This window comes from Nansenia antarctica (assembly GCF_963989245.1).
Source record: "Nansenia antarctica genome assembly, chromosome: 1".
NCBI classification, from domain to species: domain Eukaryota; kingdom Metazoa; phylum Chordata; class Actinopteri; order Argentiniformes; family Microstomatidae; genus Nansenia; species Nansenia antarctica.
The window spans coordinates 95527124-95599212 of record NC_137674.1 but is presented as its reverse complement, the minus strand read 5'-3'; the positions used below and the strand labels follow the sequence as shown (position 1 = coordinate 95599212).

Sequence of the window (72089 nt, the reverse complement as noted above, 5' to 3'; positions counted from 1 at the left end):
GAACGTGGTGAAATTGTCTATAAATGGGGTTTTCGTACGACAGCAGTATCCCTGTAGCCAAAGGTGAAGACTTCGAATTCTACTGTATTTGGTGTCGCCATACCTGGGACTCGGGAAGGTCCCGAGATGATGCAGGTCTTACCTGTGCCCTTGACGGTGGCGATGAGGGCTCGGAAGTCGACCTTCAGCTCCTCCGACCTCTCCCGTCCGATGTCGTTGGCACCCACGTGGACGATGACGGAGGTGACCTGGGGGGGGGCATCCTTCACCAGCATCGGGACTACCGCGGCGACGTCCCTCACCTTGGCACCTGGGATGCAGTGGGTTATGGCCTTCGGGACTACAACATGGCGGACCATGGACGAGCCTATTACAAGCACAGAGGGGGGGGGGGGGGGGGAGAAGAGCGGGTGCGGGGGGGGGGAGGAGACGCGAACTGTAGTCTCCTCTGCTGGTGGCGTGATGGACCTGTAGGGGGCCCAGGGTGGGAGAGGGGGAGAGAGAGAGGGGGGGCGTGTGGTCTCTGGGTTGTTTGAGTGAAGTTTTATGAAGCAGTGTTCACTATGTGGCCACGTTGCTGATAGACCCATCCATAGACCCATCCATAGACCCATTCAGATTCTTCTCAGCCAAGTGACATTTAACATGTTATAATCAAGATTCAAGTCAAAAGTATTTCAATCAGGAGAGACTTAATGAATTTGTAAAAAGGTTTATTGAGATAGGCCTCAATCTGGGATGACAGTTGTTCCCAATAGATAGATAGTTATAAAACGGATGGGTGAAATCAAGCACCCATCCGTCCCTCCGCTTCGCGTCGGGCCGAACAACGCCCCTTAGCTGTGATATAATAAGCATATACCACGGCCTGTCGTGAGCTATTGCTTAAATAGACTTTATTTGTCATTGCTACAGTACAGGTACCAAACAACGAAATTTAGGAGGGGTGGCTCCCCTGGTGTTTAGGAAAGGAAAAAGAAACACATTTTTAGAAAAAGCATAGATGCATAAAATCACAAGAAGGTAAGGAGCTGGTTTACATCAATAGGGGCTATGTACACAATCCACTGTACTATACTGCACGGATAGTCAACTAGGGTTGTCATATTTCACAACAAAGTATTTTTTCACATTATTTTAAAGTGTCACAGTTTGCAGGCTTGAAAATGTACATGTTTGTGCCTCAGCACTAGCTGCCATACAATCCGTCCGGACTGTCCTGGGCCCAGAACTTAGGCCTTTTCTGTGTTCAGGGCCTTGACGGCCCTGTGGTAGAAGCTGTCCTTCAGTCTGTTTGTCTTAGCGGCCGGGGTCCTGTACCTCCTGTTCGAGGGCAGCTTGACAAAGTGTTCGTGCCCAGGGTGGGTCGGGTCCTTGGAGATCTTGGAGGCCCTCCTGAGACAGCGTGTTTTGTACAGCTCCTCCAGAGAGGGGAGGGGGGCGCCGGTGATCCTCTGTGCTGTTCTCACGACTCTCTGTAGGTCGCTTCTCTCCGCTGCCGTGCAGCTGTGGTACCAGTTGGAGATGCCGAAGGTGAGGATGCTCTCCACTGCGCCGTGGTAGAAGGCCACCAGCATCTCCTTCTTGCTGTGTTGTTTCTTGAGGCATCTCAGGGTGTATAGCCGCTGTTGTGCCCTCTTGATGGTGCCTTTAGTGTTGTCCTTCCAGGCCAGGTCATCCCGCATGTTGTGTCCCAGGAATCGGAGGTTTGAGACTATCTCCACGCTCTCTCCGTCGATGAGCAGGGGCAGGATGGGTCAGATGAGATCAGTTTGTCCCAATATGGGTCAGATGAGACCTGGCCCCCTGGCAGAGGCTGGAAAGGGTCTTCAGGTGGTGGCAGGTGGTCTGGTCGGTGGTCTGGTCGCCTCCTGTCTATATTATTCGCCTCTTGCAGTTCATGTCTTGGCTGGTGCTTCCGCAAGTCCTTTTGACGCTCTGCCGAGGTCCTGCAGTCCAGTCCATGAACGAGTCATTATCATGCCCATGGTGGGCAGGTTTGACACTCTGCTGGCTGCTGTGGCCCAGCTGAGGTCCTGCAGTCCAGTCCATGACGGAGTCAGGATCGTGTCCATGGCTGGAGGCAGGCAGGAAGGCTGGAGGGTGAAATACAAATACAATGTATTTAAATAAACTCTATTAATCAGTCAATGTTGATGATCTTCATGTGGCAAGTTATACAGTAGAGTAAAACAATGTGGCAGACACACTGGACTTAATGTGGAAGTGCTTACATCCAGTGTACAGTGCAGAGTCACTAGACACAACATATCATATGCATTCATGAGTCTAAATAATACAAATTCCATTATATTTATATAGTTTTAGCACCTTAAGACATGTACTCACCAGCAGCAGAGACTGTGGGGACAGCTGGCTGGAACTGGAAGACTAGAAAGTGAAATACAAATAAAATGAATTTATATAAACTGAATCAATCAGTAAATGCTGATGAGCTTTATGTGGCAAGGCTACAGTATATATATATATATATATATATATATATATATATATATATATATATATATATATATATATATATATATATAGTGGACCTTTAAGAAACTCACCAGCAGCACGGAGTATAGGTCTGTTCAGATGGCCATGGGCCTGGTTCTGTTGGAGGTGGAGATTCTGTCCCTGGGTCTGGGTCTGGGTCTGGGTCTGGTTCTGAGCTCCTATGAAATGATGAGTTAAGAAGCAGCGGAGGTCTTCCTTGGAGAAAGATCTCGCCAGAACGTTGTATATGTTTGGATCCAGAGGAAAAGGAGCACAAGGTTTGAAATGGCTCAGGTACTGTAGAATGTCCATCTCACTGGATTTCGTTGTCTGGTACTTGTAAATGGTAAATGGTAAATGCAACGTTGTCTTGTCTTGTTGACATCAAGTTCTGTCATCGTCCTGGGTAACCAGAACCAGAGCAGTGGGTCAGAGATCTGGTCAGATTGCTATTGTGACATCAGCAGCAGCATGTCTCTGTAGGCTATGGAATCTGTAGCAGTCCTGTACTACATTACCCTACATGCTTTGCAATATCATATCTGGGTTGTTTGAGTGAAGTTTTATGAAGCAGTGTTCACTATGTGGCCACATTGCTGATAGACCCATCCATAGACCCATCCATAGACCCATTCAGATTCTTCTCAGCCAAGTGACATTTAACATGTTATAATCAAGATTCAAGTCAAAAGTATTTCAATCAGGAGAGACTTAATGAATTTGTAAAAAGGTTCATTGAGATAGGCCTCAATCTGGGATGACAGTTGTTCCCAATATGGGTCAGATGAGATCAGTTTGTCCCAATATGGGTCAGATGAGATCAGTTTGTCCCAATATGGGTCAGATGAGATCAGTTTGTCCCAATATGGGTCAGAGGAGACCTGGCCCCCTGGCAGAGGCTGGAAAGGGTCTTCAGGTGGTGGCAGGTGGTCTGGTCGGTGCTCTGGTCACCTCCTGTCTATATTATTCGCCTCTTGCAGTTCATGTCTTGGCTGGTGCTTCCGCAAGTCCTTTTGACGCTCTGCCGAGGTCCTGCAGTCCAGTCCATGAACGAGTCATTATCATGCCCATGGTGGGCAGGTTTGACACTCTGCTGGCTGCTGTGGCCCAGCTGAGGTCCTGCAGTCCAGTCCATGACGGAGTCAGGATCGTGTCCATGGCTGGAGGCAGGCAGGAAGGCTGGAGGGTGAAACACAAATACAATGTATTTAAATAAACTCTATTAATCAGTCAATGTTGATGATCTTCATGTGGCAAGTTATACCGTAGAGTAAAACAATGTGGCAGACACACTGGACTTAATGTGGAAGTGCTTACATCCAGTGTACAGTGCAGAGTCACTAGACACAACATATCATATGCATTCATGAGTCTAAATAATATAAATTCCATTATATTTATATAGTTTTAGCACCTTAAGACATGTACTCACCAGCAGCAGAGACTGTGGGGACAGCTGGCTGAAACTGGAAGACTAGAAAGTGAAATACAAATAAAATGAATTTATATAAACTGAATCAATCAGTAAATGCTGATGAGCTTTATGTGGCAAGGCTACAGTATATATATATATATATATATATAACTGCAAGAGGCGAATAATATAGACAGGAGGTGACCAGAGCACCGACCAGACCATATATATATATATATATATATATATATATATATATATATATATATATATATATATATATAGTGGACCTTTAAGAAACTCACCAGCAGCACGGAGTATAGGTCTGTTCAGATGGCCATGGGCCTGGTTCTGTTGGAGGTGGAGATTCTGTCCCTGGGTCTGGGTCTGGGTCTGGGTCTGGGTCTGGTTCTGAGCTCCTATGAAATGATGAGTTAAGAAGCAGCGGAGGTCTTCCTTGGAGAAAGATCTCGCCAGAACGTTGTATATGTTTGGATCCAGAGGAAAAGGAGCACAAGGTTTGAAATGGCTCAGGTACTGTAGAATGTCCATCTCACTGGATTTCGTTGTCTGGTACTTGTAAATGGTAAATGGTAAATGCAACGTTGTCTTGTCTTGTTGACATCAAGTTCTGTCATCGTCCTGGGTAACCAGAACCAGAGCAGTGGGTCAGAGATCTGGTCAGATTGCTATTGTGACATCATCAGCAGCATGTCTCTGTAGGCTATGGAATCTGTAGCAGTCCTGTACTACATTACCCTACATGCTTTGCAATATCATATCTGGGTTGTTTGAGTGAAGTTTTATGAAGCAGTGTTCACTATGTGGCCACGTTGCTGATAGACCCATCCATAGACCCACCCATAGACCCATTCAGATTCTTCTCAGCCAAGTGACATTTAACATGTTATAATCAAGATTCAAGTCAAAAGTATTTCAATCAGGAGAGACTTAATGAATTTGTAAAAAGGTTTATTGAGATAGGCCTCAATCTGGGATGACAGTTGTTCCCAATAGATAGATAGATAGATAGACTTTATTTGTCATTGCTACAGTACAGGTACCAAACAACGAAATTTAGGAGGGGTGGCTCCCCTGGTGTTTAGGAAAGGAAAAAGAAACACATTTTTAGAAAAAGCATAGATGCATAAAATCACAAGAAGGTAAGGAGCTGGTTTACATCAATAGGGGCTATGTACACAATCCACTGTACTATACTGCACGGATAGTCAACTAGGGTTGTCATATTTCACAACAAAGTATTTTTTCACATTATTTTAAAGTGTCACAGTTTGCAGGCTTGAAAATGTACATGTTTGTGCCTCAGCACTAGCTGCCATACAATCCGTCCGGACTGTCCTGGGCCCAGAACTTAGGCCTTTTCTGTGTTCAGGGCCTTGACGGCCCTGTGGTAGAAGCTGTCCTTCAGTCTGTTTGTCTTAGCGGCCGGGGTCCTGTACCTCCTGTTCGAGGGCAGCTTGACAAAGTGTTCGTGCCCAGGGTGGGTCGGGTCCTTGGAGATCTTGGAGGCCCTCCTGAGACAGCGTGTTTTGTACAGCTCCTCCAGAGAGGGGAGGGGGGCGCCGGTGATCCTCTGTGCTGTTCTCACGACTCTCTGTAGGTCGCTTCTCTCCGCTGCCGTGCAGCTGTGGTACCAGTTGGAGATGCCGAAGGTGAGGATGCTCTCCACTGCGCCGTGGTAGAAGGCCACCAACATCTCCTTCTTGCTGTGTTGTTTCTTGAGGCATCTCAGGGTGTATAGCCGCTGTTGTGCCCTCTTGATGGTGCCTTTAGTGTTGTCCTTCCAGGCCAGGTCATCCCGCATGTTGTGTCCCAGGAATCGGAGGTTTGAGACTATCTCCACGCTCTCTCCGTCGATGAGCAGGGGCAGGATGGGTCAGATGAGATCAGTTTGTCCCAATATGGGTCAGATGAGACCTGGCCCCCTGGCAGAGGCTGGAAAGGGTCTTCAGGTGGTGGCAGGTGGTCTGGTCGGTGGTCTGGTCGCCTCCTGTCTATATTATTCGCCTCTTGCAGTTCATGTCTTGGCTGGTGCTTCCGCAAGTCCTTTTGACGCTCTGCCGAGGTCCTGCAGTCCAGTCCATGAACGAGTCATTATCATGCCCATGGTGGGCAGGTTTGACACTCTGCTGGCTGCTGTGGCCCAGCTGAGGTCCTGCAGTCCAGTCCATGACGGAGTCAGGATCGTGTCCATGGCTGGAGGCAGGCAGGAAGGCTGGAGGGTGAAATACAAATACAATGTATTTAAATAAACTCTATTAATCAGTCAATGTTGATGATCTTCATGTGGCAAGTTATACAGTAGAGTAAAACAATGTGGCAGACACACTTGACTTAATGTGGAAGTGCTTACATCCAGTGTACAGTGCAGAGTCACTAGACACAACATATCATATGCATTCATGAGTCTAAATAATACAAATTCCATTATATTTATATAGTTTTAGCACCTTAAGACATGTACTCACCAGCAGCAGAGACTGTGGGGACAGCTGGCTGGAACTGGAAGACTAGAAAGTGAAATACAAATAAAATGAATTTATATAAACTGAATCAATCAGTAAATGCTGATGAGCTTTATGTGGCAAGGCTACAGTATATATATATATATATATATATATATATATATATATATATATATATATATATATATATATATATATATATATATAGTGGACCTTTAAGAAACTCACCAGCAGCACGGAGTATAGGTCTGTTCAGATGGCCATGGGCCTGGTTCTGTTGGAGGTGGAGATTCTGTCCCTGGGTCTGGGTCTGGGTCTGGGTCTGGTTCTGAGCTCCTATGAAATGATGAGTTAAGAAGTAGCGGAGGTCTTCCTTGGAGAAAGATCTCGCCAGAACGTTGTATATGTTTGGATCCAGAGGAAAAGGAGCACAAGGTTTGAAATGGCTCAGGTACTGTAGAATGTCCATCTCACTGGATTTCGTTGTCTGGTACTTGTAAATGGTAAATGGTAAATGCAACGTTGTCTTGTCTTGTTGACATCAAGTTCTGTCATCGTCCTGGGTAACCAGAACCAGAGCAGTGGGTCAGAGATCTGGTCAGATTGCTATTGTGACATCATCAGCAGCATGTCTCTGTAGGCTATGGAATCTGTAGCAGTCCTGTACTACATTACCCTACATGCTTTGCAATATCATATCTGGGTTGTTTGAGTGAAGTTTTATGAAGCAGTGTTCACTATGTGGCCACGTTGCTGATAGACCCATCCATAGACCCATCCATAGACCCATTCAGATTCTTCTCAGCCAAGTGACATTTAACATGTTATAATCAAGATTCAAGTCAAAAGTATTTCAATCAGGAGAGACTTAATGAATTTGTAAAAAGGTTTATTGAGATAGGCCTCAATCTGGGATGACAGTTGTTCCCAATATGGGTCAGATGAGATCAGTTTGTCCCAATATGGGTCAGATGAGATCAGTTTGTCCCAATATGGGTCAGATGAGATCAGTTTGTCCCAATATGGGTCAGATGAGATCAGTTTGTCCCAATATGGGTCAGAGGAGACCTGGCCCCCTGGCAGAGGCTGGAAAGGGTCTTCAGGTGGTGGCAGGTGGTCTGGTCGGTGGTCTGGTCGCCTCCTGTCTATATTATTCGCCTCTTGCAGTTCATGTCTTGGCTGGTGCTTCCGCAAGTCCTTTTGACGCTCTGCCGAGGTCCTGCAGTCCAGTCCATGAACGAGTCATTATCATGCCCATGGTGGGCAGGTTTGACACTCTGCTGGCTGCTGTGGCCCAGCTGAGGTCCTGCAGTCCAGTCCATGACGGAGTCAGGATCGTGTCCATGGCTGGAGGCAGGCAGGAAGGCTGGAGGGTGAAATACAAATACAATGTATTTAAATAAACTCTATTAATCAGTCAATGTTGATGATCTTCATGTGGCAAGTTATACAGTAGAGTAAAACAATGTGGCAGACACACTGGACTTAATGTGGAAGTGCTTACATCCAGTGTACAGTGCAGAGTCACTAGACACAACATATCATATGCATTCATGAGTCTAAATAATACAAATTCCATTATATTTATATAGTTTTAGCACCTTAAGACATGTACTCACCAGCAGCAGAGACTGTGGGGACAGCTGGCTGGAACTGGAAGACTAGAAAGTGAAATACAAATAAAATGAATTTATATAAACTGAATCAATCAGTAAATGCTGATGAGCTTTATGTGGCAAGGCTACAGTATATATATATATATATATATATATATATATATATATATATATATATATAGTGGACCTTTAAGAAACTCACCAGCAGCACGGAGTATAGGTCTGTTCAGATGGCCATGGGCCTGGTTCTGTTGGAGGTGGAGATTCTGTCCCTGGGTCTGGGTCTGGGTCTGGGTCTGGGTCTGGTTCTGAGCTCCTATGAAATGATGAGTTAAGAAGCAGCGGAGGTCTTCCTTGGAGAAAGATCTCGCCAGAACGTCGTATATGTTTGGATCCAGAGGAAAAGGAGCACAAGGTTTGAAATGGCTCAGGTACTGTAGAATGTCCATCTCACTGGATTTCGTTGTCTGGTACTTGTAAATGGTAAATGGTAAATGCAACGTTGTTTTGTCTTGTTGACATCAAGTTCTGTCATCGTCCTGGGTAACCAGAACCAGAGCAGTGGGTCAGAGATCTGGTCAGATTGCTATTGTGACATCATCAGCAGCATGTCTCTGTAGGCTATGGAATCTGTAGCAGTCCTGTACTACATTACCCTACATGCTTTGCAATATCATATCTGGGTTGTTTGAGTGAAGTTTTATGAAGCAGTGTTCACTATGTGGCCACGTTGCAAATAATTAGTTTTCTGTTGCATTTCCTGTGTTCATGTGAAACCACAGGCTCAGTAACACAGACTTCCTGCAGGACTCTCCCCACCTTGCTATCTGCCACCTCCTGCAAACCCAGGAGTTGGAATGTGACTTTTTATATCCTTTCTAAGTCTGTGCTTACACACACATCCACACACACACACACACACACACACACACACACACATTTTTTGTTTTGTTTTTGTTTTTTGGTGGGGCATTTGGCACCCCCCGGGCAGATTTTGAAGTCGCCAAGGTGGCAACACTGGCGGTAACAAGTGCAACGACTTTAACAAGTGCAACGACTTGAGCTAAATTCCGGGTGTCATATGCCATCAAAGGGGGGGAAATGCGACATGGAAATATGTCAAAATGTGGGACTGTCATGCACAAGTCAGCCTCGAAATGATGTTGTAACGTTAGCTAGCTTGGTAGCATACTAGCGATTTTTTTGTTATGCTTGTGTGACGGCCTTCTGGCCTTGTCTGGCCTGTTAGGATATATATTTTTCAAAGGTTTTATTGTTCATTTCTCCTAGTACCAGTTAGTTAGATATCTTACCAGTTTTCCTGTTTTAATAGGCACGTTATCAGTATGGTACCCTACACAAGACCAATTAGAAGGCATTAGGGAGTTACTTTCTGTCTGGGACTGTTCTGTTTGGCCTTCAAACCAGTTGCAGCAGAATACTCCTTTCTTAGCTCTCACGTCAAACACAAGACAACATTCAATTCATAGTTATAGCTCATTATAATCAAGGCCATTAGGTATTACATCATAGTGGCCAAAAGGGGGAAGGACTCTGTGCTTCCTAAACGTATATAATATCATGTAAAATCTGAAGTGAACAACCTTGCTTCCTGAGACCGCCTCAGGAGTTAGGTCCAGCTGATCTCTGTACTCGATGTGTAATTTTCAATAAATATACCAAGTGTGCATTAGAGAACTTCTCTCCTCTTTCTTGGTGCAGTCGACAAAAGAACAGGATCTGTTTAATTCTAACAGGCCTACTAAGGCCCTGTCCACACCTATACGTTTTTTTGATAAACGTGGATTTTTATATTCGTTTTGGGGGGGTTCGTCCAGATGCAAACGAGTTTTTGCCCCCTGAAAACGAAGATGTTTAAAAACGCCTGCCAGGGTGAAGATTTTTTAAATTCACCGTATATTTTTGACGTGTGGACGAGATAGACGGCGCTTTTTGTATTCGTCACGTCATCATGCGCGTAGATTTCTATGATCATGCGCACTGCAGCTGTTTGCTGTTCCCTCCAACGTCATATCCTGGCACCAGTAACTACTTTGTTTACAACAGGCAACGGTGGTCAAGCGAGGAAAATGGATGTGAACAAAGTGCTTCTAGTTCTTTCACTGTTAACTTGACTTTTAACCTGTTTACAGATAAATGCACAGTTAATGATCGAGAACATTGAGAGACAGAGGCGTCTGATTGGCCAGCGGGGCTATGGGGATAAAATTATATCGCCGACTACTGGTGTGGAATGCTCAATGACAGCGTTTATATTGCGTTTAAACATGCTGGTGTGGACGGTCATATTTTTATATAGGAAAAACATTTATCAAAAAAACGTATTGGTGTGGACGTAGCCTAACATTTGTTTCCACCAGGTAGGCTACCTGGTGGGCGGAGCTGGAGCCCAATCAGGCAGATTAGGGGCAGCTGGCGCTGCCTCCTGGTGATTGCTTAAAAGAGGCTCCAGTCTCCAGGTCAGAGTTGCCAACTCCTCTGTGAGGGAAGTAGCTGTTGGCTCTCCCAAAAGTAGCTAGAAGATGTATTCATCAAGTTGGCAACACTGCTCCAGCGCACTCTCCACCAGCACCCTTTCATTAGTGTGCTTGCACACTGATGTAGGCTACTGTACTTGATCAACTGTAAATCAATGTGTGCGGGGTGTCCTCTGATATACATCGCATTGGAAACGTGTTTGATGGATGCAAACAAGAGTAGGACCATGAAGATGAACTGAAACATAAAAATAAAAAAAGCTGGCCCACCCTAAAGTAAATTTCTGCCTACGCTACTGCTCCATGTCAGACTGCTACCAACTCTTTTTCCCTCATGAGCTTGTGGGTTTCTATCCTAATTAGAATATATCCCTTACCCCTTCCTCAATTTGTCTTGTGATCAGCGTTGCCAACTCCTCTGTAATGGAAGTAGCTGTTGGCTCTCCCAAAAGTAGCTAGATGATGTAATCAACTAATTTGCACAATATGCAATTCTGAAAGGCTAGATTAATTAAAAATAGGCTGACCAGGTTTACAAACGAACTATTTACGTATTCACAAGCCATTATGGTTAATGAGCTGAGCTATGATAGCTAGCTAAGCTGACTGAGAGGGTGCGAGAGACTGACTGAGACAGTGAACCATTTGAGGGATTTTAGAGTGTGAAACTAAAAGACTGAGTGAATATTATTTAAACAAAAACATATCTACAAATATTATACTGAACTGTACAAAAATCATTGTGATGGGATATGTTAGATACTTCATACTACAGTAATTCTCCAAATGACTAGAAAAAGTAGCTAGATTTGTCGCTGGTCGCTTTTGACTAGTTAAGGGTGTATGGAAAGTCGCCAGATCTAGCGACAAAGTCGACAAGTTGGCAACACTGCTTGTGATTGGAAGTATTATGTGTTATTTCCTTGGTTTCTTTCAGGCATGATAATCGCTCACTTTTGAATCCAAAATAGGTGACCTACATTCATACTTTTTTTTTTTTTTGCAATCTTGTAATTCTGCATGTGACCACTACTAGAGTAAATCTAAAAGAAATCAGATATGAGCACATGGAAGCTAATTTTTCCACAAAAAAAACTTTCCGCCGGGACCGCCTAGCAGGTTCCGGGTTTCGTATCCTTCTCACCTTTTTCACCCCGACCCGTTTTCATATAGCCCGCTTAATATATTGTACTACTTCAATTCTTTCATCTATGTATTAATGCACCAATGAGTACTTCTGTCTCAGAGACTTGAAGGCAGGATCTGATTCTCAGGCTTTTGTCACTTTCAGATATTTCCTCAATCTGGGATGACAGTTGTTCCCAATATGGGTCAGATGAGATCAGTTTGTCCCAATATGGGTCAGATGAGACCTGGCCCCCTGGCAGAGGCTGGAAAGGGTCTTCAGGTGGTGGCAGGTGGTCTGGTCGGTGGTCTGGTCGCCTCCTGTCTATATTATTCGCCTCTTGCAGTTCATGTCTTGGCTGGTGCTTCCGCAAGTCCTTTTGACGCTCTGCCGAGGTCCTGCAGTCCAGTCCATGAACGAGTCATTATCATGCCCATGGTGGGCAGGTTTGACACTCTGCTGGCTGCTGTGGCCCAGCTGAGGTCCTGCAGTCCAGTCCATGACGGAGTCAGGATCGTGTCCATGGCTGGAGGCAGGCAGGAAGGCTGGAGGGTGAAATACAAATACAATGTATTTAAATAAACTCTATTAATCAGTCAATGTTGATGATCTTCATGTGGCAAGTTATACAGTAGAGTAAAACAATGTGGCAGACACACTGGACTTAATGTGGAAGTGCTTACATCCAGTGTACAGTGCAGAGTCACTAGACACAACATATCATATGCATTCATGAGTCTAAATAATACAAATTCCATTATATTTATATAGTTTTAGCACCTTAAGACATGTACTCACCAGCAGCAGAGACTGTGGGGACAGCTGGCTGGAACTGGAAGACTAGAAAGTGAAATACAAATAAAATGAATTTATATAAACTGAATCAATCAGTAAATGCTGATGAGCTTTATGTGGCAAGGCTACAGTATATATATATATATATATATATATATATATATATATATATATATATATATATATATATATATATATATATATATATATAGTGGACCTTTAAGAAACTCACCAGCAGCACGGAGTATAGGTCTGTTCAGATGGCCATGGGCCTGGTTCTGTTGGAGGTGGAGATTCTGTCCCTGGGTCTGGGTCTGGGTCTGGTTCTGAGCTCCTATGAAATGATGAGTTAAGAAGCAGCGGAGGTCTTCCTTGGAGAAAGATCTCGCCAGAACGTCGTATATGTTTGGATCCAGAGGAAAAGGAGCACAAGGTTTGAAATGGCTCAGGTACTGTAGAATGTCCATCTCACTGGATTTCGTTGTCTGGTACTTGTAAATGGTAAATGGTAAATGCAACGTTGTCTTGTCTTGTTGACATCAAGTTCTGTCATCGTCCTGGGTAACCAGAACCAGAGCAGTGGGTCAGAGATCTGGTCAGATTGCTATTGTGACATCATCAGCAGCATGTCTCTGTAGGCTATGGAATCTGTAGCAGTCCTGTACTACATTACCCTACATGCTTTGCAATATATCTGGGTTGTTTGAGTGAAGTTTTATGAAGCAGTGTTCACTATGTGGCCACGTTGCAAATAATTAGTTTTCTGTTGCATTTCCTGTGTTCATGTGAAACCACAGGCTCAGTAACACAGACTTCCTGCAGGACTCTCCCCACCTTGCTATCTGCCACCTCCTGCAAACCCAGGAGTTGGAATGTGACTTTTTATATCCTTTCTAAGTCTGTGCTTACACACACATCCACACACACACACACACACACACACACACACACACACACATTTAAAAAAATTAAAAAATAATTGGTGGGGCATTTGGCGCCCCCCGGGCAGATTTTGAAGTCGCCAAGGTGGCAACACTGGCGGTAACAAGTGCAACGACTTTAACAAGTGCAACGACTTGAGCTAAATTCCGGGTGTCATATGCCATCAAAGGGGGGGAAATGCGACATGGAAATATGTCAAAATGTGGGACTGTCATGCACAAGTCAGCCTCAAAATGATGTTGTAACGTTAGCTAGCTTGGTAGCATACTAGCGATTTTTTTGTTATGCTTGTGTGACGGCCTTCTGGCCTTGTCTGGCCTGTTAGGATATATATTTTTCAAAGGTTTTATTGTTCATTTCTCCTAGTACCAGTTAGTTAGATATCTTACCAGTTTTCCTGTTTTAATAGGCACGTTATCAGTATGGTACCCTACACAAGACCAATTAGAAGGCATTAGGGAGTTACTTTCTGTCTGGGACTGTTCTGTTTGGCCTTCAAACCAGTTGCAGCAGAATACTCCTTTCTTAGCTCTCACGTCAAACACAAGACAACATTCAATTCATAGTTATAGCTCATTATAATCAAGGCCATTAGGTATTACATCATAGTGGCCAAAAGGGGGAAGGACTCTGTGCTTCCTAAACGTATATAATATCATGTAAAATCTGAAGTGAACAACCTTGCTTCCTGAGACCGCCTCAGGAGTTAGGTCCAGCTGATCTCTGTACTCGATGTGTAATTTTCAATAAATATACCAAGTGTGCATTAGAGAACTTCTCTCCTCTTTCTTGGTGCAGTCGACAAAAGAACAGGATCTGTTTAATTCTAACAGGCCTACTAAGGCCCTGTCCACACCTATACGTTTTTTTGATAAACGTGGATTTTTATATTCGTTTTGGGGGGGTTCGTCCAGATGCAAACGAGTTTTTGCCCCCTGAAAACGAAGATGTTTAAAAAGGCCTGCCAGGGTGAAGATTTTTTAAATTCACCGTATATTTTTGACGTGTGGACGAGATAGACGGCGCTTTTTGTATTCGTCACGTCATCATGCGCGTAGATTTCTATGATCATGCGCACTGCAGCTGTTTGCTGTTCCCTCCAACGTCATATCCTGGCACCAGTAACTACTTTGGCAGGCAAAGGTGGTCAAGCGAGGAAAATGGATGTGAACAAAGTGCTTCTAGTTCTTTCACTGTTAACTTGACTTTTAACCTGTTTACAGATAAATGCACAGTTAATGGTCGAGAACATTGAGAGACAGAGGCGTCTGATTGGCCAGCGGGGCTATGGGGATAATATTATATCGCCGACTACTGGTGTGGAATGCTCAATGACAGCGTTTATATTGCGTTCATGCGTATGCATGTGGACACAGACATTGTTTATAAACATGCTGGTGTGGACAGTAATATTTTTATATACGAAAAACGTTTATCAAAAAAACGTATAGGTGTGGACAGGGCCTTATTTCAATCGCCGATATACTAATCCACTTTAGTGCAATGGCCCCCTGGTGTGGACGGTCATATTTTTATATACGAAAAACGTATTGGTGTGGATGTAGCCTAACATGGCTACCTGGTGGGCGGAGCTGGAGCCCAATCAGGCAGATTAGGGGCAGCTGGCGCTGCCTCCTGGTGATTGCTTAAAAGAGGCTCCAGTCTCCAGGTCAGAGTTGCCAACTCCTCTGTGATGGAAGTAGCTGTTGGCTCTCCCAAAAGTAGCTAGAAGATGTATTCATCAAGTTGGCAACACTGCTCCAGCGCTCTCTCCACCAGCACCCTTTCATTAGTGTGCTTGCACACTGATGTAGGCTACTGTACTTGATCAACTGTAAATCAATGTGTGCGGGGTGGCTAGGGTTGCCACCTTTCAGTCAGAGAAATAAGGGACACCCCTCGCAGTAGGGGCCCCGCTCCTCGGGACCACGACCACCACGGGCCCAAGGGCGGGGTGGGGGCCCCAGTGCTAGTAAATCATAAGTTAAACATTGTTTCAATAAAGCATTTAGATTCATACTTAAAGTTTCAAGTGCTTTATTAACACTGACTGAACGTATCTTAATACAAAATGTATTAAACAAAAAGCATTAGCATACAGTATATGCACCATAACTTAACTCAATAACTTACAATTAAACAAAGCTTTGCCACTTTCAAATATAGTGCAACAATGGTTGTGCAAATAATAATTTATGAAACTATAAACTACAAAACATTCAACAGTCATTATTCAATCATGTGCAGCAGTAGACAGGGTTTAGCAGTTGAGCTCTCTCTCTTCTCCTCATTGTGTTACTTATTTGTCCTGTGAAAACAGTTAACACCTCTCTCTCTCTTCCTCACTGTGTGTATTTCTTTTTCCAAGTGTACTTCTGATCACTCCTTGCAGCACTGAGCAGCTGTTTGTCTTTCAAAACAATGGAGTAAAACTCTGAACAGGACAGCTCAAAGTTGAGAGTGATCAGCAGCTCACTCCTCATGAGCTCCACAGAGCACCTGTTCCTGCAGTCACTCCATTTGCTGGTCATTCTGGAAAAGATCCTTTCCACATATGCAGTGGATGCTGGGACGCTCAGGATGTGGCTGATGACGGACAGCATGTTAGGCAGGTCAGCTGCTTGAAAGATAGCCACCCACCTGGCAGCCACAGCTTTGGACTTCCACTCATCTTCTGCACCCTCCCTGATCCCCTTCAAAGTGGCATTTGCTGTGGTGCATTCATCATATAGTTCATCCATATTGACTTTATGGATGAGGTTGATTTTAACAGAGATCCACCAGTGGCCACGCCATTTTACCAGAGATCCACCAGTGGCCACGCCACGCCACTCTCTTGGTATAGTGGTTAGCGCGGCCGTCGGTTATGTGGGAGGTCGGGGTTCGACTCCCGCATGGGGCGAGTTGCACTACCAGTCTCCGTTCGCTACACTGGTGTCAGAAAGTTGGGATGGAAGGAAGGCCTTTGGAGAGGCGTGTCCACGTGAGGGACTTGACATAGTGAAGCGTGAGGGCACGCTCTCCCGATCCTGTATGAGGCCCGTTAACAGCTCCACCAAGGGAGTTAACTCTCTTGGTCTTATGGTTAGCGCGGCCGTCGGTTATGTGGGAGGTCGGGGTTCGACTCCCGCATGGGGCGAGTTACACTAGAAGATTCCCGTTCGCTACACTGGTGTCAGAAAGTTGGGATGGAAGGAAGGCCATCGGAGAGGCGTGTCCACGTGAGGGACTTGACATAGCGAAGCGTGAGGGCATGCTCTCCCGAACGGTGAGGATAGTGTAACGAGAGTTAACTCTCTTGGTCTAATGCAGTGGTTCCCAAACTTTTTCAATCAGGCCCCCCTTGGGTAATTGGAAATATTTTCGAGCCCCCCCTAACCCGGTTCCCACCTAGATTGATATAATTAATTGTATAAAGTTGTAAAAACATTACATTTTCTCTTCTAATAATAACAAGACACATACAGTATATCCAACTATAGTTTTATATTTTATTATGGTTTGAAAAGGAACATAAGTGCTTGGCAAATGATCCTGTGCCACTGAAATATTCAACATATCAACATTAACTAATTTCTACTGCATCACTATTCTTACTCCTCACATTTCTATCACAATTACGATCAATGACTTGTGTGTGCTTGCTTTGCCTTGCAAATCTTCTCAAAGCGGGGTTGTTGTTTTGAGAATGCCACTCTCAGTTCATTCTCAATGTTCAACTTCGACCTGTATTTGCTTTTGATAGCAGCAACAGCAGAAAAGCCTATCTCACACAGGTACGATGTTGCAAAAGGCAGCAGTATTCCCACAGCTTTCTGTCCAATGAGAGGGTAGTCCTTCTCCACTCCAATCCAAAACCCAGCCAAAGTCGTGGATGTGAACTGCAGCCTCATGGTTGACTCTGAAGTCATGTCGATGTACTGTTCCTCTTCCGCAGTGCTGAACATGGCAGGTGGTGGTGCAACAAATGGATCTCTAATCCAGTCGTATTTGGCACTGTCATCCACAGAGAAGTATTTCTGGAAGCTTTGTTTCAGGGCTGAGATGTGCTCTCTCATACATGGAACCACTGTGCTCTGCAGCTCATTGGTCTCGATGAATGCCTTCAGATTCCCAAATGAGTCGATGTCCCCCTGTTCAAGTCTCCTGCCCCACATGTCCAGTTTCCGTGTGAAAGATTGTATCCTGTCTGCCAGATGTGGAAGGTGTGTGTTGTTGCCCTGCAACTGTAGATTCAATTCATTGAGCTTCTCAAACATGTCGCTTAGGTAGGCCAATTTCATGAGGAAGTCTTCATCATTAAACTTGCTGGCAAGTTCGTTCCCTTCCTCCTCCAAGTAGATTCGGATCTCATCTTTCAGCGATAGCACCCTGGACAGCACCTTTCCGCGAGAGAGCCAACGCGACTCGCTGTGAAATAGCACAGCTGTGTGCTCGGAGCCCATCTCCTCGCACAAAGCGGAAAAAATGCGAGCTTTCAGTGGTCTTGTTTTTATGTAATTGACGGTGGTGATAACATGAGACAAAACGTCATTCAACTCTGGACTCAGCTGCTTTGACGCGAGTGCCTCCCTGTGTATTATGCAGTGAGTCCACACTGCTTTCGGTGCAACGCGCTTGATGAGCGTCTGGAGCCCTCCCCGTTTTCCTGCCATGGCCTGGGCACCGTCGGTGCATATCCCCACACAGTCCTCCCATTTCAGATCGGCTTCACTCAGGTATTTGTCTATGATTTTGAACAGTTCATCAGCTGTTGCTCTGTTTGGGACATAGTTGCAAAATAGCAAATCCTCGCTCAAACCCTCCGCATCAATGTATCTGACATACGCTATTAACAGACAGTCCTTGTTACTATCTGTGGCCTCGTCTACCTGGAGCGCAAAGCGTTGGTCTTTTATTTTCTCAACAAGCTGCTCTTTCATGTCTTCTGAGATGTCATTGATGCGTCTCGCAATAGTGTTGTTTGACAGGGGGATAGCTTTGAGTTTTTGGGCTGTTGCCTCGTCTATCATATGTGAAACCATATCTATTGCAGCAGGGAGTATTAACTCCTCAGCGATGGTGTGTGGATTTTTAGACTGGGCGATACGATATGCCACTTTGTAGGAAGCAAGTTGAGCATTAGACGTAACAGATGCTGTTTTAACGAAACGGCTCTGCTGACCACGGTATTCTTGGAGTTTTCTCTTGAAGAAATCGAGGGGCTTCTTCACATCAGTCGGGTGTGTGGTCTCCAAGTGACGTTTCAACTTGCTAGGCTTCATGCTTTCTGCCGCTAAAGTTTTGAGACAGAGGACACACAGTGGTCGTTCCTCCGCACCGACCACATTAGACGTGAAGCCCAGGGAGAGGTATGTATCGTCATACTTTCTTGACTTTGGCTTTGGGACGTTTGTCATGGGCTCCTTCGCTTTTCGTTTAGCTTCTGGCTCTTTCATAAACTTATCCATTGTTGTTGTTGCTGCTAGATAGCTGGAGGAGGGAGTGCGCGCGTCAATGACGTGAATGGAGCGCGCGTCAATGACGTGAATGGAGCCCCCTCGCTGCCTCTTTGTTACAGTTTATGGCCTGCGCTCCATTCAGGTTCTCATTTTTATCATCCAACGCCCACCAACACCCCTGATGGTAACCTTAAGCAAGCAGTGTTTGTTTACAGCTCTTGTGTGTGCATTTTTTTCCCCTCCCATTATTTCTGCGCCCCCCCTGCAGTACCCCCGCGCCCCACTAGGGGGTCGCGACCCACAGTTTGGGAACCGCTGGTCTAATGGTTAGCGCGGCCGTCGGTTTTGTGGGAGGTCGGGGTTCGACTCCCGCATGGGGCGAGTTACACTAGAAGGTTCCCGTTCGCTACACTGGTGTCTGAAAGTTGGGATGGAAGGAAGGCCATCGGAGAGGCGTGTCCACGTGAGGGACTTGACATAGTGAAGCGTGAGGGCACGCTCTCCCGAACGGTGAGGATAGTGTAACGATCCTGTATGAGGCCCGTTAACAGCTCCACCAAGGGAGTTAACTCTCTTGGTCTAATGGTTAGCGCGGCCGTCGGTTATGTGGGAGGTCGGGGTTTGACTCCCGCATGGGGCGAGTTACACTAGAAGATTTCCGTTCGCTACACTATGTTGATCGTTGCTATGACAACCACCCCGTCTTGCATCACGTGACACACACTAGCGACGATTCTGCCCACATCGACTACTAACAACAACAACAACCGTCACACATGGTAGAATGGATTCAAAATCGATCATTACCTTATCTGCTTCAGGAGATGCCTGTGGTACGAAATACTGTGTCACTGCAGCTTGGTTCATCTGGATCCTGGCATTACGGGAGTGCTGCTCTCCAGAAGCACGCTGTTTCACGTCTGACAGGCCGCCGTGTGCGATAGAAAATATTAAAGGGACGGGTGATTTCCTGAAATCCAAATGTCCCGCTAAATTCGGACCAATCACAAAACTGTTTTGCAAGCGCGTCGCCTCGCGCCGCGAGCCTGTTGAGAGCGATTCAGTCTCGATTGCATTGCGGGCCGCCACGAATCAATGCATATAGAGGAAACACTGATATTGCCCAGCGCTGCAGTAAGATATATTGGAGGAATCACGCAATGCGGGTGGATTGAAAATACGGAACAAACAGCGTTCCGTATTGGTTCAAAACGGAACGCATCTTTTAACTGTCAAATAAGGAACGATTCCGTATTTCAAGGTACGGGTGGCAACCCTAGGGGTGGCCTCTGATATACATCGCATTGGAAACGTGTTTGATGGATGCAAACAAGAGTAGGACCATGAAGATGAACTGAAACATAAAAATAAAAAAAGCTGGCCCACCCTAAAGTAAATTTCTGCCTACGCTACTGCTCCATGTCAGACTGCTACCAACTCTTTTCCCCTCATGAGCTTGTGGGTTTCTATCCTAATTAGAATAGATCCCAGTGGCGCCGGCAGGATTCGATTTCATAGTACGCACAGAAACGTAAAAAACTTTGCAGAAATAGCGCAGACTAGCCTACAATATAGGGATGTAGCAAGCTACATGGTGGCCAACAGAGGTATCGACAGACACTCCCACATTTTCCCACCTGTTTCAAGCAACGATTATTTAGATCACCTCTCAAAAGAAGAAAAAAAAGATATGTGAACAAACTACACATTTTGGACACTTGCGATCCATATAGAGCACCCGCCGCAGTATTTCAATCACTAAAAACAGCGAAGTCGCTGCCAGAGCTGCAGTTCGGTGATGTTTACATATCTTGTGGAGAATCATTCCCCTCACACTGCCGCCAGTACTGTACTCTGATGCGCACCTTCCCACTGACATTCCCAGCGCCGTCGGCAAACAACAACCTAACGGGTTGAGTGATTGGCTGAACGCAACGTGAAAGACTTTATTAGGGGGTGTTCACACTTGACTTATTTTTAAAGAAAAAAGCGTGGCCTTCAGCGCCTTTTTACATACAACCCTATGGGAAAAGGGAAAAAACTGCCGCTTTTTAAAAAGCGAGAGAAAAGCGCAGCTGCCTTTTAACTTTTCAGAAAGGCGCTGTGTGTCGTCAAGCGCCTTTCTGGCACCTGATACTGGTGTTTCATAACGTGGTTCCAGTGTTAGCAGCATTCGGCAGAAATCTTCATTTTCCGCAACACTGTTGCAAATATACCCAGTTCAACACAACACAAAATACATATAATTATTAAGCACGTTTATTACAGAAAAAATAAATCCTTTAAAAAAAAGTGTACGCACAGTGCGTACAGGATTCCGGCTGCCGGCGCCACTGGAGCAATGAATGAGATAATTGCTGCACTATAGCTAGCTAGTAGTAGTAGGATAATTGTTGCACAATGCTCATCCTCGCCATAGAATTGTAGTATTGTTACGTGCGCCGTTACCATGGCGTCTGTGGTTGTTACCATGCACGCGCGAGCTTCCCCGCACCAGAATGCTGATCGTGTGCTCAAGAAAGGCCACACGCTCTTCACTTTCCCTTATCGTTGACGAAAACAGGGTAAGACACGTTTAAAATGACCTGTTTCTCTGTTTCTCCTGGTGTGTTGCGTTGCTAGAGGCCTGTCTCGTTGGCTAAAGCCTCTCTCAGCCTGGGTGGGAGGAGGGAACAGTTGTCGTAAACGTGCGTGTTCGTGTTGCAAGTCTCTTGTCTTTCAGTGGCGATACCTCCCAGAGAGGGCTGATTTTCAGTTTATATATATAAATATATAGATAGATATATATGTATGTACTAAGTTAGCTTGCTGATATGTTAATTAATTAAACGTGTTAATTATACTAGTATAGGTGATAGTTTACTGGTTGCAACAGGGGCTAGTTCTTGTCGATGTTGGTTTTCGGGCTTTCACTTTCAGATTACATGGTCATGAGCTGCGCATATGTTTTGCCCGGAACCCACCACAACCTCCCCCGCTGATGCTGGGGGGACAGGAAGTACCTGTTGTGGAAACAACAAAGTATCTGGGATACCATCTGGATCAAAAGCTGACTGGAGATGTGCACATTGAGAAGGCAATAAAAACTGCCTCCAAGCGGCTGCACTATCTCACGGTCATGGCAAGACACGGTCTACCTGCGGATGACCTCATCACCATCTACACCACTCTCATCAGGCCGTGTCTGGAATACAGCTCAGTGCTCTTGGTGGGCTGCTCTAAAAAACAACAGGCTGAGCTAGAGCGAGTCCAGACACGTGCCTGCAGAATCATCAGAAGGAGAGCTGGTGAGATCTCACAACCCCTACCATCACTCCAGACAAGGAGGGAGGAGGCCGCAGTGAAGCTGGTCAGGAACATGCATGACGAGCAACACCCTCTGCATGACCTGCTGCCTCCAACACGAGGCAGCTGCACTGCCAGGACACTGAGGAACCAGCACAAGCTGGCTGAGCCGAGGGCCAACACCAGCAGGCTGAGGAACTCAACCCTGCATACTGCAGTTAGACTGTACAATGACAATATTTAGACTCACACATAATACAGCATGGCTACCATGACTGCTACCTGCCCTTGCTTTGCCGCCTTGAAATATTTTTAAACTTTAAAATTGTTGTGTAATTGTTGTGCTGCTAATATTGTGTGTCATATCTATGTAAGTTCTGCAGTTTTTCAGTGGGGCCTTGGCTCCACTGCAAGCATGAATTAATAAAATAAAATAAAATCAAATCAATGTTGAATCGTTGGGTAATCCGAGCCAGCCGTCAAGTTTGTTATTTGATCAATTCTGCCCCCTCCGAAGTCATGATGTGGTTCCTGTAACTAGGCAGTTAGGTAACATTCTAAAAGCTGTCCGCTGGACGAGAATTCTACTGTACACAAACGTTTATGTCCCTAACACCCTACTGTAACGTTGTCACGTGTCCGTGAATCTAGTGTGTACGAGCCATTTATTTGGTACAAGCAGGCGCATTTTTAGTTTGGCAATATTATTCGGTGAAATCTTATTTAACGAACGGTTGTATCGGTGGGCAAATTCTTAAAGTGATAGGAATGTTTTGCCATGCATTGTAAACCTGGTGGTTAATATGACATACTAACATGGATCTCCATAATACACTACTATGCTCCAAATGCTTCTAGATGTATGCTTATTCCTGTGCTTATTACTGACACTGTCCCTCACTTACTTAGGAGCTCTATCTCTCTTTCCTTCTCTTTCTTAGCTATGTACATTTGATTCAAAAACCAAAAACTGGCTTTGGGTTGCTAGCTACTCTTTTTGTGAACCCTTCTTTGTTCCTCAAGCTTTCATTTGAAACGATTTTGTTCTGCCATATTTCATGGGGATTGACTGAGTATCATACGCCCCTCTCAGTGCCAGACAGGGAGTCATTCCTGCTATAATGTGTGAATAGATCCACCAACTGAATCTGTCATACCCAGAAGTCACCCATTTATAATAGAAATCAGTGTGTTTGATTTAGATGCTGGACGGAACATGCATGCATGCAGGTAGCTAAGGATGACACTGTATTAAAGTGTTGCTTCATAGGTTGTTTAGAGCATCCTATATACACTGCACTTTATTTGGCACTCTTGGACTACAATCTGAATATCATAGCGTAATACTAACCCACTAGAGCTCCAGTGAAGATTGTATGTGTGCTTGGTTCAGATACAACTTCACTAATCTCTACCAGGGTTATCATTCCTCAACTAGTTGTCAATACTTACATATTAAATAGCTAACTCAGCTAACTTTCATCTGTGTTTGTTGTTTTTGCCCATCAGCAATGAACAATGACCATAGTTGACAGATCTTCAGAGAAGTCTGACCTTGAGTCAGTCGGGTGCAAGCGCTCCCCCTTCAGTAGTGGAGACGGGATGGACAGCAGCTGCTCCAGCTGGGGGGTGGGCCCCTCACCCAATGACACCCCCAGGGTGAAGACAGGCGGCTGCCTGGGCCCCACACCTGGAGCTACCATCTACAGCAGTGCGACCCACTCAGTGGATCGGCCCAAGGAGCAAGGTGAGAAGATATGGTTTGTTAAATCAAAAGGTCTCTTGATGCTGGGTAAAAACGAGGGCAAATACCTGCACTCACTGTAAATGTATTCACTGTGTGTGCTGAGGGAATTCCCGCCCAATTGACCGACTGAACAGGTTTCCTAGGTGTTGTGTGTCTTTTCTCTATGGCATGGCAAGTTATGTAAGCATGTTGTACTGTGAGGGGAGGTAATCAATCGCTTAATGTAGCCGCAAGCAAATGACCCAGAATGAGGTTCTCTCTTGTAGAACCTACTGTGTGATGTCAGTAATAAAGACAGCATCTCTCTGCCCTCTGCTCTCACCTAGCACTCCATCGCTTGTTTCCAAGTTCCATATAAACAAAACGTAAAACTTTCTTTAAAAGTATTTTCCGCCTGTGACTAATCTCAGTGTTTTTATTTGTGTTTCCCCACCCTCCCCAGTGGTGCTGAGCAGTGGGGACGGCATTGGCCTCCCCCAGAAGGTCCTGCTCCCTATGGAGCGGCTCAACTTGAAGTGGAGCCAGATCCACCGCATCGGAGCGGGCCTCCAGAACCTGGGAAACACCTGCTTCCTCAACTCGGCTCTGCAGTGTCTCACCTGCACCGTTCCCCTCACCAACTACATGCTGACCCGGGAACATTCCAAAACATGTATGTGAATGAAGATATAACCAATCTGGTTTCCAGACCTGTTTAGAATGACTATTTTGGTCGTGATATATTGAATTTTAAACAATTGTATTGAGGAATGAAGTTAATCGGAACAGAATGCTAGAAGATACGGTACAACATGCCTCTTATCCGATTAACCTCCATATCTGTTCCCCTTTAGGTCATGAGCCTGGTTTCTGTATGATGTGCACCATGCAGAACCACATCACCCAGGTCTTTGCTAACTCGGGGAACGTCATCAAGCCCATTGGTGTCATCAATGAACTAAAACGTGAGTGTCCACTCACAATCAGAAAAAAAACGATATTACTATTTAATATATGCTTGATGGAAATATGTGTTGTTGTAAAAAAATAAATAAAAAATAATAATAACTGCCTGCAATCACATCAGAACAAAACAAAAAAACATATTTGCTGTATCAAAATAATAGATATATGGACAATATGACCAGCCTGTCAGCTAAATAGTTTTCCCTCCAAAAATGCAAAGAGAGTTGGATAGCATCACAGGTGCCAAATCCAGGGAACACACAGTATCTTCAGAACATTTATTTTCCCTCCAAAAAAGTAGAAGGTGCTATCAATTTATTTTGGAGGGAGAACTATTTGACAGACAGCTTCTTAGCAATAGCATCCTATGCTTCCACCAAAATACCAAACGATAAGTAACAGCTAACCATGTCAATGTGATTGTTTGATGCTCTCAAGTTTTTGTCAACTGTATGGTTTGGTCATCTACCTGCCCTGTTACACCCGGTAGGGATTGCAAAGCACTTCCGCTTAGGGAGTCAGGAGGATGCCCACGAGTTCCTGCGATACACAGTGGATGCTATGCAAAAGTCCTGCCTGCCTGGAACCAAGTAGGTGTTACTGAGGGAGTTATGGAAATCAGTGTTCAGCCACTAGGATGTAGTGTACTTGGATCTGACCTACATTCATATTTAGCTTAGAATACAGTGAGACATGATTAATAGATATGTTGCAATGACCCTCGCTTATAGAAGCGACCCTTAAAACTGACTGTAGCAAGCTCTTGTGGATAGTGGATTTCCTTTCTGCGCCAACAGGTTACGTTTCTGTAATTATCTTTGCTCTATTTCCTCTGCTGTCTCTTCCCCTTTATTTCTTCTTCTCAAAGGGCTGTAACAGTTTGTGTTGCTAATGGTTAATAAACGAGTATCTTGAATTCATTCACATTTTGAGTAGTTTGTAGTTTGTCTTTTTAATTCTTCTGACATTTCTTTTTTCAATAGATTGGACAGGCAAACGCAGGCAACCAGTTTTATCCACCAAGTCTTTGGAGGGTACCTACGATCCAGAGGTAAGTTATTGGTCCAAACTTGCATTGCTCATTTGTATGCTGCTTATACTGTATGTATGTTGCTTACCCGTACAAAGTTAGCAAAGAAAAGCACTGAATCTTCAATGCTCAATCTTTCACAGTAAAATGTTTAAACTGCAAAGCAGTCTCTGACACGTTTGACCCCTACTTGGATGTCGCATTGGAAATAAAGGTAACACACAATTATACATAATCATTCTGCTTTCACATCAATCAAGTACCTTTTACAAGAATTATTCATCGTGATATGAGATATTGGTAATAAGTAAATAATTGAGAATTGTGTCTGTCGTCTTGCAGACGGCTCCCAGCATAACCAAGGCACTGGAGCAGTTTGTCAAGCCAGAGCAACTGGATGGAGAGAATGCATACAAATGCACAAAGTTAGTATATACCTGTATTCATTTATTTGTGCAGCCTATTGAGTTTTGATTCCTCACATCATAATGGAATGCAACTGACTAAAACCTGTCTGCAGGTGTAAGAAAATGGTTCCAGCCTCAAATAGATTCACCATCCACCGGAGCTCCAACGTGCTCACCATCTCACTGAAGCGCTTTGCCAACTTCAACGGGGGCAAGATTGGAAAGGTAAGATCATTTTGGGAATATTTGGATTCAGGTTTAGAATGTTAAATGCAATAGGGTATTTTTTTCCTCTTCTCAGACAATCAGAAATGCCTTAGTTATTTTGAAGATGTACCCCCTGTTCGTTTCCCTGTGTGGTGCTGACCACGTCCTTACTCTCCTTACTCAGGACGTGAGGTACCCCGAGTACCTGGACCTTAGGCCCTTCATGTCCCAGTCCCATGGGGAGCCCCAGGTCTATGTTCTGTACGCAGTGCTGGTCCACTCAGGCCGTAGCTGCCATGCTGGACACTACTACTGCTACATCAAGGTATCACACACACACACACACACACACACACACACACACACACACACACCCCCCTCATAAAAATTCAGTTCACCAGTGCATCAGCCAGTCTCATTTTGCTCAGAATTAGATGTTGATGTGATGTGACGTTAACAGTCCTCTTCTTAATTCTCAGGCCAGTAACGGGCAGTGGTATCAGATGAACGACTCCTCGGTGTCTGTCAGTGACATCAGATCCGTTCTCAACCAACAGGCTTACGTGCTCTTCTACATCAGGTGAGTACCACAGAGGCGCAAAGACATTTCACAACTTACAACTTGTGCATGCCCCCCCCCCCTTTTTTTTTTATCACGAAAACATCTTGTTTGACCGACTGTCCGGCCGCCAGGTCACCTGATCTGAAGAAGGGAGGGGACTGTAACCTCGTGAGCCGCACCCCAGGCCCGCACCCCCAGGCCTGTCCTCACGCCCCGTGTCAACCTCGGGCCTCGCCACAACTCCACCGGCTTCATCGGCCCCCAGCTGCCCCCAAACATGGCTAAGGTACAGCCTCTATACTGCACTGTATACACACACACTCTTTGATTGTCATATGAGCCTCCACACGCAGCTTCACACCACATTGGCATGATACTTAATGATAATTCTGATGATTATTAAAGATCAATGAATGATAATACTGTATTCACAGCAAGCTCGCGTACCAGTGTTTCGCACAGATTTGTTTTTGGCAGGGCACATGAGTACACATCCAGCGATGCCATTACCATTTACTCATTTTCTATTGAGTTCTATCTAAGCCAAATTTCCAGACAGGGGGGTCCGCCCCACCTATTCAATGGTAAGGGAAACAGCAGTGTGTAATGAGGCTTGTAGCTAACTTATTTTGGTTGTTTCACAGAACACCCTTCACGTCAACGGGAACGGCTCTCTAAGAGACAATCCATCTGGCTCCAAGCCTAGCACCAGCAGTGGCGGCCTCGGAAAACCGAGCCACGTGCTGCCCTCCGCCTCCTCTTCTTCATCCTCCTCGTCCTCCATCTCCTCAAACCCACTCTGCCGTCCCACTGGGATCCCCGACCCTGCTCTCCTTCTACAGAAGCTCTCCTTCTACATTGGCCAGCGCAAGCAGATCCGCCCCTCCTCATCCTCTTCTTCAGCCTCAGCTTCCTCCTCTTACGTCCAGCCGTCCGCCTCCTCCTCTTCCTCTTCCTCACAGTCTACCTCAGCCTGTATGTCCGCCCCTCGCCCGCCTCGTGTGAACGGCACGTCAGCCAGTAATGGGAATCACGGCTCCTCCTTCCTGGTGCCGTACGGCCACGAGTCATCAGAGGAGTCTGATCAGGAGGGCGGCGCTCTAGAAAACGGCCTGGCCAAGCCTAATTTCAACGGGAGGAACGGAGGAGCCGTCTACGGACCGGCCCCGCGACCCCAGCCAACGGTGCTGGTGGGAGTGAGGCTGGGGCGCACCACAACAGTAACGGCATCGCCAAACCCAACCAGAACGGTCACCAGAACGGACACCACAAAGTCAATGGCCTCAAACACACTGACAAGGTACTTAGTCAAATAACATGCCAAAACGGTAGCATAGAATAGTTTCTATCTGATAAAGTGTGGTTATCTGATATCGGGCCACGTATAGGATTGTTGTCATGGTATTTGGCTGCTTGCAAGGACAAGAGAAGAAGGTATTGTTGTTGAAATACTAGTGCAAAGCATTATCCTGCAGTATGTAATCAGTCTGCAGTATGTAATCATGTCATTACCCTGCAGTATGTAATCATGTCATTATCCTGCAGTATGTAATCATGTCATTATCCTGCAGTATGTAATCATGTCATTATCCTGCAGTATGTAATCATGTCATTATCCTGCAGTATGTCATCATGTCATTATCCTGCAGTATGTAATCATGTATGTAACAGTATGTCATCATGTCATTATCCTGCAGTATGTAATCATGTCATTATCCTGCAGTATGTAATCATGTCATTATCCTGCAGTATGTAATCATGTCATTATCCTGCAGTATGTAATCATGTCATTATCCTGCAGTATGTAATCATGTCATTATCCTGCAGTATGTCATCATGTCATTATCCTGCAGTATGTAATCATGTATGTAACAGTATGTAATCATGTCATTATCCTGCAGTATGTAATCATGTCCTGTAAATATTTTCATCAGTGCGCCCATTGATGTTTGTGTTTGTGGTCTGTTGCAGGTTTCTAGCAGTGGTCCTGGGCTGTCGTCTGGTGTGGGTCCAAGCATAGCCAACGGTAGGGAGTCTCATCACAGTCGGCCAAGGTGAGACAACCCTCACACCTGTGCAGATTTCAATGATTTTAAATTATGATATTAAGAATGTAATTGTATTAAGCCTGTATGCTTTTCTTCTTCTTTTTTTCTAGCAAAGAGGTATATAATACCCAGGCCACCCCTTCTCAGAGTGAGAGTCTGCATGGTGCAGTTAGTGAGGGTCGACTCTCCCTTACACCAGAGATATGCGCCTCCACCCATGACAACGGAGCTAATCCGCTCCCTCACCACGCACCATCCTCTGCTGCTAGTTCGCCAATGCCCACTGCCACCATGAACACATCGGATGTAGGAGCTAATTCGCTAACCGATGCCCAGAGGGCAAGTAGTTCCACTACGCACCCCAACAACCAGACGGCCTTATCCACCCAGCCGACACCCTCCCTCGACACCCCGGTCACCTCTGCCTTCTCCAAGCCCCCGCCTGGCCCAGCCCCGGGGGCCTCTGTGGGCCTGGTAGCTCCACACAAGTACGACACCAGGGAGATCCAGAGAACTGTCTCTGAGACCGACAGCCTGTCCTACAGAGACCGCTCGCCCAGCCGGGACCAGCACCACCGGGACTGGGAGACGGAGCGCCGCTGGGAGAGGAACTTCCACCACCCCAGAGACAGGGACAGGTGCCACCACCACTACCACCACCATCACCACCGATCCAGAGACGAGAGGGAGAGGAAGGATTACGGCTCCCACAACTACCCCCACAGGGAGGAGCCCCACGGCCGCTCAAGGGGGAGAGAGGAGGGCCGGGAGAGGGGCGACGGCAAGGAAAGAGACCTCCCTGCTAAGGAGGAGACCTCCTTGCCCGCTCTGACCTCCACCAAACACTCACCCCACCGTCGGGCCCTCTCACCAGCCCTCAGCAGGGCAGAGCCAGAGAAAAACCACGGCCACCTACGGGAAGACAGAGAGGAGAGCTCAGAGGAGCGCCTGGCCAAGAAACATAAGAAAAGTAAGAAGAAGAAGAAGTCCAAGGACAAAGAGAGACTCCGAGAACATGGGTGAGCAGTGAGAGCTAAACGCTACATAGTGCCCTTTTAAATAGTTCATGTTATAGTGAACTATGCGATACTACTGTGTTCATTAAATAAAACTGTACACAGCCAACATGTGATATTAGTGTAGGCTACAATACGTGGTTTTGACCTGATTGTGTTTTCTTCTTCTCTTTCTCTTCAGGAGCTCAGACGTGGATTCCCTTGACCGGGCTGCAGACGCCAGCTCCTCCAAACACAAGAAGAAGAAGAAAAAGAAGCGGAGGCACGACACGGAGGATGAGTCGGACAGGTCGGGGGGCGAGAGCCACTCCCCCCAGAGCTCAGAGGGGCACCGGGCCCCTCACTGTGACCCCTGTGGGAGCAGGGCAGGAAGCAGTGAGGAGAGGCCGAACCGGAAGCGCCGTTACTATGGCGACGACCATGTCAACAACCACTCTCCTAATAAACAACGCCGCACCGACTACGATGACTTCAGCCTCCCTTCTGGTCATGCATCGCCAACGGCACCCCATCACAGCGCACCACAACCCCATCTCAATGGACACACAGGTTAAAATACACATTCATTGGGTTCAATAGTATGATAATAGATTGTAATTATGATATGAATGCAGTCAATATGTCCCAGAATCTATTCATGATGATAATGATTTATAACTGATGATATCAAGAACATGTAACACACAGTGTTACTGTGTTCTGGAATCACTTTCTGAGACAAATGTTTTTTTCTTTTTTTCTTGTGTAGGTAATGGCCTCAGTCAACCCAATGGAGACTCCTACTGTAGTTCTTCCAATGGCCTATACACTGACATGATACAGTGAATCTCTATCCACAAACTCACAGAACAATGTAAGTGTCCTTCCTTTACTACGACCTCTCCTCACCCAGAAAATCTCTCTGCTTGACTATGCTGATCAATAATGTGTTTCAATTGTACTGAATATGCATGACTGGACTAACATCTCTCTCTCTCTCTCTTTCTTTCTCTTACAGACTTGGAATACTGTAAATATCAATATTTTGGAAAAGTTAATTTCAACAGCAAAGGAATGAGATCCCAAATATTTGAACGTGGTGCTTAATCATTGGGAATATACTGTATTTTTACCACACAAAAACGTTTTAGAGATTCTAGAATCTCTTTTTTAACGCTTTTTTTGTTCCTTTTCTTCTTCTTCTTTTTTTTTTTTTTTCACTCTTTGGCAGTGAACACTGTCAACTCAATGGACATTTATAATAAAGAATTCATATATACTTGTACAAACACAAAAGAAGAAAAGCCTGGAGCTTAAACATCTCAACCGCTGCTCAGTCGAAGACTCAGGACTTTGAACTTTGGTACATTTTGACTTATTCTTGTCTTGAGGATCTGTCCACCTGGTAAAATTGAATAAGAAGAATGGGGAAAAAAAAGTCAACTTTGTTTTTTGCCTACGAGATGAACTGTTTGATGTCAGTTGGCTGCGAGTTTATGATGTCACCATATCCGCATATCTGTATGTGGTACTCAGCAAAACGGTTTTCTCTTTGTAAGAAAAGAAAAAAAAACTGGAGGAAATGTATATGGAGGCGTTTTGTCTGGAAGAGAAGGAGCTGGCCTGGGACTGGCTGTTGTGACTGTGTGTGCACTTACACCACCACACCTACCCTGGACAGACTTGAGGACATTTCCAGCTCTTTTATGTTTTTGCTTTTTTTCCCCTCTCTTTCTCTCAACCCTTTCACTGGAGAAGACAACTTTTTTTCTCTGCATCCCTCTTTTCACACTCACTGAGACACCCTTTCTTTCTATCCTTTCTTTTAAACTCATTATTCAAGTATACAAAAAAAATAAAAAAAATAATCATGTTATCACTTTTGGCTGTGGACCTTTTGTATTTGCTTTTTAAAAATCCAGTTTGTTTTTTCTAGCGTTCATAAGAAAGAATACTGTGAATTAAATTTTGAACTGTACTATCAGTTATTTTTTATACATAAACAGTCCTGTATCAGGAATACCAATAGAGATTAGTTTTTTTTTATGTTTCTGGTTTGTTTTAGACAATTCCCACAACTTAATTTAGACCATGTTCTATGGACATAAGTCAGTGAAATGGGTATGGTTTGCTGTTTTCTCTACGTATGTTATACAGTTATGTTATACCTTTTAGTTCAACAATAGCATGTAAAATGTATACATTGTACAAGGTATATAAAAAGCCTTAAATACATTTGTTAATGTCAGAAATTGTAACCCTCACTTTGTTTACAAGCATTGTTTGTTGGAGTGAATGCTTATGATGGGGCATGTACACCACAATGGGTAAAATGTCCGCCTTTCTACCAGATGGAGTTATTATATGGAAGCTACCCCTTTTGGTTAAATCATTTTCGTATGAGTGATTGATATACTGAACTGAGTGTCACAGACTTTTTTGGGGAGGTCAGAGAATGGTTGTTTGTTGTACCACTTCTTGGATTCAGGGCTTATCATACGTATACAGTGCAATGGCATGGTCGTTTTTGTAGGTTTTTCTAGTCATACAATGACAGGATGGGTTTAACATGGGAGCTAAATACTCATTTCTTATTCACGTGACACAGTATTGAAATTCTAAAGCCAAAGACTAGTTTGGAGCCAGTTAGGCCTTTAGTTGTCTAGTCAGTCTTTATACGGTACACACAGGAAGGTTGAACATCAAATTTTATTCAAATTCTCATTTATCTATTGCTGCTGGATTGAAAAAATCAGGTGTAGTGCTGAGGCACAAATGTGTACATTTCAAGCCTGCAAACTGCGACACTTTAAATGAATGTGCAATAACACTATGTGCAATATGACAACCCTAGTCGTTTTATCTGTACAGTAAAGTATAGTGGATAGTGTACATAGCCTTTATTTATGTAAACCAGCTCCTTTCCCTTCTTGTTTTTTTAGTTTTTTTTCTTTCCTAGCACCAGGGGAGCCACCCCTCCCAAATGTCGTTGTTTGGTACCTGTACTATAGCAATGACAATAAAGACCATTCATTCATTCATCTTTAGCTGTCTAGTTTTAGGTTTTTGTAGTTTTAGTTTAGTTTTAGATTATCTTAGACTGTTTTAGACTAGTTTTTGTTTTAGACTATGTAGTTTTAGTTTAGTTTTAGTCTATATTGACGGAAAGTTTAGATTATTTTAGACTATTTTAGACTAGTTTTAGTTTTAGACTATGTCGTTTTTAGTTTAGTTTTTAGACTATGTAGGCCAGGTTTTGTATTGTATTGTCTATACTATTGTATAGTTTGTGGTGGATGTTGTATGCCTGTGAACAGGTTACAATTGAAAATGAGCCCTTGGGGCTCAATGTGTTTTTTACCTGTATAAATAAAGGTAAAAAAAAAAAAAAAACGTTTAAAAAAAAAAACGTTACGTTACCCTTAAAACTTTTAATAAATGTTTTCATTCTTAGGCTACTCTCTGTCTAAAAATAACAAGTGCTTCTCTGTTCATAAGACCAAGGACTTCCTCGTAGTGAGATGAAGTCACTGACACTGATCTAGGGTCAGTTTTGGGTTTTCCCCATGAACGCTAAAGGATATTACTTATTTGTGGTTGGTAAATTGATCCTAGATCCATGGGAACTAGGGAGTGGCCTCTAGTGATGACCTGGTCACACTGACCACATGATCCTTCACTGGGGATTTTTTGTTTGTTTTATGTTCATGTTTTCTTGCCAAACCTTGTGAATGAAATGTACTACCTCCAACCAAATCTCATATAATTTGACCAACATGACATAGGGCCGGTTGCTCAGACAGGGCTTAAATAAAGACAGGACTAGGCCTAATCTTGACTAGTTAAACTAGGTAATTTAAGCCGCTTGCATGAAAGTATCTCAACTGTGGCTTAGTAAATCGGAGACTATGGAGTCCTGGAGTAAACTAAGTAAGCCTTATTGCAAACACCTGGATTAAGCCTCATTTGAGGGAGGCGGAGCCAGGCTAGTTCATACAATGGTCCCCATGAAAACCCGGAATGGAACAGAAAACACAATTTTTAGTGAGAACATTGATAGAAAACAATACCAGGAGCTTTTATTTTGAAAGCAAATGGTTTTATCTTAATTGTCAGAAAAATATGTAAGAAACTGATGTGACTGATGTGGATCTTGAGATGGAACAATGGCAGTGGCAACCAGAATTCGTTCAAAGAACTACACTGAGTTGGAAAAGACGCTACTAAAACAAATTGCATCAAACCATCCAATCATTGAAAGTAAAAACCATACTGCTGCTACCGAGCAAAAGAGTAGTTGGATTGCAATTAGCAGTGAATTTAATGCAAATGAACAAGTAACAAAACGAACAGTACAGCAACTTCAGGTGAGATCTTCATTCATCTCTTCATGAGATTATCAGCATTTCACTTCTTATTTGCTGCTTTTTTTGGCCTCGGCTCACCTATAAAAGAGATGCAAATCTCAGTGTGACTTCCCTGGATAAATAAAGGTTAAATAAAATTTAAAAATCATATTTGTGTAAGATAATTCATATTGAATGACATCTGCTTTTATAGACTCTATGGAAGAACATCAAACTGACTTTAAAAAAACAGAGTGCAGAAGCCAGAAGAGAGCGATTCACTACTGGTGGCGGACCACCAAAAGATCACCAAACTGATGAATTCAGTGATGTGCTTTCTGCAATGATAGAGCACCAGCTCTGTGAAAGGAGGGAGGAGGGATTGATTAAGAGACATGAAATATGTCTGAATATTTATTAATATTTATGACTGAAAACATTGAATATGAATGAATTAATGAATATGTAAACGAACGAATGAATACGTAAACAGATACGGCCAGCACTAATGTTGTTTTCAACATAAAAGGACATGAACTAGAGTGATTGTTATTTATACTAAATATACCTTCACTCAATTTCCATTATGATGTTTCACAAAGCTTTATCATACTGTGTCAACTTCAAGTTCCTAATTATCATATGTTGCAACTTTGAGACTTGTTGATAGTCACACCTTGTTCAAGAATAAACAATTTAACAAAGAAAACAAGCTTCCTTGGTTTCATATTTGTTCACCTAGCTTACCCCTTCCTCAATTTGTCTTGTGATCAGCGTTGCCAACTCCTCTGTAATGGAAGTAGCTGTTGGCTCTCCCAAAAGTAGCTAGATGATGTAATCAACTAATTTGCACAATATGCAATTCTGAAAGGCTAAATTAATTAAAAATAGGCTGACCAGGTTTACAAACGAACTATTTATGTATTCACAAGCCATTATGGTTAATGAGCTGAGCTATGATAGCTAGCTAAGCTGACTGAGAGGGTGCGAGAGACTGACTGAGACAGTGAACCATTTGAGGGATTTTTGAGTGTGAAACTAAAAGACTGAGTGAATATTATTTAAACAAAAACATATCTACAAATATTATACTGAACTGTACAAAAATCATTGTGATGGGATATGTTAGATACTTCATACTACAGTAATTCTCCAAATGACTAGAAAAAGTAGCTAGATTTGTCGCTGGTCGCTTTTGACTAGTTAAGGGTGTATGGAAAGTCGCCAGATCTAGCGACAAAGTCGACAAGTTGGCAACACTGCTTGTGATTGGATGTATTATGTGTTATTTTATTTCCTTGGTTTCTTTCAGGCATGATAATCGCTCACCTTTCGGCGAAATTCGCCGTTTTGAATCCAAAATAGGTGACCTACATTCATACTTTTTTTTTTTTGCAATCTTGTAATTCTGCATGTGACCACCACTAGAGTAAATCTAAAAGAAATCCGGGGTCTCGTATCCTTCTCACCTTTTTCACCCTGACCCATTTTCATATAGCCCGCTTAATATATTGTACTACTTCAATTCTTTCATCTATTTATTAATGCACCAATGAGTACTTCTGTCTCAGAGACTTGAAGGCAGGATCTGATTCTCAGGCTTTTGTCACTTTCAGATATTTCACAGTCAAGAGCAAAAGGTCCCACTCAACCATGGCTAAAGATTTTTCCCAAGACTGTCCAAGGTGAGAAGATTTATTTTGTTTAAAACAAATTTATTTATTATTTATTTATTTTACTTGGAATCAGAGTTTAGGATAAAATTCGCTTTGCTCTGCGTTGTTTGGAGCTGTGAGAACGCACATTCGAAGTCACTCCCGGAGCAAACAACCAACACATGCTCCGGCGCTTGAAAAGGGTGGTTTCGCTCCGGTTAGAAACGACGCATCGAGGCTGTCCATAGGAAAACAACAGCGCATGCGTGTTGATCTGGATAAGAGCGGGACGAACGGGCAGTTTTCTATTTTCCTGACCAATCAACTACCACGTCTGTTGCTTCAATTGCCTATGTTACTTTGTTTACATAAAGGGCTGTGAGAACGCAAATCAGAAATAATTTATGCAACAATGTTGCAAACTCATCCGCTTGCTCTGGGTCATGATTCAGATTTTCATGTAAGAACATGACCTTAGTAGCCCAATTAAAGTATACAATGGGGAGTGGAGACAGAAATGGTAATAAAAAGCACAAAATGGTGTGTACAAATTCACCAGAATGCAGGGAATTAAGTGTTAAATTCTCAAAATTGTGCCACCCATGCATAACAAGGTGCCCCACCTGGGCCACCCCAGTGAAAAAGGTCTGGACACGCCACTGCAAACATGGCTGTCAAGAAAAGAAAGGTAGATGCAGAATGTCGCGCTTTCCAAGACAAATGGACAAAAATGATTTATTTGTTGAGGTAAAAGGCAAGCCAGTATGCCTTGTGTGTCGGGAGGCGCTCGCGGTTATGAAAAAGACGAACCTCGAACGTCATTACAACTCAAAACATGCTAACCTGGACAACTTGAAAGGACAAATACGCTTGGATAAAGTTAACGCTCTTCGTCGGAGTTTGGATGCTCAACAAGCAGTCTTCACAAGACCACAATCTGACCGAGACAACGTTACGCATGCTAGTTTTGTGTTGAGTGAGCTAATCGCTAAGAAGCTGAGGCCGCATTCAGAAGTAGAATTTGTGAAGGAGTTAATTATTGCCGCGGCGGAGCTGCTCGCACCGGACAAAGTAAAATTGTTCCAAAGTGTCAGTTTGTCTCGAAGAACTGTCTCAGATCGGATTACTGACATGGCACAAGATATTGAGAAAACACTGAGGGACACTGCAAGAGATTTCCAGTTTTTCTCTCTGGCCTGCGATGAGACAACAGACATAACAAACACCGCCCAACTGGCCATTTTTGTGCGGGGGATTACAGCTGAGTTTCATACGAGGGAGGAGTTGCTGTCTTTGCAAGCCATGCATGGCATGCATGGCACCATGCATGGCACCCCTCAGCCTCAGCACTGGGTCCCCCCAGGGCTGCGTGCTAAGCCCCATCCTCTACAACCTCTACACCTACGACTTCACCCCCGTCCACCCCAGCAACTACATCGTAAAGTTTGCAGACGACACCACCGTGGTGGGATGTATCTCGGGGGGGGACGAGGCGGCGTACAGGGATGAGGTAGAGCAACTGAGCAAGCTGTGCAAGGTTAACAACCTGCTGCTGAACAAGTCAAAGACCCAGGAATTCATCGTAGACTTCAGGAGGAAAAAGTCAGAGATCCAGCCCCTGCTCATCGACGGAGACAGCGTGGAGAGAGTCTCAACCCTCCGATTCCTGGGACATCACATGCGGGATGACCTGACCTGGAAGGACAACACAAAAGGCACCATCAAGAGGGCACAACAGCGGCTATACACCCTGAGATGCCTCAGGAAGGAACACAACAAGCAGGAGATACTGGTGGCCTTCTACCGCGGCGCAGTGGAGAGCATCCTCACCTACGGCATCTGCAACTGGTTCTCCAGCTGCACAACAGCGGAGAGAAATGCGCTACAGAGAGTAGTGAGAACAGCACAGAAGATCACCGGCGCCCCCCTCCCCTCTCTGGAAGAGCTGTACAACACACGCTGTCTCAGGAAGGCCTCAAAGATCTCCAGGGACCCGACCCACCCTGGGCACGTACACTTTACCAGGCTGCCCTCGAAAAGGAGGTTCAGGACCCTGGCCGCTAAGACAAACAGACTGAAGAACTGCTTCTACCACAGGGCCGTCCAGGCCCTGAACACAGCAAAGACCTAAGTTCTGGGCCCTGGACAGTCTGGACGGATTGTATGGCAGCTGCTGGACTGAAAAAAATAAGGTGTAGCGCTGAGGCACAAACATGTACATTTCAAGCCTGCAAACTGTGACACTTTAAATAACGTGAAAAAAATACTATTGTGCAATATGACAACCCTAGTCGACTATCTGTACAGTATAGTACAGTGGATTGTGTACATAGCCTTTATTTAAGTAAACCAGCTCCTTCCCTTCTTGTGATTTTTTTCTAAAAGTTTTTTTTTCTTTTTTTTCCCTTTCCTAACACCAGGGGAGCCACCCCTCCTAAATTTCGTTGTTTGGTACCTGTACTGTAGCAATGACAATAAAGTCCATTCATTCATTAATTAATTAATTCATTCATTCATTCAAAGGTGAGGATTTATTTGAGCAAGTTGTTTTGGCTATGAACAAATTCGAACTGCAGTTTGACAAGTTAAGTGGCCTGGCAACCCCAGCCATGGTTGGCGTGCAAAAGGGATTGACTGCATTGGTCAAAAAAGAAATGAGTCATCTCAGTCTCGATCCAAGTGAGTTAGTTGTATGCCACTGTATCATACACCAAGAGAATCTGTGTGCACAGTCCCTGAAGTTCAACAATGTGATGACAACTGTCGTTTCCACCATAAATGTCATCAAAAGCAAAGGGCTGAACAGCCGCCAGTTCAAAGAGCTACTGAGTGAACTAGAGTCAGAGTACGGAGATCTGGTTTACCACTGTGAGGTGCGCTGGCTGAGTCGCGGAAATATGCTCACACGGTTTTAGTCACTCAGAGAAGAAGTGAAACAGTTCATGGAGATGAAGGGGAAACCTGTCATAGAACTCAGTGATAGCAAGTGGCTGTGTGATTTGGGCTTCATGGTGGACATTACCAAGTACCTGTCAGAGCTGAACGTCAAGCTCCAAGGTCCCAACCAGCTTCTCAGCTCTCTACAATCAAATATGAAGTCATTTGAAGCTAAACTAAAGCTGTGGCAAGTGCAACTGGAAAGGGGAAACACTGTCCACTTCCCCACTCTGCAAGAACAAAAGCCTGCTGTGACATCTGAATATGCTGCTGAGTGTGCAAAACTCCTCCAGGCATTTGGAGAGAGGTTCCAGGACGTGAAAAGTAAGCAAAGGGAACTGAACATATTTGCCACGCCATTTAATGTGGAACCAGCTGATGTGCCTGACAACCTACAACTCGAAATCATTGAGCTGCAAAGCAATGACGAGCTCAAAGCTAGGTACAACAACCTCCCTCTGCTGGAGTTCTACAAACTGTATGTACATGCTGAGGATTTTCCCATTCTGAGGAGACATGCACTGAAGTTTGCGTCAGTGTTTGGGACCACCTACTGCTGTGAGCAGTTCTTTTCAAAACTGACTCTTGCAAAGACTCGGTTCCGCTCAAGACTGACTGACCCAAACCTGCAAAACCAGCTGCGAGTAGCATCATCATCATTACCAGCTGACACCAAACGCCTCGCCGAAGAGAAACAGTTCCAGCCATCGCATTAGGTGAGTCCGATATGTGTTCAATCATTTGTTTTAATTAATTATTTAATTAATAATAAATCTGTGGTAACCAAGACAGTCTGTTTGTTTCCTAACAAAGCAGGTAGGCTACCCGGTGGCCGTGGCTGGAGCCTAATCAGGAGGACTCGGGACAGCTGACTGGGTGTCTTGGATACAGCTTAAAAGGCGTTCCAGTCCACAAGCTCTCTCTCTCTCCTCCAGCACCATTATTCTATATTACACCGTACAACACCCTCCTCGCCATACTTTCCTGCATTCACTCACTTACACTACTGATACACTGATTCTCATACCCCATTGGATTATTGTTCAGTTTGGCATACCTTAGTTCTATTAAATTCTTGTTATTCTGATTATACATGGTGTGTGTGTGTCTCTTTTTGTTATGGTCCAGAGCCAGGCCGTAACAATGGCCCTTGAAGGATGTTCTAAAAATGTAAATGGCCCTTGACAGGAAAAAGGTTCCCCACCCCTGCTGTAGGCTAACCTCGTGTCACGAGGCTCTCTCCGGGGAGACTGTAGGCCTACTTGTCTCTCGTGAGCTTGGTTGTAACGTGAATCGTGATACATAGGATATGTTAGATGCTTTACAGTAATTCTCCAAACGACCAGAAAAAGTAGCTAGATTTGTCGCTGGTCGCTTTTGAATAATTAGGTCGACTAATTACGTCTCTTCGCGCCGACTTCCGCTTTGAGGCCACCCGAAACAAGGAAGGGGAGTTCATCATGTGAAGGGACATGCGAAGTATTGATGAAGAGAAACATTTTAGTTACTTTAGTTATTTCAATTCCGTTAATTACATTTTTTGTTTCATTCACGTTTCAATAAATCATCGCGATCTAGTTATTTCAGTCCATTCATTTATGAGTTCAAATTAGCCAGGTACATCCATCCAGCAAGCACAACAATATACCGCAATGTATTTTGAATACTAAATATCTTCCAATGATCTAGAAAATATTATGAGATCTGGATTCGAGTGTAGCTACAGCACTGCGGAACGCCTCGAGGTTGGGTAGGGACGAACCTCAAATCCAAACCCCCCCCCCACACACACATACACAGTACACACTAATTAAGTCGCCACGGGGGTCTGGAAAGTCGCCAGATATAGCGACAAAGTCGCCAAGGTGGCAACACTGGCGGTAACAAGTGCAACGACTTTAACAAGTGCAACGACTTGAGCTAAATTCCGGGTGTCATATGCCATCAAAGGTGGGGAAATGCGACATGGAAATATGTCAAAATGTGGGACTGTCATGCACAAGTCAGCCTCGAAATGATGTTGTAACGTTAGCTAGCTTGGTAGCATACTAGCGATTTTTTTGTTATGCTTGTGTGACGGCCTTCTGGCCTTGTCTGGCCTGTTAGGATATATATTTTTCAAAGGTTTTATTGTTCATTTCTCCTAGCACCAGTTAGTTAGATATCTTACCAGTTTTCCTGTTTTAATAGGCATGTTATCAGTATGGTACCCTACACAAGACCAATTAGAAGGCATTAGGGAGTTACTTTCTGTCTGGGACTGTTCTGTTTGGCCTTCAAACCAGTTGCAGCAGAATACTCCCTTCTTAGCTCTCACGTCAAACACAAGACAACATTCAATTAATAGTTATAGCTCATTATAATCAAGGCCATTAGGTATTACATCATAGTGGCCAAAAGGGGGAAGGACTCTGTGCTTCCTAAACGTATATAATATCATGTAAAATCTGAAGTGAACAACCTTGCTTCCTGAGACCGCCTCAGGAGTTAGGTCCAGCTGATCTCTGTACTCTATGTGTAATTTTCAATAAATATACCAAGTGTGCATTAGAGAACTTCTCTCCTCTTTCTTGGTGCAGTCGACAAAAGAACAGGATCTGTTTAATTCTAACAGGCCTACTAAGGCCCTGTCCACACCTATACGTTTTTTTGATAAACGTGGATTTTTATATTCGTTTTGGGGGGGTTCGTCCAGATGCACACGAGTTTTTGCCCCCTGAAAACGAAGATGTTTAAAAACGCCTGCCAGGGTGAAGATTTTTTAAATTCACCGTATATTTTTGACGTGTGGACGAGATAGACGGAGCTTTTTGTATTCGTCACGTCATCATGCGCGTAGATTTCTATGATCATGCGCACTGCAGCTGTTTGTTGTTCCCTCCAACGTCATATCCTGGCACCAGTAACTACTTTGTTTACAACAGGCAACGGTGGTCAAGCGAGGAAAATGGATGTGAACAAAGTGCTTCTAGTTCTTTCACTGTTAACTTGACTTTTAACCTGTTTACAGATAAATGCACAGTTAATGATCGAGAACATTGAGAGACAGAGGCGTCTGATTGGCCAGCGGGGCTATGGGGATAAAATTATATCGCCGACTACTGGTGTGGAATGCTCAATGACAGCGTTTATATTGCGTTTAAACATGCTGGTGTGGACGGTCATATTTTTATATACGAAAAACATTTATCAAAAAAACGTATTGGTGTGGACGTAGCCTAACATTTGTTTCCACCAGGTAGGCTACCTGGTGGTCGGAGCTGGAGCCCAATCAGGCAGATTAGGGGCAGCTGGCGCTGCCTCCTGGTGATTGCTTAAAAGAGGCTCCAGTCTCCAGGTCAGAGTTGCCAACTCCTCTGTGAGGGAAGTAGCTGTTGGCTCTCCCAAAAGTAGCTAGAAGATGTATTCATCAAGTTGGCAACACTGCTCCAGCGCACTCTCCACCAGCACCCTTTCATTAGTGTGCTTGCACACTGATGTAGGCTACTGTACTTGATCAACTGTAAATCAATGTGTGCGGGGTGTCCTCTGATATACATCGCATTGGAAACGTGTTTGATGGATGCAAACAAGAGTAGGACCATGAAGATGAACTGAAACATTAAAAAAAAAAGCTGGCCCACCCTAAAGTAAATTTCTGCCTACGCTACTGCTCCATGTCAGACTGCTACCAACTCTTTTTCCCTCATGAGCTTGTGGGTTTCTATCCTAATTAGAATATATCCCTTACCCCTTCCTCAATTTGTCTTGTGATCAGCGTTGCCAACTCCTCTGTAATGGAAGTAGCTGTTGGCTCTCCCAAAAGTAGCTAGATGATGTAATCAACTACTTGTCTCTCGTGAGCTTGGTTGTAACGTGAATCGTGATACATAGGATATGTTAGATGCTTTACAGTAATTCTCCAAACGACCAGAAAAAGTAGCTAGATTTGTCGCTGGTCGCTTTTGAATAATTAGGTCGACTAATTACGTCTCTTCGCGCCGACTTCCGCTTTGAGGCCACCCGAAACAAGGAAGGGGAGTTCATCATGTGAAGGGACATGCGAAGTATTGATGAAGAGAAACATTTTAGTTACTTTAGTTATTTCAATTCCGTTAATGACATTTTTTGTTTCATTCACGTTTCAATAAATCATCGCAATCTAGTTATTTCAGTCCATTCATTTATGAGTTCAAATTAGCCAGGTACATCCATCCAGCAAGCACAACAATATACCGCAATGTATTTTGAATACTAAATATCTTCCAATGATCTAGAAAATATTATGAGATCTGGATTCGAGTGTAGCTACAGCACTGCGGAACGCCTCGAGGTTGGGTAGGGACGAACCTCAAATCCAAACCCCCCCCCACACACATACACACACTAATTAAGTCGCCACGGGGGTCTGGAAAGTCGCCAGATATAGCGACAAAGTCGCCAAGGTGGCAACACTGGCGGTAACAAGTGCAACGACTTTAACAAGTGCAACGACTTGAGCTAAATTCCGGGTGTCATATGCCATCAAAGGGGGGGAAATGCGACATGGAAATATGTCAAAATGTGGGACTGTCATGCACAAGTCAGCCTCGAAATTATGTTGTAACGTTAGCTAGCTTGGTAGCATACTAGCGATTTTTTTGTTATGCTTGTGTGACGGCCTTCTGGCCTTGTCTGGCCTGTTAGGATATATATTTTTCAAAGGTTTTATTGTTCATTTCTCCTAGTACCAGTTAGTTAGATATCTTACCAGTTTTCCTGTTTTAATAGGCACGTTATCAGTATGGTACCCTACACAAGACCAATTAGAAGGCATTAGGGAGTTACTTTCTGTCTGGGACTGTTCTGTTTGGCCTTCAAACCAGTTGCAGCAGAATACTCCTTTCTTAGCTCTCACGTCAAACACAAGACAACATTCAATTCATAGTTATAGCTCATTATAATCAAGGCCAGGGGCGCCGCTAGAGATTCTGGGCCCCATGACAGAATATCATTTTGGGCCCCCCCACCTAAACCACCCATCAACATAGACAACCCCCCCACCTAAACCACCCATCAACCTAGACAACCCCCACCTAAACCACCCATCAACATCACAACCCCTCCACCTAAACCACCCATCAACCTAGACAACCCCCACCTAAACCACCCATCAACCTAGACAACCCAGTTGAAGTTGATGAACTATTGATGCACTGCAAGAAATCCAATGATGGACATCTTTTGTAAATGTAATTTAAAATTACAGTTAATACAGGAATCAACAATTCAGCAAAGAAATCTCAACATTCTTTAACTTATTAAATTAAGACTTGAACAACACAAGGACAAAAGTATAATTAAATGAAGATTTGAACCCAATTATAAAAGCATAAATCACACAAAAAGTAAAAAATATAATTTTAATGGGGTGGTATTGTGTCTAAATAAATGTAGATCTTGTAAAGATCAGTTGGCCATAATACTGTCAGGATTAGATCAATGAAGAATTACAGCAGAGATATTTACTGACTCAGCATTGCTTGTTTCACACAAAGACAAACGTGTCTTATACAAGAGGGAGCAACACAGACATGGTGCCAGCGAAATTGAATGTGAAATGGGAGAAATGTCATTTTTACACTGCGGCAGTGCTGTGGAATAGTATACCTGGAGAGCTAAAAACTATATCTAGAGTAATGCACAACGATTCAAGATAGGAGTAAAGAGATCAAATCAAAGCTAAATGCTGGGCCTTCTTAGTAGCAAAATCTTTAATAAGATCCTTGAAATCTAGTGATGAAGCCAACTTGCTGTGCTGCTGTCATTGTCCTTTGTTACTTCTTGCTCTTCTTCTTCTGCCTCTTGGCCTCTGCTCTCCTCTCTGGCTGCCTGGCTTGAAGTGGGCCCTGGCATGGAGTATCCATAGGTACATAATTCATAATGTCCTATAATAGTATTAACATAGTAATACATACATTACACCAGATTAGCTAACTTAAATGTTATCTAGCTAGCTAACAATATTATTAAGATGCCAGTGGTCAATGTTATTGCAATTACTGGAAGAACTATTAACTAAATATAAATATTAGCTAAAGTTGTATTCAATGCTTGCATGGTAATGCAGCATACATTAAAATATTCAAAATCTTAATGTTAACCCCAAAATCCTACTGCTCACCTCCTTCTCCTTCAACTGGGAGGTGGGTTGAGGGAAGGAGTCCTGATCCTGGAGCTGCATCTGTGCATGATGTCATTAGCATGTAACATTATAGTTAGCTAGCTAGCTATGCATATAGCTGCTGGATACAAATTCACTGAGCTCTAATAATCTATATTTGGACCAAAATTGCCCTCATCTCATACATTTAACTGAAATTATACTGACAGTGCACTGTAAGTTAACTTTACTTGAAGTTAATGTTAATTAGCTATAGCGAGCTAACTAGATCATCCACGCAGTGATTAGATCACTAAACCACTGTTGTCTAGATAGCCTACATGTTATGGGCCCCAAAAGAAGGTCTGTGAATGAATACCTTTCTTTTTTACTTTGTGACTAGCTGTCGCCCTTTTTTGTCACTCTCCTCGTTCTATACTTTTACTTTTCTCTTTTGAGACCCTGACTTTGGCTTTGGCTTTCACGACATCGTGTCTCTCCTTGTCAGACTATTTGCGGTAACGTTCCTCTAGTCTAGCAGCTTGCGCGCGGTGGACTGAACCATACAATGAATAAATAGAGGGGTAAATAATAAGGCCTAATTTTGTTAAACATAGAGAATCAAAACTCCAGTTTGTTTCTTTTGTGACTTTTTTTAATACATATAATTATAATTTGAAGTCGGCTACATTAACGTCCTTATGATAATAATAATAATAATAATAATAATAATAATATTTATAAATATAATGTATTTAAAAAAAAAGATTCTCATAGGCCCCTGTCAGTGCTGGGCGCTTAGAATCGTCCTAACTTACCACCCCTAGCGGCGCCCTTGTATGTGCAGTATAACTTATGTTCAGTCACATCCCTGCGTTGTCATATCATGAGCCCTTAACAAGCCAGGTAAGATAAAACGATAAATATCTCTCACAGAGATCATTCTTACAACACAGAGTAATGTTATATATTAGCTCCTTAACTTCACTCATACAGTAAATGAATGAACTTAACTCATACAGTAATTGAGTCTGTACAGCGCCACCTGCTAGCTACCTATAACTTTTAATAAAAGTTGTATCTAAAATTGAAATATAGACCAGAACATTTTATTTTAACTCAACGAGACTAACCGGCATACATAATGGTCGAATAGAGTGAAACAAAGAACAATTGAAATTAATTATATTTCAACTAAAAATCTGGTTGAGTAGGATAGCGAGCTAATTAGTTTAGCCAAAACTGCACGTGCGCATTTTTTTCTTCCACCATACTTCAACCACAGATGTCGTTCGGGATGCGGCCATTTTAATGTGAGGGAGACATTTGCAGATAACCATACACACGGTTCTAGTGTTGTTGTATCAGAATTTTTTTTTATGAAAAAATCCACGAAAGCATCTCATAAGATGCCAGTCCAGTGCAGTGGTACTACAATGCTAGGTCTTAACACGGACTACCATCACAATGGCCTACCGTTCAGATGTATCCTTTAGCCTTTACTTTAGTTTACGAATGGCATCTCTTTCTAACAACTGATGCATGTGTTAAATGAATTCCCATGCACTCTGTGTTCACTGCAGGTACTAATCATGGTGGACGAAGATGTTGTACGTAGCCGGCTGCCTAGAAAGGCGGCCTCTCTCATGCACAGGGGCAGCAGCGGCGCTTTTGGATGACATTTCTGTGTAAGTGGTGACACTGATTCCAGTAACCCAGACGTTTTTGGGGCTCTGCTACCAGAGGACTATAGGCCCATGAGGTCTTCCCTCGCCAAACCCCTGCATAGCCTTACTGCCTGACCCAATGCTGGAGGAGGAGGAGGACGACTCTGATGATGACGACAGTGATGGCCTCTCCCTCCTTGGCACATCCCCACCCAAGTTGGACAACAGCTTCCTAAAATTGGGGCTCCAGGACCAGTCAAACAACCTGCAGAGCAGCCCCAAGAGTGGAGGTTAGGGGCCAGGTGCTCTCACTTGATGATCAAACTGATATTGAATTCATATTAAACAACTTGTTGTATTTAGAAGGGAACAGGTTATTTTGTGATGGAAGTCAGTGGAAACATTCACAGCTAGGCTTGAGGATTATAACATGGGGCATAAACCTGTTTGCCTTTTCTAACAGTTTGATTGAATAGTCTTCCATACTGTAGCCTACATACTGCATGATCTGCCAAGAGTCAGGGTTAGTACATCTCTTCTTCTGACTCTGAAAGCATCTGCTTTTCTAGTGGGTTACACTGACTGGCACATGCATCGGATGGCAGCAGTGTCCAGTAACGTGTTTGACGACCTCCTGGGGGAGTGTTCCCAGTTCCACAGCTGCAAGAGCAGCCTGGCTGCCTTCGTCCTGGAGAGAGGTGAGGTCTTCTCTCTGCTCACTGGGGAATCTCAGGGATGCAAACTAGTCACCTTTTCGATTTTTAATCCAAAATCACGTCTTTTTTTATTTTTATGCATCCGAACCCCCCAAGAAGGTCTGTTTCCACAACTCTCGTTGACCTTCTCACCTTTTCAACTCCGTCCCTGGAATATATTCAATAATAATACACTACAAAAATATGTTAACGACTGTAAATGACACCTATTTTTGATGAGCATGTCTAATGTACGCACACACAGTTTATGTGTCGTCCATGTGTGTTATATATATATATATATGTGTCTATAGATTGTGAATAGTTTATGGATGTGATTCTCCCACATTATTCCCTCTCCAGAGCTGTGTGACACTTGGGGCCAGTCCTATGTGCGCTACAACGTTGTGGCGTTGGGCACGGGCGAGTCAAGCTGCAGTGACTGGCTCTGCTTCAGTGGCACCATGGTGCATGACTGCCATGCCATGGTCATCGCCAGACGGGCTCTCCAAAGGTACATCAGCCTGACAGGAGTTTTGTTGGATCGTCTGGACTTACTTACTCACTTCACTCACTTGTTTGGTTTGTTTAGCTATTAATACTGGAGACTAGCAAATGATGTGTCCGATCCTGTATTTCTATTCAGGTTCTTGTACAAGCAGCTTCTGCTGTTCTTCAGCCATGACCCAAAGTGCAAGGAGCGCTCCATCTACGAGAGAAACTCAGACAGCCACCTGCTCCAGCTCAAGCCCAAAACCTACCTTCACCTCTACACCAACCAGACCCCAAGAGGGGCAGCACAGTGCGGTTCCATGTGAGTGTGTGCATTTTCATACTGGCTGCTGTTGTTGAGTGTCCAATGCGGAAATCTTAATTGCTTGCATCCACTCAGAACAAAATTAATTTTGGGGCAGTTTACATTTCACTAATTTAGTGATCTAATTGAGTGACCCAGTGAGAGTGATTGTGTGCATCCTCTGTCCCCATAGGAACTCCCTGAATCTCTACAGTTCCCTGATGCTGCAGTGCCATGCTAAGGGCTCTCTGATCCCTGTGGCTCTCCTCCATCCGGGTGTGTGGGGCGCCCGGGTCTGCTGCATGTCCGACAGTGACAAACTTTGCCGCTGGGCCGTCACCGGGGTCCAGGGGGCGCTGCTGAGCCACTTCATTGAGCCACTCTACATCATCAATGTGGTCCTAGGCAGGGTTCGAGTTATGTGGGAGCCAATGGGAGCTGAGCTCCCATAGAGATGGTCTGAGACTCTCTGAGCTCCCATGAAGGCAGTAAAATCAAAAATCTGTGGGGGTCGCTAATAATACATTACCACAACTATTATTTGATCAAAATGTCAATGTAATGAATATTATTTAATTTATATTATAAATATTGTAAAATAAACACGTTTTCCAAAAGAGCTACGCGCACCATTAATCTCCTGTGAATGACAGTAGGCCTTTGACTGCCTGCACTTCACCACCAAGACACCATGGGGCGCAGTAGAATATTGTGCAACAGCAAAAGGTTGATTAATCAGCTGTGCGGTAAACCGTTGGAACACACAGTGCACAGCTGATTAATCAATTAAACCAATAGAGTGAGACAGGATATGTTCATATACCAGTTGCCTTTCAGGAAGTAGTGAGATCGTGCACCTAGCCTATTATTGAGAAGCAAACATTCATTCATTAGCTATACAGGAGTATATACATACAGTAGCTACCATGCCGCCCAAAAAAAGGCCATTTTTTGACCCTCTCCCGTTCATCCAATCTTGGATAAAGAAAAGACATCGGACGTCAGCATCATGGGTTCCAGGACCGCGACCGCAGCCTACTGAAAACAGACCAAACAGGTCTATCTTGTCTCCGTAAAGGTAAGGTGGCTTTTACTTTTTACTAACCTAGTGTACATGTATTTTTCGCTCCTTCTGTATAGCAAAAATAACACAATTATTGTCCGAGATACATGTGTGACTATCGCTTTTATAGCTGTTGTTTCATGTGGGGCTGTTGATGTGGTGAAATGAGTAGCCTGCAGCTGTAGCGTCAGGATATGTTGGTATTTGAGGAGGAGGATGAGGATGAGGATGATGTTTCGGTACCAGTACCGTTTTTAAAGTATCGATTTGTCACCGGTATCGAATAAAACCCAAACTGTACCCAACCCTAACTATATGTTTACATGCCAACTAATTAGCTAATTCATTTCTGTCATTTAGAGCTGAGGGGAGCAACAGAGAGACGGACAACAGGACAGTAACAGAGAGACAACGGGAGAGGAGAGCAATAGAGACAGAACTGAATGCACTGAACTTTTTTTTTTATTCTTTGCATTATTAACACTGTTGTGTTATTGTGTTATTAAAGTGTTTAAGTGTTTTATGGTAAAGCATTATGAGTGGTGTGTGTGCAGGGTGCTCGTGAGTTGTATATTTTGGGGAGGGGGGAGGCTTGTGTATGGGGGCGGGGGGTCCTCACACAAAGGAGTAGCCTAGGGCCACTTACCACCTTAATCCGCTACTGCCTATAGCTAATTAAAACTTGTAAGTCCCATCGCTGTGTGGGCATGATTCGCGCGTGCATGAGAACATTTCGCACTGTTATTTTGGAGACCCCCACAGAGATCAGCTTATAACTCGAACCCTGGTCCTAGGTAAGTAACCAAGGATGCATTACAATCACAGTAGCATAGGCCGCCCTCCCTTGTAGGACTGACGGACAGTGCTCCAGTGACACTGGGAGGTATTAAGCCTCTAGTCCCCCCCGTCCCCCGGCCAGGAATGGCTGTTCTATGTTCTACGGTAAGTAGCCGTTGACGGCTTTGGTTTTCAAACCATAATACAAACACAACAACCAGAATCTTAATGCTGACTTTTGGTACATTTTGAAATAGTCACCGAATCTTTCTCAATTTAGTCTGTTTTCCCTGAATAATGTGCTGTGTAATACTGGTGTGTGATACTTTTCTCAGGCTTGTTCTAATATTTTATCTTTATCTTGACAATTCTCAGCAATCTACAGCAGTGTTCTAGAATTGTATTGGGGCCTTAACTGGTTAAGAAGGAATTTTGAGAACTTGGTTCTGGTTTACTGGTCCGTTCAGGTGACTCCAGCTATAACTCGGACAACGTGTCGGACGCAATCAACAATCGCCTGGGGGATGACTGGGAGGAGCAGCTGGTCCCACCCTTTAGGAAACAGAGGATATTCTTCCTCGGTTGTGACGGGGTGGCGCCTCAACACAGCTCTCGCCACTGCAAAGACCTCAGCATCAACTGGTGCCTCGGGGACCTGAGCATCGAGGTGCTGGACAGCACAACAGGCTTTGTTGTCGATGGGTAAGTCAATGGTGCTACTGGTAGACGATGCTCGTAACATGGGAACAATTTAAGTATTTTTTATGAAACATAGATGATCTCGATGACTACTTTCATACTTACCGTACTTGGTATACTACCATTACAATGAAGTCTGATGGGTACTGAAGACCCATCTCTTCAGACTACATCTTGCCTGTCCATCTTGACTGTAAAGACCTCTTCACTCCCCACTACTCTGTACAGTTCCTCTACTGTATATATAAAAAAGATCCTTCCTTCTTCTAGCATTGTGACTGCCAATAGCACCTGCTCCTAGCATAGATTTGTTCTTATGATGACTGATGTGATTCACTTACTTGTTAGACACGTTTGTAAGTTGCTTTGGATAAAAGCGTCTGGTAAATGTCAAACATTTAAAAACAAATTATGTAAATGTATAATTTCATTGTGGAGGGAGCTTTCTATGTAGGCGTAATGCTCTCTCTGGCCCCTTAGCTCCCCAACTGTGAGTGGGCCTGGCTTCTCCAGCAGACTGTGCAAGAGAGCCCTCTACTGTTACTTCTGCAAAATTGCAAAGCTGAGTGGGCAAAGTTCTCTACTGAACCTCCAAACCTATCACAGTGCCAAGGTGAGTTGTTGAGCCATGAATCAGTAGATATCCTGGCACCCGTGGACCTGTATTTGTCTGCACTGCATATAGGCTGGGCCGGACTTATGCATGGGCTACCCTGGGCTTGAGCCCAGGGGCCCCGGGCTACATAGGGCCCCAAAATAAATCCAAATGTATGAATACATATTTGCTCTTTGATTTTGATTTAATAAATTACGTTCAAATTGGAAAAAATAGTTTTGTCGCAGCGCAGGGCACGGAAATACAGCCCCCCCCTCCCCTGTGGGCATGGAAATACAGCCCCTATCACTAGGCCTACTGGACGCTCTGATGAATGAGGTGTTTTAATTTGTTTAATTCTATATTTAGGCCAATGGAGAGGTTTACATCGACGCGTCACGCGCAGGGCAGGGGCATCATCTTTGGTGGCGCGATTGTCAATGTCGTGATCATGGCGGACAGGAGGAATTACGAGAGTGGAGCGCAACAAAGAAAAATGAAAAAGTGGAACGCGAAAGGGAGACACTGAGAACAACTCTGAAACTTACTGGGTTTTTCCAACCAGTCGTAGATGCTTCAGCGTCTAACCACACCATCTCAAGCACAGGTGGTGAACCCAGTCGGAGAGGACAACCGGCGGGAGGAGGAGGAGGAGGAGGAAGAGGAGGAGGAGGAGGAGGAGGAGGAGGAGGAGGAAGAGGAGGAGGAGGAGCAGGCCGCCTCATCTCTCCCCCAGTCTGAAGCAGAGCGTCTCATCTCTCCCCCAGTCTGAAGCAGAGCGTCTCATCTCTCCCCCAGTCTGAAGCAGAGAGTCTCATCTCTCCCCCAGTCTGAAGCAGAGCATATGTTCTGTATATATTATGTTCTCATCCGTTTTATTATTTTTACCTGTGTTTGTTTTTCTCTCTCACCATCCAAGGAACCTTCCTCCCCTGCCATCCCAGTGTCACTCCCCAGTCCTCCACCATTCCATCCCATCATCTCCGGACAGCCTTCCCAACCTCCCTCCGTTCTCACTCAACATGCCACCCTCTGGATTCTCCCCCTTTCATCACGGACGGACTTCACCCCCTTGCTAGTCCTCCCGGACCCCTCTCACTGGATTACCCCCTCGTAGTTCTGGACTGGTCAGTACACGCACATTGAACAACAGCCTCCGCATTTACATATCTACACCACATTAGTTTTTGCACGCTAGACACTCGCGCCCAGACACATACTGTAGCTGTCCAATACACACCTCACTTACATTTCGTCTCAGGCACCCACACACTCCCCCCACGTAGGCCCTGTTAGTGTAGGTTTGTTATTTTGTCTGTCTTTATTAAATACATTTTTCATTATTGTCACCCATGTCTCTGTGTCCGTCTGTTCTGGGGTTCTGCCACATTTGACCGCTTGGTTCAGGCCTAACACTTGCTTTTTCTTCATGTGCTTTATGCCAATAACATACTCCATTGGGATACGTGTGTTTCTGGTCATAGGTTCTGGTTGGTGTAGTTGTAGCTTATAATTTTTAGTGTAGGTAGGGGCCCGAACAATGACTCAACAAAAAACAACTCTGGTTGCACCTTGGTGGAATCACAATTAAGAACCGATTACATGGATAGTTGCCAACGGTGTTGTGTGAACTTTTTTTTATTTTTTACTGTGTAAATCTTTGGTTTACTTTTTTTACACACATTTTTACCTCAGAGGGAAGGTATTGGAACAGGCTCTGGAAAAATTAAACTCACTCTTGTTTGACAATTCACATTGCAATCAATTGAGAGCGAACATTACATAACAATAATACTTTTCAAACACTGACTATAACAGGTTTATGCATACTTGTACACAATAGAGAACATAAATCTATGGGATAATTGAGATTTAGTTGGCCCAAGCAAACCTCACAAGTATGACCGACTGTATGACCACTATCCCGTAGGAGTGAATTCTTGTGGTTGCCAACATAGGGGAGCTGGACCCCACATATCCACAGTTGTGAGGTCTGCTGGGAATAAGCAAACCAATAACAAAAATAAATATTAAACAATACATTTAATAACAAACATATATTCTATTGTCACAAAAGGTCTTGCACGCTAATAGGCTACCACTCAAGAAAACACAATTATAGAACATAAGACAGCACTGTAGTAATTTGACAAATTGTAGTGTTAATTCTAGAGGTGACCATTATAAGCGCTTATAATTTCAGTCTGACTGGCTGAATTCTTAATTGGGATAAAACCATGAAATTAAATTAAACAAAAGAGTAGTTAGTGTGACAAGCCTGTTAAGCAACTTGGCTGATGCTGCTTTGTAGCAAAATTCACTTCCTTAGTAGATACAAGTATCATTGACTTTCATACTTGAGGTTTCAAAGTTACCAGTATGTGGTAGGTGCTTAGACTACCTAATCTCCAATTACATCAACCTCGTTTTCATCTTCATCTTCTTCTTGCTCCTCCTCTTCTTCCCCAGTCAGTTCAGTAGCCCCAAGTCCCGCCCCCAACAATCTTGGAGAGTACACTAGAATGTCCACATCCTCATCCTCATCCTCCTCCTCCTCCTCCCAGCTTCCAGTGGACCTGGTAGTGACCTTGCGGGATCCCAGAGCAGGGGGATGAGTTACCTGACAGGTCTGTAAATTCAAATGGCGGACCTCCATTTAGTTTTTTTGTGGGAGGTGCATGTGGTCATGGGTGAGGCCCTGCAGCATCAATTCTCTTGCATTGCTGTGCACCTGCAAACCTGTTCAGAAAAGCAGAGAAATACAGTATAGAAATTACAGGAGGTTGCGATGTGTTCTGTACAGTACTAATGTTATACTATTAGTTTACAAACATCCCTTGTAATGTTCACTTCTATTACTGTCTGACCATATGTTGAAGATATGTGTGAAAATAGGTCAATATAAAATGATAAAATCTTCCAGCTACACAGTAAAAAACTATTTTCTGTTCTGCAGTACAGGACTGGCAGAACATCACCAGCTAATGTACCCAGTGTCTGGTGGGATCAATGGGTCACGAACAGATTTCAAACACTTTTTGTATGCAAAGGACTGTCGACCAAATACTAAAACATGAGTGCTTAATTTGGAAATCTGTCCCATTACTTTTAATTTCGACATAGAGGGACCATGTATACAAGAGATGTAATTTCTGAATGGTGAAACATGTACACAAAATGCTTCACTGTCCCTTATTTATGCAGAGTACTGTATACACTACATTATTTGTTGTATTTTAACGTTAATAACAAATAATAAATGACACTTTAAATAAATGTGCAATAACACTATGTGCAATATGACAACCCTAGTCGTCTATCTGTACAGTATAGTATAGTGGATAGTGTACATAGCCTTTATTTATGTAAACCAGCTCCTTCCCTTCTTGTGTTTTTTTAAAGTGTTTTTTTAAAGTTTTTTCTCTTTCCTAACACCAGGGGAGCCACCCCTCCTAAATGTCGTTGTTTGGTACCTGTACTGTAGCAATGACAATAAAGACCATTCATTCATTCATTCATTCATTCATTCATTCACATTAGACTTATATAGTGCTTTTCTAGACACTCAAAGACGCTTTACAAATGGAAAAGATTGAGTAGTAAAATAAAAAGAAACAAAGAAAATAAAGGGGAAAGTATAGGGGTCTAATTAATTAAAAAGGGGAAAGTATAGGGGTCTAATTAATTTTTAGATTACTAAATCTAAAGTGTCTTTGTAGGAAAATCTACTCTGTATACTGCAATTACACCTAGATTTCGGGCGGAGATGCGGCGAACAAGCAATGCCAGGGTCCTCTCTCGACCGGCATTTTTTGAAAAGTGATCTATCATATCTATACATCATATCTATCTATCATATCATATCTATCATATCTATACATTATCATATTATAACAACATTAACAACACACACTGAATTAATTGCAAATATATTTAGGCCTACCTGAATCAGGACACTCCTCCCATCTTTTATCTATCCCCAGACTGACTTCCTCTTCTACACCCACATCAACCTCCTCTTCTTCTCCTGCGCTCACAGGGGCGGCGCTAGGGGGTGGCTACTTGGGCTCAAGCCCCGGATGTTTTCTGAAAAGCCCCGAATGTTTTACTTTAAAAAATAAAAAAAATAAAAAAAAAACTCTCGTGAGTAACGTGCAGTACCGGAGTCCAACAGAGAGGCAGCAGCTGCGCGACATTAGCCTGCGTACTGCGTAGCCTGCCCTGCCCTGAAGAAGAAGTGATCTCATTCAGTGCCTGACTTGCAAAATTGTAAGGATGGTTGCAGCAGCAGTATCAGCAGCTGACAACAATAACATCACCAGCAGTGATGACAGATGATGTTTCAGGTTTGTGAATCTTATTAGAAAGGTGACTGACTCACTGACACTACTTTTCCGGTTTGCTAATGCTAGCTGGCTATCATAACATAACGTTATGTTATAATGAAAATGAAACATAGCAAGGTACTGTTACGGTACATGGTAAGAAATCAAACAAAGGATAATACTTATACAAATAAAGTGAATAACAGGCTGATAGTCCTTGATATCTGCACTCTGGTTGACTGAGTAACAAGTGAAAAAGAATGATGTAACATTAATGTTACAGCTAGTAAACATGGAGTAACCACATTAAGTATTCCCTTATGGTAGTATGTATGTATACAGAAAATGACTCAAATCTATCCTAAGATGTAACGCTAACTAACTAAGTTTGTTTAATGTCCCAGGGGGGATTTGATTTCACAGTACTATACACAGGCCAACAATACATGTAATATATCGTCATATAACACAGGACAAGACAATCAATACAATATAAGTGGTGAGCACAGAGTCTGCCCTGATATACATACTGTAACATAACTAGCCTCAGCCCATCAATTATGTAATTCTATACAAATATAAATGATGGTGACTGACAGGGGGAGCTACGTGTGCTGACCTCCCTCTGTGCCCAGAACCACCACAATTAGTTTGCTTCATTAAAGGGTGTGAATGTATATGTGTTCTCCAGTGCCTTTTGTCCGCTTTAAGGTGGTGGTAAGTTGAAGGTTGAAGGCAACATTTTCCGGCGCGCTCTGCGCGCACATTATATTCTCCCTCTGGGCTAAGCCCCGGATCTCCTGCGATCCTAAATCCGCCCCTGTGCGCTCACATGCTTTTTGGCTGCATAAACCAGCGTCTGATGGACCCCACTGTCCACGCCCATCTCTTCACTGGAAATGTCCATCTCGACCGCCACTCTTTCCGTCACCTCTTGTTCAATTGCGTAGCTTTCTAGAGACTGGATAGTGCCATTGTCCATCACCTTCATAGATTCTTTACCACTGTTGTCTTTTTCAGTTGGTTCCACCAATTTCGCTTCACGTTGTTTCTCTCTTTCTGTTTCACTTGTCTGTTTGTTCTCTGTGCTTTTCTGCTTCAGGATTTCTTGGACCTTCTTCAGAGTAACCACGGGCGTCCGCTTTGAGGGCGTCAACTTGTTTGCTGGGTTTCTCACTTTGTCTTTGTTCGCTGGAGTTCCCTCAGTTCTCTCTAGACTTGAGGTCTGTTTTAAACCAAAGGGCTGGGGTTCTGGACTGCGTCCAATCAAATTGCTACAACATCCTGAGTGAACTGGCTCCTCTCTGAAAACGGGGGAAGTTTTCTGAAGACTTGACTCAGGTTTGTCCTCCACAACACTCTTCTTCATTCCCTCCTCTTCAACAAGTCTCTCCCTGAGCCTTAACTTCTTCCTGTACTCTCTCTTTGGCGTTTCCCTCTCTTCTCCTGACTCCTCTCTTCTCCTCTTATTAGGGACAGTTTCCCCGTCGTGGCCTTTGCTTGAGGGAACTGAATAGACAGGGAAAACGTTGTCTTCTGGACGTATCTTCCGAGGTCTTCCTCGTTTCCGTTTTGGGGGTTCCATGGTGACCAGCCCAGCTACCGTAGCCAGAGTATTGAGGCTGGATGATTTAGCTTTTTGGCAGGTGTTGGTGTCTTCAATGCTTTTTTTCACGCTGTCTTGGCATATTCCCTTGACTCTCTGCTCTTTGGGAGGGTTTCACTCCTTTATCCCTCACGAGGGGAGCCACCTTATCCCTCTGTCTGAACACCTCAGACACCTTACTCTGCAGATCAGGCTTCAGGGTCTCTCTATCCCCTGACAGTTCCTGCTTTATCATCAAATCCTTCTTTTTCTTCTTGCAGATGCTCTCAGTGTGTTCATCAGATCTCACAGTCTGTGTCCCCGTGTCCACGTGTGTCTGCATGTCCATACAAGTCTCTCCGTCCCTCCTTCCCTCCATCACGGTCTGCACCCCGGTGTCTGGACTCCTCCTCTCCATCTCTCCATCCTCTGACAGTTCCTGCTTTATCATCAAATCCTTCTTTTTCTTCTTGCAGATGCTCTCCCTCGTCCTGGTGCCTCCATCAACCCCACTCCTCTCACACTGACATGGGTCTCCTGGCACTTGTCGTTTGGATGGGCAATGCCATGCTACCATGGAGTTTAGAGGGAACTGTAGTTCTTTTTTACACTACACTACACTACACTACTACACTACACTACACTACTACACTACACTACTACACTACACTACACTACACTACACTACACTACACTACACACCACTACACTACTACACTACACTAACACTACACTACACTACACTACACTACACTACACTACACTACACTACACTACACTGCACTACACTACACTACTACACTACACACCACTACACTACTACACTACACTAACACTACACTACACTACACTACACTACACTACACTACACTACACTACACTACACTACTACTACACTACACTACATTACACTACAGTACCATGGAGTTGAAGGGCTGGGAAGGGGAAGAGGGTTGATGTTTTGGGGCCTCAGGGAGGGGGCTGCTGGATAGGCTGTGTTCTGTGGGGGTGAAGTTGTGAGAGCCAATGAGGGTGGGGCAGGGACACAGCTGAGGAACGGAGTATCAGTGTGTTCATCAGATCTCACAGTCTGTGTCCCCGTGTCCACGTGTGTCTGCATGTCCATACAAGTCTCTCTGTCCCTCCTTCCCTCCATCACGGTCTGCACCCCGGTGTCTGGACTCTTCCTCTCCATCTCTCCATCCTCTGACTCATCCGTCTGCACTCCTGCCTCTCTACAACTCCTCCATCCTTCCTCATCCTTCTCCCCCTTACTCCCCCGATCCTTCCATCCTTCCACCAACCTTATGCCCAGTCCGTAGGCTGCAGCCCTCACCTCCTCCTGCTCCTCCGTTCCCTCTCCCTCCAGTGTTCCAGAGTAGAGGAGTCCTACCAGCATAAGCAGTGTCTGGGGCCCAACATTGATTGATTGATTGAGTGGGTGGATCTGGTTAGGAAGGTGTGAGGGGGAGGATAAAGCTCTTGACAGGTAGGGGCTGAAGGCAGCCAGGATGCAGCTGTGGGCTGGAAGTGGCATGCCTGTAGGCAGGGCCGGACTTATGCATGGGCTACCCTGGGCTTGAGCCCAGGGGCCCCGGGCTACAAGGGGCCCCAAAATAAATCCAAATGTATGAATAAATATTTGCTCTTTGATTTTGAATTCATAAATTACGTTCAAATTGGAAAAAAATGTTTTGTCGCAGCGCAGGGCACGGAAATACAGCTCCCCCCCCCTCCCCCGCGGGCATGGAAATACAGCCCCTATCACTATTCCTACTGGACGCTCTGATGAATGACGTGTTTTAATTTGTTTAATTATACTGTATATTTAGGCCAATGGAGAGGTTTACATCGACGCGTCACGCGCAGGGCAGGGGCATCATCTTTGGTGGAGCGATTGTCAATGTCATGATCATGGCGGACAGGAGGAATTACGAGAGTGGAGCGCAAAAAAGAAAAATGAAAAAGTGGAACGCGAAAGGGAGACACTGAGAAAAACTCCAAAATGTACTGGGTTTTTCAAACCAGTCGTAGATGTTCAAACAGATTATAGAAGTCCAGCACCAGGGGGTGGGGGGGGGGCAGATAAGTCTTTGGAGGTGACAAGTCAAGATCGTGCTTGGTATCTGATGTAAACTGATCAGATTTTGCCTGATTATGACAAACACAATTAGTGAGGCGATGTAACTATAAGTTACAATCTTCAAACACGTTGTAGAGGCAACCGTCATTCAATCACGTTATACTAAGGTACATTTTCGATCAAAGCATTGACAACCTTAATTCACATCACTAAATGCATTTGTCCTAAAGGAGACCTCTGATACTAGGCACCATCTTGACTTCGGCTGCCTGTTACACCGTCACTTCAGCCCCCCTCTGTTGCTATAGCGCCGGTCGTCCATTGAGCTTGTCGTGCATGAGGTTCAGGGCTCCGCTGGCAAAGTCTCTGAGCACGTTCACAGTCTCTCTCTGGAGCTGCAGGGACTCACGCACAAACTCCTGCTGCGTCTCGGCCAGCTGCTGCACCGACTCAGACAGGAGCTCCAGGGAGCGCGACACCGTCTCCATCGGTTGGTGGCGTGCTGCTCCTGCACAGTCATCAGAAATGACTCCATTCCGAAGATTATGAAGCTACAATTAGAACAAGTCAAAGAGTTCACCTGAGTGTTAATTGTTGACCTCCCCAGTCTCTCGCGCCCCACCAGTATTGGCGCGCCCCACACTTTGAGAACCACTGCGTCTAGTCTAGCAGCTCGCGCGCGGTGGACTGAACCATGCAATGAATAAATAGAGGGGTAAATAATAAGGCTCAATTTTGTTAAACATAGAGAAACAAAACTCCAGTTTGTTTCTTTTGTGACTTTTTTTAATACATAGAATTATAATTTGAAGTCGGCTACATTAACGTCCTTATGATAATAATAATAATAATAATAATATTATTTATAAATATAATGTATTTTTAAAAAAGATTCTCATGGGCCCCTGTCAGTGCTGGGCCCTTAGAATCGTCCTAACTTACCACCCCCTAGCGGCGCCCCTGATCAAGGCCATTAGGTATTACATCATAGTGGCCAAAAGGGGGAAGGACTCTGTGCTTCCTAAACGTATATAATATCATGTAAAATCTGAAGTGAACAACCTTGCTTCCTGAGACCGCCTCAGGAGTTAGGTCCAGCTGATCTCTGTACTCTATGTGTAATTTTCAATAAATATACCAAGTGTGCATTAGAGAACTTCTCTCCTCTTTCTTGGTGCAGTCGACAAAAGAACAGGATCTGTTTAATTCTAACAGGCCTACTAAGGCCCTGTCCACACCTATACGTTTTTTTGATAAACGTGGATTTTTATATTCGTTTTGGGGGGGTTCGTCCAGATGCAAACAAGTTTTGCCCCCTGAAAACGAAGATGTTTAAAAACGCCTGCCAGGGTGAAGATTTTTTAAATTCACCGTATATTTTTGACGTGTGGACGAGATAGACGGAGCTTTTTGTATTCGTCACGTCATCATGCGCGTAGATTTCTATGATCATGCGCACTGCAGCTGTTTGTTGTTCCCTCCAACGTCATATCCTGGCACCAGTAACTACTTTGTTTACAACAGGCAACGGTGGTCAAGCGAGGAAAATGGATGTGAACAAAGTGCTTCTAGTTCTTTCACTGTTAACTTGACTTTTAACCTGTTTACAGATAAATGCACAGTTAATGATCGAGAACATTGAGAGACAGAGGCGTCTGATTGGCCAGCGGGGCTATGGGGATAAAATTATATCGCCGACTACTGGTGTGGAATGCTCAATAAGAGCGTTTATATTGCGTTTAAACATGCTGGTGTGGACTGTCATATTTTTATATACGAAAAACATTTATCAAAAAAACGTATTGGTGTGGACGTAGCCTAACATTTGTTTCCACCAGGTAGGCTACCTGGTGGGCGGAGCTGGAGCCCAATCAGGCAGATTAGGGGCAGCTGGCGCTGCCTCCTGGTGATTGCTTAAAAGAGGCTCCAGTCTCCAGGTCAGAGTTGCCAACTCCTCTGTGAGGGAAGTAGCTGTTGGCTCTCCCAAAAGTAGCTAGAAGATGTATTCATCAAGTTGGCAACACTGCTCCAGCGCACTCTCCACCAGCACCCTTTCATTAGTGTGCTTGCACACTGATGTAGGCTACTGTACTTGATCAACTGTAAATCAATGTGTGCGGGGTGTCCTCTGATATACATCGCATTGGAAACGTGTTTGATGGATGCAAACAAGAGTAGGACCATGAAGATGAACTGAAACATTAAAAAAAAGCTGGCCCACCCTAAAGTAAATTTCTGCCTACGCTACTGCTCCATGTCAGACTGCTACCAACTCTTTTTCCCTCATGAGCTTGTGGGTTTCTATCCTAATTAGAATATATCCCTTACCCCTTCCTCAATTTGTCTTGTGATCAGCGTTGCCAACTCCTCTGTAATGGAAGTAGCTGTTGGCTCTCCCAAAAGTAGCTAGATGATGTAATCAACTAATTTGCACAATATGCAATTCTGAAAGGCTAGATTAATAAAAAATAGGCTGACCAGGTTTACAAACGAACTATTTACGTATTCACAAGCCATTATGGTTAATGAGCTGAGCTATGATAGCTAGCTAAGCTGACTGAGAGGGTGCGAGAGACTGACTGAGACAGTGAACCATTTGAGGGATTTTTGAGTGTGAAACGAAAAGACTGAGTGAATATTATTTAAACAAAAACATATCTACAAATATTATACTGAACTGTACAAAAATCATTGTGATGGGATATGTTAGATACTTCATGCTACAGTAATTCTCCAAATGACTAGAAAAAGTAGCTAGATTTGTCGCTGGTCGCTTTTGACTAGTTAAGGGTGTATGGAAAGTCGCCAGATCTAGCGACAAAGTCGACAAGTTGGCAACACTGCTTGTGATTGGATGTATTATGTGTTATTTTATTTCCTTGGTTTCTTTCAGGCATTATAATCGCTTACCTTTCGGCGAAATTCGCCGTTTTGAATCCAAAATAGGTGACCTACATTCATTTTTTTTTTTTTTTTTGCAATCTTGTAATTCTGCATGTGACCACCACTAGAGTACATCTAAAAGAAATCAGATATGAGCACATGGAAGCTAATTTTTCCACCAAAAAAACTTTCCGCCGGGACCGCCTTGCAGGTTCCGGGTCTCGTATCCTTCTCACCTTTTTCACCCCGACCCATTTTCATATAGCCCGCTTAATATATTGTACTACTTCAATTCTTTCATCTATGTATTAATGCACCAATGAGTACTTCTGTCTCAGAGACTTGAAGGCAGGATCTGATTCTCAGGCTTTTGTCACTTTCAGATATTTCACAGTCAAGAGCAAAAGGTCCCACTCAACCATGGCTAAAGGTGAGAAGATTTATTTTGTTTAAAATAAATGTATTTATTATTTATTTATTTTACTTGGAATCAGAGTTTAGGATAAAATTCGCTTTGCTCTGCGTTGTTTGGAGCTGTGAGAACGCACATTCGAAGTCACTCCCGGAGCAAACAACCAACACATGCTCCGGCGCTTGAAAAGGGTGGTTTCGCTCCGGTTAGAAACGACGCATCGAGGCTGTCCATAGGAAAACAACAGCGCATGCGTGTTGATCTGGATAAGAGCGGGACGAACGGGCAGTTTTCTATTTTCCTGACCAATCAACTACCACGTCTGTTGCTTCAATTGCCTATGTTACTTTGTTTACATAAAGGGCTGTGAGAACGCAAATCAGAAATAATTTATGCAACAATGTTGCAAACTCATCCGCTTGCTCTGGGTCATGATTCAGATTTTCATGTAAGAACATGACCTTAGTAGCCCAATTAAAGTATACAATGGGGAGTGGAGACAGAAATGGTAATAAAAAGCACAAAATGGTGTGTACAAATTCACCAGAATGCAGGGAATTAAGTGTTAAATTCTCAAAATTGTGCCACCCATGCATAACAAGGTGCCCCACCTGGGCCACCCCAGTGAAAAAGGTCTGGACACGCCACTGCAAACATGGCTGTCAAGAAAAGAAAGGTAGATGCAGAATGTCGCGCTTTCCAAGACAAATGGACAAAAATGATTTATTTGTTGAGGTAAAAGGCAAGCCAGTATGCCTTGTGTGTCGGGAGGCGCTCGCGGTTATGAAAAAGGCGAACCTCGAACGTCATTACAACTCAAAACATGCTAACCTGGACAACTTGAAAGGACAAATACGCTTGGATAAAGTTAACGCTCTTCGTCGGAGTTTGGGTGCTCAACAAGCAGTCTTCACAAGACCACAATCTGACCGAGACAACGTTACGCATGCTAGTTTTGTGTTGAGTGAGCTAATCGCTAAGAAGCTGAGGCCGCATTCAGAAGGAGAATTTGTGAAGGAGTTAATTATTGCCGCGGCGGAGCTGCTCGCACCGGACAAAGTAAAATTGTTCCAAAGTGTCAGTTTGTCTCGAAGAACTGTCTCAGATCGGATTACTGACATGGCACAAGATATTGAGAAAACACTGAGGGACACCGCAAGAGATTTCCAGTTTTTCTCTCTGGCCTGCGATGAGACAACAGACATAACAAACACCGCCCAACTGGCCATTTTTGTGCGGGGGATTACAGCTGAGTTTCATACGAGGGAGGAGTTGCTGTCTTTGCAAGCCATGCATGGCACCACCAAAGGTGAGGATTTATTTGAGCAAGTTGTTTTGGCTATGAACAAATTCGAACTGCAGTTTGACAAGTTAAGTGGCCTGTCAACCCCAGCCATGGTTGGCGCGCAAAAGGGATTGACTGCATTGGTCAAAAAAGAAATGAGTCATCTCAGTCTCGATCCAAGTGAGTTAGTTGTATGCCACTGTATCATACACCAAGAGAATCTGTGTGCACAGTCCCTGAAGTTCAACAATGTGATGACAACTGTCGTTTCCACCATAAATGTCATCAAAAGCAAAGGGCTGAACAGCCGCCAGTTCAAAGAGCTACTGAGTGAACTAGAGTCAGAGTACGGAGATCTGGTTTACCACTGTGAGGTGCGCTGGCTGAGTCGCGGAAATATGCTCACACGGTTTTAGTCACTCAGAGAAGAAGTGAAACAGTTCATGGAGATGAAGGGGAAACCTGTCATAGAACTCAGTGATAGCAAGTGGCTGTGTGATTTGGGCTTCATGGTGGACATTACCAAGTACCTGTCAGAGCTGAACGTCAAGCTCCAAGGTCCCAACCAGCTTCTCAGCTCTCTACAATCAAATGTGAAGTCATTTGAAGCTAAACTAAAGCTGTGGCAAGTGCAACTGGAAAGGGGAAACACTGTCCACTTCCCCACTCTGCAAGAACAAAAGCCTGCTGTGACATCTGAATATGCTGCTGAGTGTGCAAAACTCCTCCAGGCATTTGGAGAGAGGTTCCAGGACGTGAAAAGTAAGCAAAGGGAACTGAACATATTTGCCACGCCATTTAATGTGGAACCAGCTGATGTGCCTGACAACCTACAACTCGAAATCATTGAGCTGCAAAGCAATGACGAGCTCAAAGCTAGGTACAACAACCTCCCTCTGCTGGAGTTCTACAAACTGTATGTACGTGCTGAGGACTTTCCCATTCTGAGGAGACATGCACTGAAGTTTGCGTCAGTGTTTGGGACCACCTACTGCTGTGAGCAGTTCTTTTCAAAACTGACTCTTGCAAAGACTCGGTTCCGCTAAAGACTGACTGACCCAAACCTGCAAAACCAGCTGCGAGTAGCATCATCATCATTACCAGCTGACACCAAACACCTCGCCGAAGAGAAACAGTTCCAGCCATCGCATTAGGTGAGTCCGATATGTGTTCAATAATTTGTTTTAATTAATTATTTAATTAATAATAAATCTGTGGTAACAGTCTGTTTGTTTCCTAACAAAGCAGGTAGGCTACCCGGTGGCCGTGGCTGGAGCCTAATCAGGAGGACTCGGGACAGCTGACTGGGTGTCCTGGATACAGCTTAAAAGGCGTTCCAGTCCACAAGCTCTCTCTCTCTCCTCCAGCACCATTATTCTATATTACACCGTACAACACCCTCCTCGCCATACTTTCCTGCATTCACTCACTTACACTACTGATACACTGATTCTCATACCCCATTGGATTATTGTTCAGTTTGGCATACCTTAGTTCTATTAAATTCTTGTTATTCTGATTATACATGGTGTGTGTGTGTCCCTTTTTGTTATGGTCCAGAGCCAGGCCGTAACAATGGCCCTTGAAGGATGTTCTAAAAATGTAAATGGCCCTTGACAGGAAAAAGGTTCCCCACCCCTGCTGTAGGCTAACCTCGTGTCACGAGGCTCTCTCCGGGGAGACTGTAGGCCTACTTGTCTCTCGTGAGCTTGGTTGTAACGTGAATCGTGATACATAGGATATGTTAGATGCTTTACAGTAATTCTCCAAACGACCAGAAAAAGTAGCTAGATTTGTCGCTGGTCGCTTTTGAATAATTAGGTCGACTAATTACGTCTCTTCGCGCCGACTTCCGCTTTGAGGCCACCCGAAACAAGGAAGGGGAGTTCATCATGTGAAGGGACATGCGAAGTATTGATGAAGAGAAACATTTTAGTTACTTTAGTTATTTCAATTCCGTTAATTACATTTTTTGTTTCATTCACGTTTCAATAAATCATCGCGATCTAGTTATTTCAGTCCATTCATTTATGAGTTCAAATTAGCCAGGTACATCCATCCAGCAAGCACAACAATATACCGCAATGTATTTTGAATACTAAATATCTTCCAATGATCTAGAAAATATTATGAGATCTGGATTCGAGTGTAGCTACAGCACTGCGGAACGCCTCGAGGTTGGGTAGGGACGAACCTCAAATCCAAACCCCCCCCCCCCACACACATACACAGTACACACTAATTAAGTCGCCACGGGGGTCTGGAAAGTCGCCAGATATAGCGACAAAGTCGCGAAGGTGGCAACACTGGCGGTAACAAGTGCAACGACTTTAACAAGTGCAACGACTTGAGCTAAATTCCGGGTGTCATATGCCATCAAAGGTGGGGAAATGCGACATGGAAATATGTCAAAATGTGGGACTGTCATGCACAAGTCAGCCTCGATTTTTTTGTTATGCTTGTGTGACGGCCTTCTGGCCTTGTCTGGCCTGTTAGGATATATATTTTTCAAAGGTTTTATTGTTCATTTCTCCTAGTACCAGTTAGTTAGATATCTTACCAGTTTTCCTGTTTTAATAGGCACGTTATCAGTATGGTACCCTACACAAGACCAATTAGAAGGCATTAGGGAGTTACTTTCTGTCTGGGACTGTTCTGTTTGGCCTTCAAACCAGGTGCAGCAGAATACTCCCTTCTTAGCTCTCACGTCAAACACAAGACAACATTCAATTCATAGTTATAGCTCATTATAATCAAGGCCATTAGGTATTACATCATAGTGGCCAAAAGGGGGAAGGACTCTGTGCTTCCTAAACGTATATAATATCATGTAAAATCTGAAGTGAACAACCTTGCTTCCTGAGACCGCCTCAGGAGTTAGGTCCAGCTGATCTCTGTACTCTGTGTAATTTTCAATAAATATACCAAGTGTGCATTAGAGAACTTCTCTCCTCTTTCTTGGTGCAGTCGACAAAAGAACAGGATCTGTTTAATTCTAACAGGCCTACTAAGGCCCTGTCCACACCTATACGTTTTTTTGATAAACATGGATTTTTATATTCGTTTTGGGGGGGTTCGTCCAGATGCAAACGAGTTTTTGCCCCCTGAAAACGAAGATGTTTAAAAACGCCTGCCACGGTGAATATGTTTTAAATTCACCGTATATTTTTGACGTGTGGACGAGATACGTCATCATGCGCGTAGATTTCTATGATCATGCGCACTGCAGCTGTTTGCTGTTCCCTCCAACGTCATATCCTGGCACCAGTAACTACTTTGTTTACAACAGGCAACGGTGGTCAAGCGAGGAAAATGGATGTGAACAAAGTGCTTCTAGTTCTTTCACTGTTAACTTGACTTTTAACCTGTTTACAGATAAATGCACAGTTAATGATCGAGAACATTGAGAGACAGAGGCGTCTGATTGGCCAGCGGGGCTATGGGGATAAAATTATATCGCCGACTACTGGTGTGGAATGCTCAATGACAGCGTTTATATTGCGTTTAAACATGCTGGTGTGGACGGTCATATTTTTATATACGAAAAACATTTATCCAAAAAACGTATTGGTGTGGACGTAGCTTTGTTTCCACCAGGTAGGCTACCTGGTGGGCGGAGCTGGAGCCCAATCAGGCAGATTAGGGGCAGCTGGCGCTGCCTCCTGGTGATTGCTTAAAAGAGGCTCCAGTCTCCAGGTCAGAGTTGCCAACTCCTCTGTGAGGGAAGTAGCTGTTGGCTCTCCCAAAAGTAGCTAGAAGATGTATTCATCAAGTTGGCAACACTGCTCCAGCGCACTCTCCACCAGCACCCTTTCATTAGTGTGCTTGCACACTGATGTAGGCTACTGTACTTGATCAACTGTAAATCAATGTGTGCGGGGTGTCCTCTGATATACATCGCATTGGAAACGTGTTTGATGGATGCAAACAAGAGTAGGACCATGAAGATGAACTGAAACATAAAAAAAAAAAGCTGGCCCACCCTAAAGTAAATTTCTGCCTACGCTCCATGTCAGACTGCTACCAACTCTTTTTCCCTCATGAGCTTGTGGGTTTCTATCCTAATTAGAATATATCGATTACCCCTTCCTCAATTTGTCTTGTGATCAGCGTTGCCAACTCCTCTGTAATGGAAGTAGCTGTTGGCTCTCCCAAAAGTAGCTAGATGATGTAATCAACTAATTTGCACAATATGCAATTCTGAAAGGCTAGATTAATTAAAAATAGGCTGACCAGGTTTACAAACGAACTATTTACGTATTCACAAGCCATTATGGTTAATGAGCTGAGCTATGATAGCTAGCTAAGCTGACTGAGGGGGTGCGAGAGACTGACTGAGACAGTGAACCATTTGAGGGATTTTTTAGTGTGAAACTAAAAGACTGAGTGAATATTATTTAAACAAAAACATATCTACAAATATTATACTGAACTGTACAAAAATCATTGTGATGGGATATGTTAGATACTTCATACTAGAGTAATTCTCCAAATGACTAGAAAAAGTAGCTAGATTTGTCTCTGGTCGCTTTTGACTAGTTAAGGGTGTATGGAAAGTCGCCAGATTTAGCGACAAAGTCGACAAGTTGGCAACACTGCTTGTGATTGGATGTATTATGTGTTATTTTATTTCCTTGGTTTCTTTCAGGCATGATAACCGCTCACCTTGTTTTGAATCCAAAATAGGTGACCTACATTCATATTTTTTTATTTTTTTTTTGCAATCTTGTAATTCTGCATGTGACCACCACTAGAGTAAATCTAAAAGAAATCAGATATGAGCACATGGAAGCTAATTTTTCCACAAAAAAACCTTTCCGCCGGGACCGCCTAGCAGGTTCCGGGTCTCGTATCCTTCTCACCTTTTTCACCCCGACCCATTTTCATATAGCCCGCTTAATATATTGTACTACTTAAATTCTTTCATCTATGTATTAATGCACCAATGAGTACTTCTGTCTCAGAGACTTGAAGGCACACACACACCGGTCCAATACATGCGATCAGTCTGTGTGATGTACTTTCAGGATAGCTCAAAGGCCATGTTCTGCTAACCTATCGGCTTTTTTAATGACATGCCCAAATAAGGACCTCTTTATGACATGCCCAAATAAGGACGTCCTGGGCTGGCAGAAGACTTCCTGTCCAAACTATGAAAGATGTTCCTGAAGGGTATGATGGTTCTTAGTGGATATGCTGATAGACCCATCCATAGACCCATTCAGATTTTTCTCAGCCAAGTGACATTTAACATGTTATAATCACATTCACATCTGTACATTCAGTACAGAAAACAGAAAAACATTCAATAAAAAAAAAAAAAAAAAAAACATAAAACAGTGCAGGCTCAATAAGTAAAAAGTTCCAAAAGTTCCATCTCCAGGTCTCCCCCACCCTGCAGGGCCTGGTTGTAGAGTCGGAGTGCAGCTGGAACAAAGGACTGTCCAAATCTTTTTGTACTTTGACGGGGGAGAACAAATCTGTGGCTGAACTTGCTCCTCATCCCTGCCAGCTCGCAGTACATCGGGTGGGAGGGATTGGCCAGCATGGCCGCCAGTTTTTTCCCCATCCTCTGTTCTGCCACCACCTCTAGGCTGTCCAGCCCGGTCCCCACCACAGAGCTGGCCTTCTTCACCAGTTTGTTTAGCTTCGCAGCATCCCTGGCACAGATGTTTCCACCCCAGCAGGCCACGGCGAAGAACAGAACGCTGGCAACCACCGACTGATAAAACATTTGCAGCAGCTTGTTGCAGACACCGAAAGACCTCAGCCTTCTCAGGAAAAACAGTCTGCTCTGCCCTTTCCTGAGAAGAGCCTCGGTGTTGTCAGTCCAGTCCAGTTTGTTATTAATTTGTACTCCCAGGTACCTGTAGGAGTCCACCCTCTCGACTTCCACCCCCTTGATGGTGATGGGGGCTGGGGTCCTTCTCTTCCTCCTAAAATCCACCACCAGATGAGACCTGGCCCCCTGGCAGAGGCTGGAAAGGGTCTTCAGGTGGTGGCAGGTGGTCTGGTCGGTGGTCTGGTCGCCTCCTGTCTATATTATTCGCCTCTTGCAGTTCATGTCTTGGCTGGTGCTTCCGCAAGTCCTTTTGACGCTCTGCCGAGGTCCTGCAGTCCAGTCCATGAACGAGTCATTATCATGCCCATGGTGGGCAGGTTTGACACTCTGCTGGCTGCTGTGGCCCAGCTGAGGTCCTGCAGTCCAGTCCATGACGGAGTCAGGATCGTGTCCATGGCTGGAGGCAGGCAGGAAGGCTGGAGGGTGAAATACAAATACAATGTATTTAAATAAACTCTATTAATCAGTCAATGTTGATGATCTTCATGTGGCAAGTTATACAGTAGAGTAAAACAATGTGGCAGACACACTGGACTTAATGTGGAAGTGCTTACATCCAGTGTACAGTGCAGAGTCACTAGACACAACATATCATATGCATTCATGAGTCTAAATAATACAAATTCCATTATATTTATATAGTTTTAGCACCTTAAGACATGTACTCACCAGCAGCAGAGACTGTGGGGACAGCTGGCTGGAACTGGAAGACTAGAAAGTGAAATACAAATCAAATGAATTTATATAAACTGAATCAATCAGTAAATGCTGATGGGCTTTATGTGGCAAGGCTACAGTATATATATATATATATAGTGGACCTTTAAGAAACTCACCAGCAGCACGGAGTATAGGTCTGTTCACATGGCCATGGGCCTGGTTCTGTTGGAATTGGAGATTCTGTCCCTGGGTCTGGGTCTGGGTCTGGTTCTGAGCTCCTATGAAATGATGAGTTAAGAAGCAGCGGAGGTCTTCCTTGGAGAAAGATCTCGCCAGAACGTTGTATATGTTTGGATCCAGAGGAAAAGGAGCACAAGGTTTGAAATGGCTCAGGTACTGTAGAATGTCCATCTCACTGGATTTCGTTGTCTGGTACTTGTAAATGGTAAATGGTAAATGCAACGTTGTCTTGTCTTGTTGACATCAAGTTCTGTCATCGTCCTGGGTAACCAGAACCAGAGCAGTGGGTCAGAGATCTGGTCAGATTGCTATTGTGACATCATCAGCAGCATGTCTCTGTAGGCTATGGAATCTGTAGCAGCCCTGTACTACATTACCCTACATGCTTTGCAATATCATATCTGGGTTGTTTGAGTGAGGTTTTATGAAGCAGTGTTCACTATGTGGCCACGTTGCTGATAGACCCATCCATAGACCCATCCATAGACCCATTCAGATTCTTCTCAGCCAAGTGACATTTAACATGTTATAATCAAGATTCAAGTCAAAAGTATTTCAATCAGGAGAGACTTAATGAATTTGTAAAAAGGTTTATTGAGATAGGCCTCAATCTGGGATGACAGTTGTTCCCAATATGGGTCAGATGAGATCAGTTTGTCCCAATATGGGTCAGATGAGATCAGTTTGTCCCAATATGGGTCAGATGAGACCTGGCCCCCTGGCAGAGGCTGGAAAGGGTCTTCAGGTGGTGGCAGGTGGTCTGGTCGGTGGTCTGGTCGCCTCCTGTCTATATTATTCGCCTCTTGCAGTTCATGTCTTGGCTGGTGCTTCCGCAAGTCCTTTTGACGCTCTGCCGAGGTCCTGCAGTCCAGTCCATGAACGAGTCATTATCATGCCCATGGTGGGCAGGTTTGACACTCTGCTGGCTGCTGTGGCCCAGCTGAGGTCCTGCAGTCCAGTCCATGACGGAGTCAGGATCGTGTCCATGGCTGGAGGCAGGCAGGAAGGCTGGAGGGTGAAATACAAATACAATGTATTTAAATAAACTCTATTAATCAGTCAATGTTGATGATCTTCATGTGGCAAGTTATACAGTAGAGTAAAACAATGTGGCAGACACACTGGACTTAATGTGGAAGTGCTTACATCCAGTGTACAGTGCAGAGTCACTAGACACAACATATAATATGCATTCATGAGTCTAAATAATACAAATTCCATTATATTTATATAGTTTTAGCACCTTAAGACATGTACTCACCAGCAGCAGAGACTGTGGGGACAGCTGGCTGGAACTGGAAGACTAGAAAGTGAAATACAAATAAAATGAATTTATATAAACTGAATCAATCAGTAAATGCTGATGAGCTTTATGTGGCA

At 44.0% G+C, this 72089-nt stretch overlaps 1 protein-coding gene and 1 pseudogene across 2 annotated transcripts; both read left to right on the top strand.

Annotated features, from left to right (window-relative positions):
- Positions 1–23620: 23620 nt before the first annotated feature.
- On the top strand, positions 23621–30618 carry LOC308154552 (ubiquitin carboxyl-terminal hydrolase 42-like; annotated as a pseudogene). The gene is made up of 15 exons: positions 23621–23849; positions 24292–24501; positions 24683–24793; positions 25285–25384; positions 25778–25845; positions 25968–26038; positions 26167–26249; positions 26345–26456; positions 26623–26763; positions 26918–27018; positions 27132–27286; positions 27645–28220; positions 28972–29054; positions 29318–30067; positions 30246–30618. The product of its transcript is annotated as a ubiquitin carboxyl-terminal hydrolase 42-like (transcript).
- A 16290-nt stretch (positions 30619–46908) lies between these two features.
- Positions 46909–58733, top strand: LOC308154541 (adenosine deaminase domain-containing protein 2-like; the record flags this gene model as incomplete). The annotated part of the gene is made up of 8 exons (XM_080527687.1): positions 46909–47059; positions 47339–47467; positions 47828–47978; positions 48111–48278; positions 48454–48665; positions 50568–50802; positions 51280–51412; positions 58674–58733. The coding sequence occupies 8 exons, from the start codon at positions 46909–46911 to the stop codon at positions 58731–58733; spliced, it is 1239 nt and encodes a 412-aa protein (XP_080383813.1).
- Between the last annotated feature and the right edge of the window lie 13356 nt (positions 58734–72089).